The sequence below is a fragment of the Sorex araneus genome, chromosome 7, assembly GCF_027595985.1.
Source record: "Sorex araneus isolate mSorAra2 chromosome 7, mSorAra2.pri, whole genome shotgun sequence".
NCBI classification, from domain to species: domain Eukaryota; kingdom Metazoa; phylum Chordata; class Mammalia; order Eulipotyphla; family Soricidae; genus Sorex; species Sorex araneus.
In genome coordinates, this window is record NC_073308.1 from 26,312,506 (window position 1) to 26,384,594 (window position 72,089).

The window sequence follows — 72,089 nt, forward strand, 5'->3', positions numbered from 1 at the left end:
TTTTGCAGTAGCTCTCTGAACCAAATTTCTTCCTCTACTTTCCTTCCTTCCTTCCTTCCTTCCTTCCTTCCTTCCTTCCTTCCTTCCTTCCTTCCTTCCTTCCTTCCTTCCTTCCTTCCTTCCTTCCCTCCCTCCCTCCTTCCTTCCTTCCTTCCTTCCTTCCTTCCTTCCTTCCTTCCTTCCTTCCTTCCTTCCTTTCTTATTTTCTTCCTTCCTTCCTCCCTCCCTTCCTCCCTGCATCCCTTCCTTCCTTTCTTCCTTCCTTTCTTATTTTCTTCCTTCCTTCCTCCCTCCCTTCCTCCCTGCATCCTTTCCTTCCTTCTATACTTCATTCTCTAATGCTCTGGAAGTATCAGCCAAAGGGTAAAGGTGATAAGGCAATCAAAACCCTCAAACAAGTGATCACAGAGTTCTAAGTCAGAGCTTGGGAAAGAAAGACAGAAAGAGGTCCAGAGGACTGCAGTACATATCTTTAGGCCTCTGCCACCATGCCCATACCACATTCCTGCCAATTGTCTGACTTACAGGCACCGCTCTATGTCAGGATTTCCCAGTTATTCCTGAGAAATAGTGAAGGGTTGCAATATCCTGCTCCTTCTGCCACTAGCCTACAAATATCAAGAGTCCGGTATCATCCAACCCACCACGCCCTTCTAGCTTGGTTTATGAGTTCTCTTTTACTCATCCAACTCTTTGTTAAAGGTGACCAGTGTGGCGCCCTCTTAAGGGACTGTTTGGTTCTCAGTACTGGTATCTGGTGAACACCCCACTGTAGGGAGCTATTTTACAATCCTGGCTATTATCTTCAAGTAAGACAGAGCCTGGCTCTCAAACAGGGGCCTACTTAAAATACCTGTAACAAGGATGCCATTGCTGACCCCACTGACCCTACTGTTCGGCCATTGTTTACACTAGCCGATACCTGTGCCTGACATAATAGATAAACATGTCACAATATGTGATTGACTACTGCTTGTACGGGGTCCGGGCACACATACCATACCACTGCCTCCCAGCAGGCAAGTATAAATGCTGTAGCTGCCAGTGAATAAAGCTCGCTCTCTCCTCTTTCTTGTTGCTTTCTGTCTCTGCGTCTGTTCATTCGGCTGCGTCCCCTGGACAGGACGGGACCCTCACACCCCTCTGCCATAGATCTTTCTCTGTTGATTTCACACCTATGATTCCATTCTGCAGCATAATCACACATTTTGGGGTATACAGATACAGGTGTCTCCTGGGAAAATCAGACTGCCAGTGGATTGAACTTCCTCTGTGATGTGTAGTTAGTAGTTTTCCTGCATTACATTCATGTGTGGAAGTTTGTGCTGGCTACAATTTCACCATTTTGTCAGAATTGGTGAAATTCGTCAAATTTCCATTCCATTAAGCGTTTTCAAGTGTACTTCAGTGATGTAATTATGAAAAGTATGTTCTTAATGTCAGGACCTGAGAGGTAGTACAGTGGTTAGGGGGCTAGCCTTGCATGCAGTCAACCCAGTTTCATGCCCTGACTTCCCATATTGCTTCCTGAGTGCAGAGCCAGGAGTTATCTCAGAGCATCACCAGGTGTGCCCCCCTAAATAAATGATGAAGTGAATATAGTACTAGCTTAATTTTAGAGCTAAAATTATTAAAAAATAAATCTTCCAGGAGAAATACATAGTTATGCTTTCTAATAAAAGCCGCATGCAATCAACATTGTGGTTCGAATGAAAACCATACTTTGTAGTATTTGCGCATAGAGCTATCAGTGATAGCTTGGTCATGAAATTGTAACTGTCTGCAATTCAAGCAGTATTTTTAGGTTATTATAATTCAGTTTTTTCTCTATTTTATATATCATAGAGAATAAAAACTGTCTCACAATTCTATGAATAAATAACTGCTTCACCTTTACAATGTAGCCCTTTAGTTTACATTTTAACGTCAGAAGGCTGTCTTCCATATATGAAAATTAATATTGAACTAAGTGTTTTCATTAGAATAAAATATATGTCATAACCATCTGATTACAAGCAATTTTACATTTATTCATAGATTCAGGAAAATAAATTGGCACGATTTCATTAAAGCATATGATATAAACTTGAACAAATTGTTGATATGTGTATCTGAGATAGTCTGCCTTATTTTTGTCCCTCCATTTGGTGTGTATATATGCAAATATATACACATATATTAAACTTCAAAATGAGGAGTAGTGGGTGCTTTTGCAACATTTGAAAAACAGGTTGAATCGCTCCTACAGAATTTTTCTTCATAATATCATCTGCACTCTTGAGTTAGATTTTTCTGAATCACCTGGGTGTCTCAACTTTCATATTTTGCATGTGAAGGCAGCATTGTCCCTGGTCATCTTGTTCATGCCTGTATATAATTTACACCTTAATGTCTACTACAAGCCATAATAGTGTACCCCTGAAACAGGAGGGGAGAACTTGAGTGCTCCTTGAAAACTTCATACCTCACAATTCAACCAGGTCGTTATTGCCAGCGAATGTTGTTTTGTGTATACGATTAAATCATGTTGAAACACACTCTCCTACTGTTGATCCATTTGAGCTATATTTCCAACACTGCCAAAGTCACCTTAGGGAAAGTGTCTGTGATTTTCGTGGCATGTTACTTTTGATCTTCTTTTCGTGCATTCCCGTCATCTGAAGAGGAACACTCCTGTATTTGCATGTCTCTCTTGGTTTGCCTCTGACCTGTAGTTTCAACTCATCATTCCATTCCCACTGTCTCAGTGTCCCCAGTTGTTCTGGAACCCTCCCTCCCCCACCTCTCCTTTTACTGTGCTGTTTCCTAACAATGTTTTGCTTATATTTCCCTTCCAGGAGGCCCTTCACACCCCCTCCTCTACTGGTGGGCCTGAAGGAGACGGTGTCGAAGAAAGGATGGAAAACAAGGATGAGAGGCAGGAGAGCTGTGGTGAAAAGGAGGCCCTTCACACCCCCTCCTCTACTGGTGGGCCTGAGGAAGATGGTGTCGAAGAAAGGATGGAAAACAAGGATGAGAGGCAGGAGAGCTGTGGTGAAAAGGAGGCCCTTCACACCCCCTCCTCTACTGGTGGGCCTGAGGAAGACGGTGTCGAAGAAAGGATGGAAAACAAGGATGAGACGCAGAAGAACTGTGGTGACAATTCTGGCGATTGTGCAACTGCGTCATTGGATGAAGTAAGAGAGGAAGGAGAAAGGGAAGGAGAGATGGGCTTGAATGAGTGAGCAGGGCGTTTCCACGGGGCGTTTCCACGGGTCGCTTGACAAGCTCGGCTGTGAGGGCGGGATACTCTCGGTAGCTCACCCGGCTCTCCGAGAGGGCTGAAGAATCGAACCCGGGTGGGCAGCGTGCAAGGCAAACGCCTACCTGCTGTGCTATTGTTCCAGCTAAAAATAGTAACAACAAGCTTAAGGACTATAGGCAGTTCATCTTCTTTGAAGGTTGGATAGAACTCACCGTGGACTCATATGGACCAGAACTATTGTGCTTGGGGAGATTCTCAATTGCTGCTTCCATTTTGTTACTTGTGATTAGCCAGTTTAAGCTTTCTACTTCCTTCGGTGTACTACATGATGCTAAGGATCTATCTATTTCTTCCAGGTTCTAGTCTAGCTCAAGAGCACAAAATTGTTCATAGGAACCTTTCATTATATTCTTAATTTTTGAAGGACCCATGGTAATTTCTCTTCTCTCATCTCTGATATGACTTATTAGATGATTTTCTCTTTTTTTCCTTGTGAGTTTACATAAAGGTTTATCAATCTTATTTTCTTCTTTAAAGAAGTAGCTCCAGGATTCATTGATTCTTTGAATTGCTGTCTTGGGTCCTCTATTGTTGGTTAATGCTTTACTTTTTATTATTTTCCAAATTCTGCAACTTTTGAGAATTGTTTTTCCTTCTCCAGGTTTTTGAGATGTGTGTTCATCTTGTTCATGTGGGCTTTTTCTTCTTTCTTCATGTTGTTGGTGATGGCTAGTATTTTGTCTTCAATGTGCGTGTACGTCCTCTGTATGTTGAATTCTGTTGCTGTGACTTGCTATTGTATTTTGAAATTCCTCCAAGTGATTTGCCTGGACTGTTTGATACCCTGGATCAATTCATCTTGAAGTTGGTTGAAGTTTCTTCCAGTGACTGATTTAGTTCCATGGCCATTGTATGGAGAATTGATTTGAGTTTCTCACTGATGATGAATAAGATGCCAACTATCTGAGATCTGATCTAATTTGTTGCTTTTGAACAGGCAGTATTCTTTAAAATCTATTAGTCTAACAAGTCTGCCCCCTTACGATATGACTCAACTAGTCATGTAGTTCAGTCTCAAGTATACCCATTTGTTAAAATAGACATATTGAAGGAACTATAGAAGACCCAAGACACCTTGAAGTGGATGGGGATGACGGGGTGGTGTTGTCACTTCCACGCAGTTTTGGGCTTGCAAGGGATTTGAGAGGGGTCCTCTAGGTCCAGGGAATCCATGAAAAGAGTTGCTGATGGCAGGACAGAAGTCACAGGGCAGAATGCATTGCAGCACTTTTGAAACACCTGAATAATGTAAGAGGCAGCATCAATTTTCTGGGTCCTTGAATGTGTGCCCAGGGTTTGAGAGAGATTTTGGAGGAGCTCTCTTGTTCCAGGGTAACCAGAAATGGGTGACAGACTGAGATATTTAATATGCTTCATGAAAATGGATGAACTAGCTATAATCACAAAACATGTGCTACAAAAAAAGATGTTTTCATTTGGGGCAATGATTTTTACTCCATTTGTTATGTAAATAGAAATTACCTTATCACTGTCAGTGATTAGGAGAAAAAGAATAGCCAGATTAGACGTATTGAATATCATTCTCCCTTTTTAGAATAGCAACAATTTTCTCCAGATAGTATTCTATTTCAAAAGAAGAGCTTTGGAAACAATATGAACACAAATATGCTTAGTAAAGGTTCACTGATAAGTACTTTATTCCAATAAAAAAGTACCATTTTCGACTATTTCACATTTAACATTTAACACCATGAAGGAATAAAGGTTGTTGCAGAAGCAAATAGTCTCATGCTTTTTCAGATAGCTGCATCATTTTTGTCAAAGAATTCTTGCCTTTTCAATAAGACTTCTTTGATATTTCTAAGTTTACACTAACATACTATGTAAGGTTTGGGGCAAGAACATTAGTGATAGAGTCAGAAGGTCTGGGGTGATGCCAGCAGTTTGCTTATGTTTTTAAACTTATCATTCCAGTAATAACAAACTCATTCTGGTGGAGTACTCAGTACCTAGCTAATGCAAGTGGTATGTAATTTACCACTTGATGGTTACCATTCTTGTAACTGATCATAAAACTGTGCTGGAGCGATAATTATCATTTCAAAACAAATTATTATCAGCTGGATATGTTTGTAAAAACAAAAATGGTTATATATCTCTAGGATTTGTTAAATTGGTATTGGTACTTGCCATCTAATAAGGGGTGGTTGAATTTGTGTCTAGGAAGGATGGAGTGATTAGGGAAAGTCTTGAGTACTGAGGAAATACAGGAAGAGAAAGGTCAGGTTACTTATGATTGAGAAGGCCTTTGAAGTGACTACTTATATTCTAAGATGTTTTATATAATATAACATATATGTATATCTTCTGTGAGTAGAAGATTAGATATTAATATAAACATATTTATAAAACCTAAATGATATTTTTATATATATATATAAAATCTATATAAATATAAAACCTCTAGTTTTCAAAAGTAGGAAGAAAACCCTTCCATAACATGAATCTCCTACCTATATACCCTTCTAGTTCTAACCAGCTAGTCTTATCTATGTGCCTAGTTCTTTGGGGGACTTCAAGGTCATGAGACTTAGCAAATTCTTTAGGGAAGAATGGCAAGTGGAATTGAATTTGTTGCCCAAGTAACATTCTATTTGGCAGGAGCATTATGCTTTCTGTATAATGAAATTCATTACCTGAATTCAGTAGTCAGTGAAGGGTAGGTAAGAAGAAAAGAAGATGTATTGGTGATATTTTTGATACTACATGTGTGCATTCATTTATATATTACTAGTACATGATTTAATAATGAAGTATTTTATCAAAAGGATGACATAAATATCCTTCTAAGTATTTATTGAACTAATTCAAGAGATATTGGATACCATTCCAAAGCTACCTGTGTTTCTGAAGGGCACAAAGAAATGTATGATAGATTAGAACATATGAAGAAAGAAGCAAAGATGAAAGTAAGTCACAGTAGAAGTCATGTGTGTTAGTTAATTAATGAATTCATGAGCTCATGAATTCATCCCTCAAACTTCTCCTCAAATTGTGAAAGTCAAGTGGGGGAAGAGAGAAGTTTCTTCTTAACTGAGAGGTTCCTTAAAGTTAATCATGAAGGATCACTGTGAAACAATTCCAAAGCAACGAGAGTATACAATGACATGTTCAGGTGTATGAAAACAAAAAATAACAATTAAAATACACTTTTGCAATTTTGATGCTTTTCATCTGTTCTCGATTTTCTGAAAAATACAGGCTTTCGAGTTCTGACTCTAGGTCTCAGTGTAGATAACATTTTGTGGCCAAAGAGTTAATTTCAGAAGTTGACACTGTGTTTCGTGTGCCGTTCTGTTTATTTCTGCTATTACAAAAAACATTGTTTTATTCTTGCAGATAAAACACTTCATGAAAGAGTCAGAAGATACATGTGTATCTGCATGCTTAACAGCAGAACCTTCCATATATTCAGAAAAATTAAAAGGCTTGCATCAACAGAAAATGCTGACGTTAGAAAACGTTGTCAGAGATGCAGAAGCAGAAGAAGAGAACAAAATGTACTTGGAATACAAAATAAAAGAACTTAATACATCTAAAATCACAGATGAATATACTGAAATATTAACATGCCATGAAGATGCTAGAAAAAGACTACAAGAAATATACATGTCCATTGGCGACTTTTCATTTAAGTTATCCAGGTGAATTTACTGACACTACCTATTGTTTCATTTATTTACATACAGATCACTTCAGACATGTAAGTGATGTATCCTCCCCTTCCCTCAGATGTTATTTTGCTAGACTTCTTGAAGCAGTTCTCCTCCCTATATCTAATCAGACTCCATCTTTACTAACATGAGTTTATTCTTCACCATAGTTTGTACTAGAGAGTTATTTTATTTTTAATACAAATCAGTATGACATAAGGCTCTTAGAACAAAAGAGAAAAGTTTACAAACATTAAAATGGCACAAACTTCTTAGATTTGTGTCTCACATCACTGGCTTAAATCATGTAAAATATGTTCTAATTGATCAGTTTATAAGCATCTTTAAATTTAATTTTTATTTGCTTTAGGCCCATGGAAATTCTAGGGGATACTTAGAAGAGTTAAGAGAGGTTAATAGAGCATCAAAAGTCAAGTGGAAATTATAACTGAATACCTGGCATCTGGAGCTCCAAAAAAATAAAACTTAGCAAGACTAAGAATAAAATGTAGGAGCTGGAGCCGTACACATCGGGTAGGGCATTTGGCTTGAACGCAGCTGACTCAGGTTCCATTCCCACCATTCCATATGGTCCTCCAAACACCTACAAGGTAATTCATCAGTGCATGAGCCAGGAGTAAGCCCAGTACATTACCAGGTTGGTCCAAGAGCAGAAGAGTAAATAAGTTACAAAAAAAAAAAAACCTTATAAAAACAAAAAAACATAATATAAAAACTTTAGGCAATTGATGTAAACTATGAAACCTGAACTCCCCACAGTGACTATCCCAGAAGATTTTGAAAAAAGATCTACAAAGAAACAAACAACTTTACCAAAGAATCACAAGTTTCAAAAGCATTGAAAAATAAACTAGCTATATAAATGAAGCAGGCAATAATAGAAAGCAAATAGAGCTTATTAAATTTAAGTTTGGTTTCATGAGGATAGCTTTACATCAAAGCAAACTAGGGAATATAATTTTGAAAATTGTTAGTAGGTGAATTCACATTTTTAAATATTAGTCTAACTTATCTTCCATCTCTTTATTATTATTATTGTTATTATTATTATTATTATTACTACTATTATTAATTTGCTTACTAGGTCCTTGGAAGACCATGGGAAAAGTCTATCAAATACAGATCATAAGGTAAGTACTGTTGAGTGTGACCCAAAACTAAATGGAGGAGGAGGAAGGATTGCTCAGGAATAATGTTAACTAGGTAAAGAAATATTATGCAGTTTATTTGTTTATTTATTTATTGTTGGTTTAGGGGCCACAACCGGCAGTGCTCAAGCCTTACGCCTGGCGCTGCAGTCAGCGACTACTCCTCCCTTGCTCAGGAACCACATGCAATGCTGTGGCTAGAACCCACAGGCTCTGTGGCAATAACCCTCCTATTGTACCTGAACAATGGGCAAGGTGCTTGTTTCAGAGCCTGGTATACACATACCTGGTATGTACCCACCCTGTCTCATGTCTTTCATTGGTTTTCCTGTTATTACCAGCTTTCCTAATTTTTCCTTCACATTACACATCTCCGTTTAATTCTGATATGTTTTGTTTTATGTATAAGAAGTAATTTTACCATTTTGTTGTTCCTGATTTTGGCATATCAAATAAGCCAAGGGGAGCTTGCCAGGCTCTGCTGTGAGGGCAGGATACTCGAGGTAGCTTGCCGGGTTCTCTGAGAGGGATGTTGAAATCGAACCCGGGTTGGCCACGCGCAAGTGTGTGGAATTTAGAAAGTGAATATGTAATCATAAACTGGTTAAATTGCAGAAATTGTTTTGTATGAAACTTTATAACAAGCTTCTGAATTTTCAGCAATGTTTTATCACAATCCTATTTTTAAAATATGCTTCATATTTTGCTATCTTTCTCTTTCTGATGTTTGGTCAAACCTAGTTCATGCTCAGGGCTCACCCCTGGCTCTATGGATGCTCAGGGATACACAGAGACCTAATGGGGCTTGGGGGACTATATGCAGTGCCTGGGATTGAACCTGAGTCAGATGAGTACAAGGCAAGCGCCCTAGCTGCCCTACTTTTTCTTTGTTCCAAAACTGTGACTTCACTTTGCCATTTGTATCATACATGTTCTATTCTTGTCCTTACAGTGTTCTCCTATGCTGATTTTCTAGTCTCTGAAGTTATGACTTCAGGAAATATTGGCATCTTTTCTTGTGTTTGCTGTATTGCTGTGAACTTCCCTCAAGAGGAATAATATTTGCTTCATTGTGGTTCTAGGGCACAGAGGTTAAACAACACACAACCTGGGTGTTTGGGGTGATGGTGCAGTTCTCAGGCCCCAAATCACAGTAATGCCGAATCCACTGCTGCTCTGGAAAGCCGGGGATCCCCTAGCTCATACAGCATTGGAACCAGGAATGAAACATGGAGTCTCATGCCTGGAAAGCATTTTCTCCAATCTTTGAGCTATATCGCTGACTCGATTGCATTTTGATCCTATCACTATGTCAGATATTTTAGTTAATTTATTTATTTCTGCTAAGGTTCTGTGACTTTTAATGCTGTTTATCATAGTTTATTGCACACAGCACTCAACACATTCACACCAGTTTTCCTCCAATAGTGTCACAAGGCTCTCTGCCATCCACCCCTCACACACCCTAAACACAGTTCTGTGGGTCAGCTCTTCAGGTGTTTTGCCTTTGCCACTTTCTTCTGTCAGCACTATATATTTTTATATCCCTGATGTGTGAGAGAGAATTCTGTATCTGCCCTTTTCTTTCCAAAGTACTTTAGTCAATATTTGGAGAAAATTACATTATCTCATACTTGCTTACTGTCGCACAGAATTCCAGTGTGTAAAGCACTATGCCTCTTTAAGGAAATTTTTTATTGAATCATCATGAGATATTCAGTGACAAAGTTGTTCGTGGTTGAGTTTCAGTCAAAAAATGTTAAAACACCCTTCCCTTCACCAGTGTACTTTTCCTATCACCCGTGTCCCCAGTTTCCCTCCCACATGCCTTCCCTGGTCCACACAGCCTGCCTCTATGTGAACAATTCTCTGTCTGTCTTCCTGTCTGTCTGTCTGTCTGTCTCTCTCTCTTCTTTGTCACTTTCATTTTCTTTTTAGACATTGTGGTTTGTAATATTGTTACTGAGAAGATGTCTCGCATATTATTTTTCCTCCATTCAGCACTCAATTTTTGTCCAGACTAATCATTTCCAACTATCATTGTAATACTGGTAATTCTCTGCCCGAACTGCATCCCCCATCTTACTTTGTGGTAAATTTGCATTATGTATCAGTCCTCCTGGCTTTTATATCTATGTCTGTACGTATTATTCAGAAACTGTGTTATGTATGTTTTTCATGTCCCACAAATAAGTGCTATCATTCTATATTTGTCCTCTCCCTCTCACTGATTTCACTCAGCATGATAATCTACCTGTCCATTCATGTATTAAAAAAATCCTGTAACACCTGCATAGTTGTGTTTTTCCAATGTGTAGATGCACCCTAGTTTCTTAGCCGGTCATCTGCACTCAGAATGTTTCCAGATTTTAGCTATTGTGAATAGTGCTACAATGAACATAGATGTATAGATGACATTTCTGCTGTGTGTATTTGGACCCTAGGTTATATTTTCAGAACTGTTATTGTTGGGTAAGATGGAAGCTCAATTTCTAGTTTTGTGAGGAATGCCTGTAGTGATTCCAAGAAGGCTAGACCAGTTAGAATTCCCAGCAACACTGAATGAGAGTCCATTCTCCTTGCATGGGCGCCAATACTGGTTGTTTTTTTGTTTTTTTTGATGTGTTCCAGTCTCGGTGGTGTGAGATGATATCTCATCGTTTTGATTTGCATCTCCATGGTGGTTAGTGATGTAGAGCATTTTTTCTTATGTCTTTGAGCCTTATCTATTTCTTCTTAGAGTTCCGTTCATTTCTTCTCCCTCTTTTTTGATGGTATTGGATACTTCTTCCTGTAAGGTCCTTCCAGTGTCTAATATATCTTGAATATTAACCCCTTTATCAGATGAGTATTTTGTTAATAATTATTCCATAGTCTGTCTTTTTACCTCATTTACCATTAATTCTGAGGTACAGAAGCTTCTTGCTTTAATGTCCCATTTGTTTATCTTGCTTGCACTTCCTTCGTCAGTGGTGTTTCATATTGGACGATGTCTTTTGTTTCATCATCATGGAGTGTTCTGCCAATCCTTCAGGTACCTTATGGATTCAGATCTGAGATTGAGGTCTTTAATCCATTTTGACCTCACTTTTCTGACTGCTGTTAGGAAAAAGTTTGAATTTGTTTTTTGCATATAGCTGCCCACTTTTCCCTGAACCAGTTGTTGAAGACACTTTCCTTGCTCTACTTCATATATTTCTTTCTTTATCAAAGATTAAATAATCATAGAATTGAGGTTCTGTGCTAGGATACTCAACTCTATTTTGTTACTCTGCTGGTCTGTCATTATTTCAGAACTATGCTTTTTTAATTACCACCATTTTGTCATAAGTTTAATGTTGGGCAGGTCATGCCTTCCGTCTTCTTTAACCCAAGGACTGTTTTAGCTAGTGTTGGCTCCTTTCTAATGGAAAATTTGGTTCTTGTCTCTAGAGGATGGATGTCAGAACCAAACCGTTTTAAGATTTGAATCAGAGCCTTCAAAGTTGCTAAGTACTTACACTGCACTCCACACATTAAAGTACAGTTTGAATGGATGACATCCATGTAAGGACTGATATTTCCTGGGCGAAGGATTACAGAATCTACAGAAATGTTTTAGAGCCTCTAGATCTACCACTCTCTTAAGAAAGTTCTTCAATGATTAAAATCCGGGAATTTGTTTAGTGTCTTGCCTTATTGTGAGGAACTAACTAAGACAAAATATTTGTACCTGAAAATTACAGTATTGGAATCCATCTTTACAATATTTTATTAGAATCTTCTTTTGCCGTTATTATTTGCATAGGATTTCTTATGGCAGGCTTAATGAATTCAGTGCCATCCCTCAAACTTCTCATCAACTTGTGAAAGTCAAGTGGTGGATAAGAGGTACATTAGAGTTATTCATGAAGGATCACTGTGAAACAATCCCAGAACAACAAGAGTATACGATTACACATGATCAGGTGTATGAAAACAAAGAATAACAATTGAAATCCATTTTTTTAACTTTGATAGTTTACATCTGTTCTCGAGTTTCTGAGAAATATAGGCTTTTGTGTTAAGGGACGGGTCTCAGTGTAGAGAACACTTTGTGGCCAAAGGGTTAAATTCAGAAGTTGATACTGGGTTTCGATTGTGCCATTCTGTTTAATTCTACTATTGCAAAAACCATTCTTTTATTCTTGCAGGAGGAAGTCGATCTGAAAGAGTTCGAAGATGTTCCTCTGGATGCATCATTCCAAGAAGATTATTCCGAATTTTTTGAACACCAAAAACAGAGGAATAAGGAGCGCATAAAGATACTAACCACCATTCTAAGCAGGAATGAAAAACTAGAAAATCATAAAATGACATTGGAATGCAAAATAACAGACTGTAATACACTTAAAATCACAGAAGAATATAGTGAGATTTTAAAAGACTTTCAAGAAACTAGAAAAGAACTAAAAGAAATGTACATGTCCATAAGCGAATTTTCGTTCAAGTTATCCAGGTGAATTTTTTGACACTACATATTGTTTCATTTATTTACATACAAATCACTTCAGACATGTAAGTGATGTATCCTCCTCTCCCCTCAGATATTATTTTGCTAGACTTCTTGAAGCAATTCTCCTCCCTATATCTAATCAGACTCCATCTTTACTAATATGAGGTTATTCTTCATCATAGTTTGTACTAGAGAGTTATTTTATTTTTAATGCAAATCAGTATGACGTAATGATGTTAGAACAAAAGAGAAAAGTTTAAAAACTTTAAAATGGCACCAACTTCTTAGATTTTTTTTCCTGTGACATTGTTAAATTTAAAAAATTGTATGTTGATTCAGTTGTTCTTTGATATCAGGTAATGTGGGAACCAATGTGAAAATGCTTCAGCTTAATTTGTATCATCCAGGGAACAGTGATGATAAATATATTTTGCTCTTTTGGTTTTAAGATAAGTCTCACATCACTGGCTTAAATCATGGAAAATATGTTCGAATTGTTCAGGTTATAAGCATTTTAAAATTTATTTTTTATTTGCTTTAGGCCCATGGAAATTCTAGGGATACTTAGAAGAGTTAAGAGAGGTCAATAGAGCATCAAAAGTCAAGTGGAGGGGGCTGGAGCAATAGCACAGAGGGTAGGGCGTTTGCCTTCCACACGGACGAGCCCAGTTCAATTCCCAGCATCCTGTATGTCCCCATGAGCACCACCAGGAGAGATTCCTGAGAGTGGAGCCAGGAACAACCCCTGTGCATCTCCATGTGTGACCTGAACGGCGAAAAAAAAAAAAAAGTCAAGTGGAAATTATAATTGAATACCTGACATCTGGAGCTACAAAAAAATAAAACTTATCACGAAAAAGATTAAAATGTAGGAGCTGTAGCCATAGCACAGCGGGTAGGGCATTTGCCTTGCCCACGCTGACCCGGGTTCGATTCCACCATCCCATATGTTTCCCCAAGCACCACCAGGACTACTTCTTGAGTGCATAAGGTAGTAGTAACTCCTGTGCATTGTCAGGTATGACCCAGTAAGCAGAAAAGTAAATAAAAAACAAAATAGACCTTCTAAAAACAACAAAACATAGTATAAAAACTAAGCAATAGATGAAATTCTGAAACCTGAACTCCCCACAGTGACTATCCCAGAAGATTTTGAAAAAAGATCTACAAAGAAACAAACAACTTTACCAAAGAATCACAAGTTTCAAAAGCATTGAAAAATAAACTAGCTGTGTAAATTAGCCAGGCAATAATAGAAAACAAATTGAGCTTATTAAATTTAAGTTCAGTTTCATGAGGATAGCTTTACATCAAAGCAAACTATGAAATATAATTTTGAAAATTGCTAATAGGTGAATTCACATTTTAAAATATTAGTCTAACTTATCTTCCATCTCTATTATTATTATTATTGTTATTATTATTATTATTACTACTATTATTAATTTGCTTACTAGGTCCTTCGAAGACCATGGGACATATCTATCAAATACAGATCATATGGTAAGTACTGAACACTGTTGAGTGTGACCCAAAACTAAATGGAGGAGGAGGAAGGATTGCTCAGGAATAATGTTAACTAGGTAAAGAAATATTATGCAGTTTATTTGTTTATTTATTTATTGTTGGTTTAGGGGCCACAACCGGCAGTGCTCAAGCCTTACGCCTGGCGCTGCAGTCAGCGACTACTCCTCCCTTGCTCAGGAACCACATGCAATGCTGTGGCTAGAACCCACAGGCTCTGTGGCAATAACCCTCCTATTGTACCTGAACAATGGGCAAGGTGCTTGTTTCAGAGCCTGGTATACACATACCTGGTATGTACCCACCCTGTCTCATGTCTTTCATTGGTTTTCCTGTTATTACCAGCTTTCCTAATTTTTCCTTCACATTACACATCTCCGTTTAATTCTGATATGTTTTGTTTTATGTATAAGAAGTAATTTTACCATTTTGTTGTTCCTGATTTTGGCATATCAAATAAGCCAAGGGGAGCTTGCCAGGCTCTGCTGTGAGGGCAGGATACTCGAGGTAGCTTGCCGGGTTCTCTGAGAGGGATGTTGAAATCGAACCCGGGTTGGCCACGCGCAAGTGTGTGGAATTTAGAAAGTGAATATGTAATCATAAACTGGTTAAATTGCAGAAATTGTTTTGTATGAAACTTTATAACAAGCTTCTGAATTTTCAGCAATGTTTTATCACAATCCTATTTTTAAAATATGCTTCATATTTTGCTATCTTTCTCTTTCTGATGTTTGGTCAAACCTAGTTCATGCTCAGGGCTCACCCCTGGCTCTATGGATGCTCAGGGATACACAGAGACCTAATGGGGCTTGGGGGACTATATGCAGTGCCTGGGATTGAACCTGAGTCAGATGAGTACAAGGCAAGCGCCCTAGCTGCCCTACTTTTTCTTTGTTCCAAAACTGTGACTTCACTTTGCCATTTGTATCATACATGTTCTATTCTTGTCCTTACAGTGTTCTCCTATGCTGATTTTCTAGTCTCTGAAGTTATGACTTCAGGAAATATTGGCATCTTTTCTTGTGTTTGCTGTATTGCTGTGAACTTCCCTCAAGAGGAATAATATTTGCTTCATTGTGGTTCTAGGGCACAGAGGTTAAACAACACACAACCTGGGTGTTTGGGGTGATGGTGCAGTTCTCAGGCCCCAAATCACAGTAATGCCGAATCCACTGCTGCTCTGGAAAGCCGGGGATCCCCTAGCTCATACAGCATTGGAACCAGGAATGAAACATGGAGTCTCATGCCTGAAAAGCATTTTCTCCAATCTTTGAGCTATATCGCTGACTCGATTGCATTTTGATCCTATCACTATGTCAGATATTTTAGTTAATTTATTTATTTCTGTTAAGGTTCTGTGACTTTTAATGCTGTTTATCATAGTTTAATGCATACAACACTCAAGACATTCACATCAGCTTTCCTCCAATACTGTTTATGTATGTTATATATTTCTTCATAGAATTTGTGTTCATTTCTTCTTCGTATTTTTTTGTATTGGATGTTTTCTTGTAAAGTCCTTTTACTGTCTTATATACCTTGGATACTAACCCTATATCAGATGAGTATTGGGTGAATAATTATTCTGTAGGCTCTCTTTTTATCTTGGTCTCCATTTCTTATGAGGAACAGAGGTTTCTTAGTTTAATGTAGTCCCATTTGTTTATCTTGCTTCCACTTCCCTCATCAGTGGTGTTTCCTATTTGAAGATGTCTTTAGTTTCAGCTTCATAGAAGGTTCTGCCTATCCTCCAGGGACCTTATGAATTCAGATGTGAGATTGAGGTCTTTAATCCATTTTGACCTCACTTTTCTGACTGGTGTTAGGAAAAAGTCCGAGTTCGTTTTTTGCATGTAGCTGCCCACTTTTCCCGCAACCACATGTTGAAGTGGCTTCCCTTGCTCTACTTCATATTCTTATTCCTTTATCAAAGATTAAATGATCATAGATTTGAGGTTCTGTGCCAGGATACTCAAATCTATTCCATTACTCTGCAGGTCTGTCATTATTTCAGTACAATGCTTTTTTAATTACCACTACTTTGTCATAAGTTCGATGTTGGGAAGGTCATGCCTTCCATCTTCTTTTTCCCAAGGATTGCTTTAGCTTATGTTGGCTCGTTTCTAATGGAAAATTTGGTTCTTGTCTCTAGAGGATGAATGTCAGAATCAAACTGTTTTCAGATTTGAATCATAGCCTTCAAAGTTGCTGAGTACATGCACTGCACTCCACATATTGAAGTATAGTTTCAATAGATGATATCCGTTGAAGGACTGATATTTCCTGGGCAAAGTATCACAGAATATACAGAAATGTTTTAGAGCCACTACATCTACCACTCCCTTAAGAAAGTTCTTCAATGATTAAAATCTGGAAATTTTTTTAGTGTGTTTCTTTATTGTGAGGACGTAAGACAAAATATTTGTACCTGAATATTACAGCATTGGAATCCATGTTTATAAGACTTCATTAGACTCTTCTTTTGCCGTTTAATGTAATGTTGCAGAGGATTTCTTATGGCAGGCTTAATGAATTCAGTGCCATCCCTCAAACTTCTCATCAACTTGTGAAAGTCAAGTGGGGGAAGTGAGAAATTTCTTCTTAACAGGTTCATTAAAGTTATTCATGAAGGATCACTGTGAAGCAATCCCAGAACATCAAGAGTATACAATAACATCTTCAGGTGTATGAAAACAAAAAATATCAATTGAAAGACATTTTTGCAACTTTGATGGTTTTCATCCGTTCTCGATTTTCTGAGAAATACAGGCTTTCACCTTCGGGGACCCAACGCTTTGAGGTCAAAGGATTAATTTCAGAAGTTGTTACTGAGTTTAGATTTTGCCATTCTGTTCATTTCTGCTACTACAAAATCTATTCTTTTGTTTTTGCAGATACAAATCTTTATGAAAGAGTGGGAAGATGCAAATATCCTCGAACATTTCACAGCAGGAACTTCTTTATATTCTGAGAAGAGGAATGAAATATATCGAAATAGATTATTGGCGCTCAAAAGGGCTATAAGAAAAGCGAAAGACCTAGAAAGGTTTAAAATGAAGTTTGAACGCAAAATACAGAAATACAAAACACGTAATACAAACACAGAAAAATATAGTGAAATATTAAAAAATCATCGAGAAGCCAGAAAAAAACTACAAGCTATGTACCTGTTAATTAGCGAATTTTCATTCAAGTTATACAGGTGAATTGACTGACACTTCATATTGTTTCCTTTATTTACATACAAATCACTTCAGACATGTAAATGATGTATCCTCTTCTTCTCTGAGAATATAATTTGGTAGATTTCTGTAAGAATTCTACTACTTATATCTAATCAGATTCCATATTTACTATCAAGTCTATTCTTTCATCACAGTTTGCACTAGAGAGTTATTTAATATAAATCCATAGGACATAAGACTTTTAGGAAAAAAAGAGAAAATTTTAAAGATTTCAAAATGGCCCCAACTTCTTAGATTTTTTCCCTGTGACACTGTTAAATTTAAAACGTTATATGTTGACTCAGTCGTTCTTTGATTTATCAAGTCATGTGGGAACCAATGTAAAAATGCTACAGCTTAATTTGTATCATCCGGGGAACAGTGATGACAAATATATTTGCTCTTTTGATTTTAAGATACGTCTCACATCACTGGCTTAAATCATGAAAAATATGTTCTAATTGTTTAGGTTATAGGCATTTTTAAATTTATTTTTTATTTGCTTTAGGCCCATGGAAGTTCTAGGGGATACTTAGAAGAGTTAAGAGAGGTTAATAGAGCACCAAAAGTCTAGTGAAATTATAATTGAATACCTGGCATCTGAAATCCAAAAAAAATGAAACTTATCAAGAATAAGAATAAAACGTAGGAGCTGGAGCAATAGTAAAGCGGGTAGGGCGTTTGCCTTGCACGTGGCTGACCCAGGTTCGATTCCACCATCCCATATCGTCCTCCAAACATCTCCAGGAGTAATTCCTGAGGGCATGAGCCAGGATAAAGCCCTGTACAGTAACTGTTGATCCAAGAGCAGAAGAGAAAATAAATTGAAAACAAAATAAACCTTATAAAAAGAACAAAACATAGTATAAAAACTATAGGCAATAGATGAAACTCTGAAACCTGAGCTCCCCACAGTGACTATCCCAGAAGCTTTTGAAAAAAGATCTACAAAGAACAAACACTATTACCCAAGAATTACAAGTTTCAAAAGCATTGAAAAATAAACTATCTATGTAAATCAGCCATGCAATCATAGAAAACAAATTGAGCTTATTAACTTTACATTCGGTTTAATGAGGATAGCTTTATATCAAAGCAAACTATGAAATATAATTTTGAAAACTGTTTTTAGGTGAAGTAACTTCTTAAAATATTAGTCTAACTTATCTTCCATCTCTTTACTGTTATTATTATTATTATTATTATTATTATTATTTTGCTTACTAGGTCCTTTGAAGACCAGCGAAAGAAATGGACAGGTACAGACCTTCTGGTAAGTACTGAACACTGTTGAGTGTGACCCCAAAACTAAATGGAGGAGGAGGAAGGATTGCTCAGGAATAATGTTAACTAGGGAAAGAAATATTATGTAGTTTATTTATTTATTATTGGTTTAGGGGCCACAACTGGCAGTGCTCAAGCCTTATGCCTGGCTCTGCAGTCAGCGATTACTCCTTCCTTGCTCAGGAACCACATGCAAGGCTGTGGCTAGAACTCTCAGGCTCTGTGGCAATAACCCTGCCCCATTATTCCTGAACAATGGGCAGGGTGCTGGATTCAGAGCCTGGTATGCACATACCTGGTATGTACCCACCCTGTCTCATGTCTTTCATTGGTTTTACTGTTATTACCAGCTTTTCTAATTTTTCCCTCACATTACACATCTCCGTTTAATTCTGATATGTTTTGTTTTATGTATAAAACGTAATCTTGGCTGGAGCAATAGCACAGCGGGTAGGGCGTTTGCCTTGCACGCGGCCGACCCCGGTTCTAATCCCAGCATCCCATATGGTCCCCTGAGCACCACCAGGGGTAATTCCTGAGTGAAGAGCCAGGAGTAACCCCTGTGCATCACCGCCGGGTATGACCCAAAAACCAAAAAAAAAAAATAGAAGTAATTTTACCATTTTGTTGTTCCTGATTTTGGCATATCAGATAAGCCAAGGGCAGCTTGCCAGGCTCTGCTGTGAGGGCAGGATACTCGAGGTAGCTTGCCGGGTTCTCTGAGAGGGATGTTGAAATCGAACCCGGGTTGGCCATGTGCAAGTGTATGGAATTTAGAAAGTGAATATGTAACCATACACTGGTTAAAATGCAGAAAGTATTTTGCATGAAACTTTATAACAAGCTTCTGAATTTTTAGCAATGTTTTATCACAATCCTATTTTTAAAATATGCTTAATTTCTTGGTATCTTTCTCTTTCTGATGTTTGGCCAAACCTAGTTCATGCTCAGGACTCACCCCTGGCTCTATGGATGCTCAGGGATACACAGAGACCTAATGGGGGTTGGGAGACTATATGCAGAGCCTGGGATTGAACCTGAGTCAGATGTGTACAAGGCAAGCGCCCTAGCTGCCCTACGTTTTCTTTGGTCCAAAACTGTGACTTCACTTTGCCATTTGTATCTATACTTGTTCTATCCTTGTCCTTATAGTATTCTCATATGCTGATTTTCTAATCTCTGAAGTTATGAGTTCAGAAAATATTGGCGTCTTTTCTTGTGTTTGCTGTATTGCTGTGAACTTCCCTCAAGAGGAATAATATTTGCTTCATTGTGGTTCTAGGGCACAGAGGTTAAACAACACACAACCTGGGTGTTTGGGGTGATGGTGCAGTTCTCAGGCCCCAAATCACAGTAATGCCGAATCCACTGCTGCTCTGGAAAGCCGGGGACCCCCTAGCTCATACAGCATTGGAACCAGGAATGAAACATGGAGTCTCATGCCTGGAAAGCATTTTCTCCAATCTTTGAGCTATATCACTGACTATTCCATTTTGTTCCTATCAGTATCCATGTCAGATTTTTTAGTTAATCCTATGTTTCTGTTAAGGTTCTATGATTTTCAATACTCTTAATCATAGTTTAATGCATACATCCCTCAACACATTCACACCCATTTTCCTCCAATAGTGTCACAAGGCCCTTCCCCATTCACCCCTCACACACCCTAAACAGAGTTCTGTGGGTCAGCTTTTTGGTTTTATTGCCTTTGCCACTCTTTTCTGTCAGCACTATGTATTTTATATCCCTGATGTGAGAGAGAGAATTCTGTATCTACCATTTTCCTTCCAAATGACCTTAGTCCAATTGTTTGGAGAAAATCACATTATCTCATTCTTGTTTGCTACCTCACAGAATTCCAGTGTGTAAAGCACTATACTTCTTTAAAGAAATTTTTTTATTGAATCATGATGAGATTTCCAGTGACAAAGTTGTTCGTGGTTGAGTTTCAGTCAAAAAATGTTAAAACACCCTTCCCTTCACCAGTGCACTTTTCCTATCACCGGTGTCCCCAGTTTCCCTCCCACACGCCTCCCCTGGTCCCCAAGCCTGCCACTATGGGAATACTTCTCTGTCTGTCTGTCTATTTTTATGTCTTTCTCTCTACCTCTCTCTCTCTTTCTTTGTCGCTCTCATTTTCTTCTTAGACACTGGGATTTGTTACATTGTTACTGAAATGGTATCACACATAGTATTTTACCTCCATTCAGCACTCAATTTTTGTCCAGGGTAATCATTTCCAACTATCATTGTAATACTGGTCCGTTCTCTGCCTTAACTGCATCCCCCATCCTACTTTGTGGTAGATTTGCATTATATATCAGTCCTCCTGGCTATTATTTCTATGTCTGTAGGTATTATTCACATACTGTGCTATGTATGTTTTTTATATTCCACAAATAAGTACTATCATTCTATATTTGTCCTCTCCCTCTCACTGATTTCACTCAGCATGATAATCTACCTGTCCATTCATGTATTAAAAAATCCTGTAACACCTGCATAGTTGTGTTTTTCCAATGTGTAGATGCACCCTAGTTTCTTAGCCGGTCATCTGCACTCAGAATGTTTCCAGATTTTAGCTATTGTGAATAGTGCTACAATAAACATAGATGTATAGACTGACATTTCTGCTGTGTGTATTTGGACCCTAAGTTATATTTCCAGAACTGTTATCGTTGGGTAAGATGGAAGCTCAATTCCTAGTTTTGTGAGGAATGCCTGTAGTGATTCCAAGAAGGCTAGACCAGTTAGAATTCCCAGCATCAATGAATGAGAGTCCATTCTCCTTGCATGGGCGCCAATACTGGTTGTTTTTTTGTTTTTTTTGATGTGTTCCAATCTCAGTGGTGTGAGATGATATCTCATCATTTTGATTTGCATCTCCATGGTGGTTAGTGATGTAGAGCATTTTTTCTTATGTCTTTGAGCCTTATCTATTTCTTCTTAGAGTTCCGTTCATTTCTTCTCCCTCTTTTTTGATGGTATTGGATATTTCTTCCTGTAAGGTCTTTCCAGTGTCTTATATATCTTTGATATTAACCCCTTTATCAGATGAGTTTTGGGTAAATAATTATGCCATAGGCTACTCTACTCCGTTGCTCTGCAGGTCTGTCATTATTTCAGTACTATACTGTTTTAATTACCACCACTTTTTCATAAGTTTGATGTTGGGAGGGTCATGCCTTCCATCTTCTTTATCCCAAGGATTGTTTTAGCTAGTGTTGGCTCGTTTCTAATGGAAAATTTGGTTCTTGTCTCTAGAGGATGGATGTCAGAACCAAACCATTTTAAGATTTGAATCATAGCCTTTAAAGTTGCTAAGTACTTACACTGCACTCCACACATTGAAGTACAGTTTGAATGGATGACATCCATGTAAGGACTGACATTTCCTGGGCGAAGTCACAGAATCTACAGAAATGTTTTAGAGCCTCTATATCTACCACTCTCTTAAGAAAGTTATTCAATGATTAAAATCCAGAAATTTGTTTAGTGTCTTGCCTTATTGTGAGGAACTAAGACAGAATATTTGTACCTGAAAATTACAGTATTGGAATCCATGTTTACAAGACTTTATTAGAATCTTCTTTTGCCATTATCATTTGCAAAGGATTTCTTATGGCAGGCTCAATGAATTCAGTGCCGTCCCTGAAACTTCTCATCAACTTGTGAAAGTCAAGTGGGGGAAGAGAGAAGTTTTTTCTTAACTAAGAAGTTCATTAAGTTATTCATGAAGGGTCACTGTGAAGCAATCTCAGAACAACAAGAGTATACAATTATATCTTCAGGTGTATGAAAAGAAAACATAAGAATCAAAAGACATTTTTTCAACTTTGATGGTTTTCATTAGTTCTTGATATTCTGAGAAATACAGGCTTTCGTGTTCGGGGACTATTCTCAGTGTAGATAACACTTTGTGGCCAGAGGGTTAATTTCAGAAGTTGATACTGGGTTTAGATTGTGCCATTCTGTTTAATTCTGCTATTACAAAAACCATTCTTTTATTTTTGCAGCACAATGTGGATATGAATGATTTCATAGATGCCCCTCTGGATGCATCTTTTTTAGAAGAATCTTTCTTATATTTCGAGAGGCATCAGAAAAGGAATCAAAGAAGATTAAAAGTTCTGAGATGTACTCTACGCGCTTGGGAAATGCTAGAAAATCAACAAATGATATTGCAATGCAAAATAGCCAAATATAATACAGATAGGAACACCCAAGAATATACTAAAATATTAAAAGACTATCAGGAAACTAGAAACACACTACACGAAAGCTACTCATTTATTAGCGAATATTCAATCAAGCTCTCAAGGTGAATTTACTGACAGTTTATATTGTTTCATTTATTTACATACAAATCACTTCAAACATGTAAATGATGTATCCTCCTCTTCTCTGAGAATATAATTTGGTAGATTTCTGGAAGCAATTATCCTCCCTCTCTCCAATCAGATTCCATCTTTGCTATCGTGAGTTTTTTCTTTTAACACGGTTTGCATTAAAGAGTTATTTTATTTTTAATACAAATCAGTATGACATAGACCGTTTGGACAAAAGAGAAAAGTTTAAAAATGTCAAAATGGCCCCAACTTCGTAGATTTTTTTCCCTATTACGCTGTTTTATTTAAAAGATTTTATGTTGGCCGCTAGTGGGGGAAGATGGCGGAAGGCGGAGCGGTGGATCTGGACATCCAGCGTTCGGACATCGCGACGCTGCTCAAAATCTCGCTCCGGAAGGGGGACACCTGGTACCTAGTTGATAGTCGCTGGTTCAAACAGTGCAAAAAATATGTTGGCTTTGACAGTTGGGACAAATACCAGATGGGAGATCAAAATGTATATCCTGGACCTATTGATAACTCTGGACTTCTCAAAGATGGTGATGCCCAGTCACTCAAAGAGCATCTTATTGATGAATTGGATTACATATTATTGCCAACGGAGGGCTGGAATAAACTTGTCAGCTGGTACACGTTGATGGAAGGGCAAGAACCAATAGCACGGAAGGTGGTTGAACAGGGTCTGTTTGTAAAGCACTGCAAAGTAGAAGTATATCTCACAGAACTGAAGCTTTGTGAAAATGGCAACATGAATAATGTTGTAACTAGAAGATTTAGCAAAGCTGACACAATAGATACAATTGAAAAGGAAATCAGAAAAATCTTCAATATTCCAGATGAGAAGGAGACAAGATTGTGGAACAAATACATGAGTAATACATTTGAGCCACTGAATAAGCCAGACAGCACTATTCAGGATGCTGGTTTATACCAAGGACAGGTGTTAGTGATAGAACAGAAAAATGAAGATGGAACATGGCCAAGGGGTCCTTCTGCTCCTAAGTCCCCAGGTGCATCCAATTTTTCAACTTTACCAAAGATATCTCCTTCATCTCTATCAAATAATTATAACAACATCAACAACAGAAATGTGAAAAACTCAAATTATTGTCTTCCATCATATACTGCTTATAAGAACTATGATTATTCAGAACCTGGAAGAAATAATGAGCAGCCAGGCCTCTGTGGCCCGAGTAACTTGGGAAACACCTGCTTCATGAACTCAGCTATTCAGTGTTTGAGCAACACACCTCCACTTACTGAATATTTCCTCAATGATAAGTATCAAGAAGAACTGAATTTTGACAATCCCTTAGGAATGAGAGGTGAAATAGCTAAGTCTTATGCTGAATTGATCAAACAAATGTGGTCTGGAAAATTTAGCTACGTCACACCAAGAGCCTTTAAGACACAAGTAGGACGTTTTGCACCGCAGTTCTCTGGATACCAGCAGCAAGACTGTCAAGAATTACTAGCTTTCCTGTTGGATGGTCTACATGAGGATTTGAATAGAATTAGGAAAAAACCATACATACAACTAAAAGACGCCGATGGGAGGCCAGATAAGGTGGTTGCTGAAGAAGCCTGGGAAAATCATTTAAAAAGAAATGATTCTATCATAGTCGACATATTTCATGGCCTTTTCAAGTCAACTTTAGTATGTCCTGAATGTGCAAAGATTTCAGTCACATTTGACCCTTTTTGTTACTTGACACTTCCTTTGCCCATGAAAAAAGAGCATACCTTAGAAGTTTACTTAGTTAGAATGGATCCACTTACCAAACCTATGCAGTACAAAGTGGTTGTCCCCCAAATTGGAAACATACAAGATCTTTGTACGGCACTCTGTACTTTGTCAGGCGTACCTGCAGATAAGATGATAGTCACTGATATATACAATCATAGATTTCACAGAATATTTGCCATGGATGAAAACCTTAGTAGTATTATGGAGCGAGATGATATTTATGTGTTTGAGAATAACATCAATAGGACAGAAGATACAGAGCATGTGATTATTCCTGTTTGCCTAAGAGAAAAATTTAGACATTCAAGTTACACACACCATACTGGTTCCTCACTTTTTGGTCAGCCTTTTCTTATAGCAGTACCACGAAACAATACTGAAGATAAACCCTATAATCTTCTACTTTTGAGAATGTGCCGGTATGTCAAAATATCCACTGAAACTGAAGAAACTGAAGGATCCCTACATTGCTGTAAGGACCAAAATATTAATGGGAACGGCCCCAATGGCATCCATGAAGAAGGCTCCCCAAGTGAAATGGAAACAGATGAGCCAGATGATGAGTCCAGCCAAGATCAAGAACTTCCCTCTGAGAATGAAAACAGTCAGTCTGAAGATTCAGTTGGAGGAGATAATGATTCTGAAAATGGATTATGTACTGAGGAAACTTGCAAAGGTCAACTCACGGGACACACAAAAAGAGATTGTTTACATTCCAGTTCAACAATTTAGGCAATACCGATACCAACTACATCAAAGATGACACCCGGCATATAAGATTTGATGACAGGCAGCTTAGGCTAGATGAAAGATCTTTTCTTGCTTTGGATTGGGATCCTGATTTGAAAAAAAGATACTTTGATGAAAATGCTGCTGAGGACTTTGAGAAACATGAAAGTGTGGAATATAAGCCTCCCAAAAAACCCTTTGTGAAATTGAAAGATTGCATTGAGCTTTTTACAACAAAGGAAAAGCTAGGTGCTGAGGATCCTTGGTATTGTCCAAATCGTAAAGAACATCAACAAGCCACAAAGAAATTAGATTTATGGTCACTGCCTCCAGTACTTGTGGTACATCTCAAACGATTTTCTTACAGTCGATACATGAGAGATAAATTGGATACCTTAGTTGACTTTCCTATAAGTGACTTGGATATGTCAGAATTCCTAATTAATCCAAACGCGGGTCCTTGCCGCTATCATCTGATCACCGTTTCCAACCACTGTGGAGGGATGGGAGGAGGACATTATACTGCTTTTGCAAAAAATAAAGATCATGGGAAATGGTACTACTTTGATGACAGTAGTGTCTCGACAGCATCTGAAGATCAGATTGTGTCCAAAGCTGCGTACGTGCTCTTCTACCAGAGGCAAGACACTTTCAGTGGAACTGGCTTTTTCCCTCTTGACCGAGAAACTAAAGGTGCTTCCGCTGCCACGGGCATCCCGTTAGAAAGTGACGAAGATAGCAATGATAATGACAATGACATAGAAAACGAAAACTGTATGCACACTAACTAACGAGAGTCCCAGAAGCCATAAAGGAGAGACTTTCCTGCTGGTGGTGTCTATGGAGATGATGGAGTCACCCACCACATTAAACACGAGTCTGAGATGGGAAGTTTCAGATAACCGAATGTAAATCCTTTATCAGATTTTAACTTGTGCAGTACTTGAAGTGAAACACAATGAAAACTTTAACAGAAATTGTCTCTTAATACATTTACAGTCTTGTATTTACAAGCTAAATATATATAGGAAATCACAAATAAATCCCTTTTAAGTTTGCTGCTGTTTTGATGAATTATGTTTTCTTTAATTTTTTGGATGTGAGTTAACTGATGACAAATGTTAAATTTGTGGATGTTGGTCATTTATTTTGCTCTAATATACTGCAAGAAAATGATGGCTGAACTTAGTTTTTGGATAATCTAGATCATGTGCATTAGGCTGCTACATATACTATTATGATATTTAGCTGCGGTATCAATGTGGCATAAATACTGCAGTAGTATCCTTGGAAAACCAAATTTTCAAGTCTATCCCTGGCAATCAATGTAGACCTATTTTTAAAAAATGAATCATGTTACATGGAAGTCTTGAAAAAGTTATTTCCTTTCATAGTATTAAAACTAGAATATTATGTTCATCTAACTGCTATTGTAGAAAACAGGTTCTAGATTTCACCCTTCATCTAAAGTCATTTTTGTTATATGTAAGGTTTTTTCTTTTTTGATGTTGATGTTCTTTTTGTTGCATTTAGAATCTGTTCCTCCGCCATTTAAATTTTCTTTTACTTACATTAAAATTCATTTGTTTTAATTTGGTGTTGGTCCAAATTCAAAATTTTTGCTGTCTGTTTTTCTCTACCCCATTTTTTTGTAATTTGGCAACTTCTAACCTATGAATTATTGTAACATAAGGAAAGATTTAATTGTACTCTGTATCAGTAGTAATGATTACATCATGCTTTGAGGTGTTTTTCATATACTGGTCTTTAAATAATTAATGGACAATTGGCTTTAAAGGTAGGTCTGTTAACTCTCTTTGTGTGTTCCTGATGGAATTCACCATAGCCTTACAGCTTTTCTCAGAAGGTGACTTGTTAGAAGAGAAGTGGCATCTGCGTGTTCCAGAATCTGAAGCTGGACAGTATATAAAGCATAAAAACCTGGAATTTGATTTTAGTTCACCACATTCAAGGATTCAGGATGCCAAAAATATGTGTGAACATTTGTAACATTTTTCATTTGCTGCTTTTTTCCCTTTGATCTAGTTAAAAGAATGTATTGTCAATTGGCATACAGTACTGCCTTTAATAGAAAATATAAATACTGGGACACATTTCACATATTGACTACCTGAGAAATTGTTTTGTGTCCCACTGTTATTAAAGCAAAAAGTATAATGTTCTTCACTTGAACTAATCAAATACAATAGATTATAAATTGTGTATTGTAAATAAAAGTTCACTCTGTGAGTGCACATTTTGGTAAATATTTATTTATGTTAGCATTTAAAAGTTTAAAAAATATGCATTTGACCAGGATAAATGAGGTATGTTGATCATGGCTTTGCTTTATACCTTGATATTAAAGCTGGTTTTTCATCCTGGTATTTTAAAAGCTGCTTTGAGTTTTATTTTTTCCTTTCTTTCTTTTCTCTCTCTCTTTTTTTTAAATGTAAACTAACCTCCTGCATGACAGAGGTTAAAATTTTGTCTGCACTTGAGTTCACTTGAGTTTACATTTGAAATGTGCATGTTTATTTATACAGATTTCAATAAAGCTATTCAAGGCCTTAAAAAAAAAAGATTTTATGTTGACTCAGTAGTTCTTTGATATATCAGGCCATGTGGGAGCCAATGTAAAAATGCTACAGCTTCATTTGTATTATTCAGGGAACAGTGATGACAAACATATTTGCTCTTTTGATTTTAAGATACGTCTCATATCACTGGCTTAAGTCATGAAAAATATGTTCTAATTGTTCAGGTTATAAGCATTTTTAAATTTATTTTTTATTTGCTTTAGGCCCATGGAAATTCTAGGGGATACTTAGAAGAGTTCAGAGAGGTTAACAGAGTATCAAAAGTCAAGTGAATACCTAGCATCTGGAGCTCCAAAAAAATAAAACTTATCAAGAATAAGATTAAAATGTAGGAGCTGGAGCCATAGCACAGCGGGCAGGGCATTTGCCTTGCACGCGCCGACCCCGGGTTCCATTCCACCATCCCATATGTTTCCCCAAGCACCACCAGGAGTAATTCTTGAGTGCATAAGGTCATAGTAACTCCTGTGCATTGTCAGGTGTGACCCAGTAAGCAGAAAAGTAAATAAAAACAAAATAAACCTTATAAAAACAACAAAACATAGTATAAAAACTTTAGGCAATAGATGAAAACTCTGAAAGCGGAACTCCCCAGTGTCTATCCCAGAAGATTCTGAAAAAAGATCTACAAAGAAATAAGCAACTTTACCCAAGAACTACAAGTTTCAAAAGCATTGATAAATAAACTATATGTAAATCAGCCATGCAATGATAGAAAACAAATTTAAGCTTATTAAATTTAAGTTTGGTTTCATGAGGATAGCGTTATATCAAAGCAAACTAGAAAATATCATTTTGGAAACTGTTAGTAGGTGAATTAACTTCTTAAAATATTAGTCTAACTTATCTTACATATTATTATTATTATTGTTATTACTATTATTACTATTATTAATGTGCTTACTTGGTCCTTCAAAGACCATGGGAAACATTTGTCAAATACAGATCTTACGGTAAGTACCGAACACTGTTGAGTGTGACCCCAAAACTAAATGGAGGAGGAGGAAGGATTGCTCAGGAATAATGTTAACTAAGTAAAGAAATACTATGTAGTTTATTTATTTATTGTTGGTTTAGGGGCCACAACCGGCAGTGCTCAAACCTTACGCTTGGCTCCGCAGTCAGCGACTACTCCTTCCTTGCTCAGGAACCACATGCAATGCTGTGGCTAGAACCCACAGGCTCTGTGGCAATAACCCTCCTATTGTACCTGAACAATGGGCAAGGTACTTGTTTCAGAGCCTGGTATGCACATACCTGGTATGTACCCACCCTGTCACATGTCTTTCATTGGTTTTACTATTATTACCAGCTTTCCTAATTTTTCCTTTTTATTACACATCTCTGTTTAATTCTGTTCTGTTTTGTTCTATATATCAGAAGTAATTTTACTATGTTGTTCAAATGTTCAATACAAAAACTTTCATATAGTTTTTATAACGTTTCAATTGGACTAAACTGATATAAGATTTCTTACACATTTTTTCACTTCTAACAACTGACCATCTAATATCTTCTAACATATTACTACAAAATAGATTGTAATTATTTTTAATTACAGATTTTTAAATACTTAACTTTTAACTTTTAACCAATGCAATATGTGGCCATGATAGTAAGTTTTTTAAAAGAAGACCTTTTAAAAATGCAAATGAAAAAGAAGTGAACTTTAGGCTCACTACTGCGGCTTAAAAATATTTTCTAATTATTTGAGAAAAGAATTTTGCTTAGATTTCTTCATAACAAAAACATCAAACACCATTCTTCAGAACATACTTAGATGGCCAATATTTTTTTTTGAATAGACCAGACAGTATGGTCATTGGGAAGTTTATATGTTACTTTCTGAAATTAATTAGAATAGAAATTTATTTTGCATGATTATTTGTCTACTGAAGGAATCCTCATTTATGTCTAGTGTACTAGGGTGGCATTTATAGCTCATACTTCACAAGCTTTTCTAGAAGACTTTCTCTTAGTAAAGTCTTGTGAATGGCTTTTTACATAGTTCAACTATAAAATTGTTGGTGAATATATAACTAGAATACAAAGTGAAGACCATTTTTTGATTTGTATGGGTTCATTTAGATATTGAGTTTTGAAATGAGCTGTAAATAATAAATGGTTTATCTTTCCACTAATTTGCTAATACAAAACTACATTCAATATTTGATATTATCCAATTAACAGTATGAAAACATAGGCATCAGGTGTATACAAATTCCAAATAGTTCATTTCTTTCCAAAAGCTTTATTAGCCTCAAAAATACCTATGTATCTTTTTCTGTGTACGTCTACATACTTCCTTCACATATTCCATTCCCATCCAATCCTATACCAGCACACTCAACCTATTTTCAAAACGAAAAGTGGCCTTCATCAGTGTCTCATGCTTCAGATAGAGATACTGGGCCAAAATAACCTTTTCAGTCAGTAGTAATCAGCCAAACAACTATGACTTATATCACTGTCACTTGATAAACATCACCTAAGCATACAGCCATTTACTAGGCCATTGATTGTTTTCCATATGTTTCTCAAGAAATAGTCCCAAAGTACTCCAAATCCATTTCATCCTACCCCTTTTCTCTAGCTTCTAGTCAATCTAACCTACTTAAAATGCCACAGAAAACCTTCTTATCTCTGATTCTTTCCACAAGCTTCTTCCCTCTGTCTGTAGTACTTTCCCAGCCTTTCAGGGGTTACTTTATGTAAGACTTTCACCAAAACAGGAAATACCCCCAACAAAACCTGGGTGTCCCTGCTGTGTGTTGTAGTAGTGCACTCTTTGATCCTTGTTATGGCATTTATGCTTTGTATGAATATGCATTAAAAGAATGATCTCCATAGGGTTTGGAGCAATAGTACAACAGGTGTTTACTATTTGCAGTCTACCATAGTTTGATCCCCAACACCCACTATGGTGTCCCGAGCCACCTAGGTGTGATTGCTGAATGTTGAGCCAGGAGATAGCCATGAGTACTGCCAGGTGTAACCCCCAAACATACAGAAAAACCCTAGATGGTTTTTGATGAGCATGTCATTGTGCAATAGCACATGATTGTTGCAAAACTTTATCAAGAATCAGAAGACGGAATCACTAAAACTTAGCTAGAAGAGTAACAACTCATTGTGAAATAGTGAGCAAATCATTATGAGCAGTGATACTGATTTCTGTATTGCAACCATATACAAATAGCTTTTTTCTCAACAGTGATTTATCTCTCATTTTTATTGGTAATCAATAAGTAGTTTCAATAAATGATGGGTGATGTGATCCTTCTTTTCTTTTCAGCCATGGCTGAAATGGGATATGACTCCTGTAGGTTTCCTATTCGAAAGTTAATCTATGAATCAATTTTATAATCTAGTTTTGAAGACATCACAAGAAAATACAAAGTTTTTGAAGATAAAGCACATAATCAGATAAGCAGAAAAATATGCATTTACCAAGATGTTTCATGAATGTTTGAAATTTGGGTTTTGGCCTATGGACAAAAAATATTTAATAAAGAAAAATATTGCATTATATCTGCCTGAAAAGGTTTATTTTATATTCAAAATCGCCACATTCTAACTATATAAACAGTTGTATGAAAACCAATACTGTTGTGAATGGCTAAAAGGCTCATGAAAAAGTGCTCTTCATCACTAATCACCAGGGAAATGCAGATCAAAACAACCATGAGACACCACCTCACACCACAGAAACTGGCACACATCCAAAAAAACAAAAGCAACTGCTGTTGGGGTGGATGTGGGGAGAAAAGGGCCCTCCTAAACTACTGATAGGAATGGCGACTAGTTCAGCCCTTTTGGAAAACAATGTGGTTGCTTCTCAAAAAATTAGAAATTGAGCTCCCATTTGACCCAGCAATACCACAACTGGGAATATATCCCAGAGAGGCAAAAAAGTATAGTCGAAATGACATCTGTACTTGTATGTTCATCGCAGCACTGTTTACAATAGCCAGAATTTGGAAAAAAAACAGAGTGCCGAGAACAGGTGACTGGTTAAAGAAACTCTGGTACATCTACACAATGGAATACTAAGCAGCTGTCAGAAAAGATGACGTCATGAACTTTGCATAGAAGTGGATCAACATGGAAAGTATCATGCCAAGTGAAATGAGTCTAAGAGAGACAGACATGGAAGTATTACATTCATCTGCGGAATATAAAACAACAGAATGGGAGACTAACACCCAAGAATGATAGAAATAAGTACCATGGCTTGCTCCAATACTTGGAAGCCAGCCTCACATGCTAGGGGAAAAGGCAGCTCAGATAGAGAAGGGAACACCAACTAAAGTGTGGTTGGAGGACCCACTCGGGATGGGAGAGGCATCCTATCTAGATGTCCTCAATATCTCTTGCTTGCAGAACCTCTATGACAAGTGCTTCCAATACTCTATTGAACAGAAGTGGTGAGAGTGAACATCCTTGTCTAGTCCCTGGTCTTAGAGGGTGGACTCTTAGTTTTTCCTTCTTGAGGATAATGCTTGCAGTGGACTTGTGGTAGATGGCTTTGACTATATTGAAGGAAGTTCCTTCAAGCCCATTTTGGTGAGAGTATTTATCATAAACAGGTGCCGGAAAGTACAAATGCTTTCTCTGCCTCTATTGACACTGACCAAGCAAGTGGGAACAGAGATAAACAATGGGATTATTCTAAAACTAAGAAGTTTCTGCACCTCAAAAGAAACAGTGACTAGAATACAAAGACAGTCTACAGAAAGGGAAAGGATATTTACCCAATACCCTTCTGATAAGAGGTTCATATCAGGATATACCAGGCTCTGGTTGAACTCTAGAAGAAGAAAACATCCAATCCCATCAGAAAATGGGGTGATGACATACATGAATAGAAATTGAAAGAAGTATTCCGAATGGCCAAAAAGCACATGAAAAAATGTTCATCAGTAATCATCAGGAAGATGCAGATCAAAACAACAATGAGATACCATCTCACATCACAGAGACTGGCACATATCCAGAAAATCAAAATAACCCGAGTTGGCATGGATGTGGGGAGAAGGAGACTGTCCTTCATTGATAGTGAGAATACTGACCGCCATCCTTTCTGGAAAACACTATGGACATTTCTCAGAAAGCTAGAACTTGAGCTCCCATTTGACCCAGCAATACCTCTTCTAGGAATATATTCCAGAGGTGAAAAAGTACAGTAGAAATGACATCTGCACTTGTATGTTTATGGCAGCACATTTACAATAGGTAGAATCTGGAAACAAAACTCGAGTGCTCGAGAATAGATGGAATAGTGAAGGGACCACTAAGTGAATGATGCTCGGAGGGCTCACTCTGCATGGGAGATGCGTGCTAAAAGTAGACTATAAATCAAACATAATGGCTACTTACTACCTGTATTGCAAACCATAACACCCAGAAGGAGAGAGAGAGTACGAGGGAATGCGTCTGCCACAGAGGCAGAGGTGTGTGGGGGAGTAGCAGGAGGGAAACTGAGAACAGTAGTGGTGGAGAATGAGCACTGGTGGAGGTCTGGGTACTCGATCATTGTATGACTGAAACGTAATCATAAAAGTTGTAAGTCTGTAACTATCTCATGGGGACTCATTAAAAAATATTTTAAAAATTAAAAAAATAAACTAAAACAACTGTTTAGCAAAACTAATATCGCAAAATCCAGAAAAAACCTCTATTTATTACACTTCGGAGACATGCTACCTATAAAGTCTGAAAGACAGACTAACATGGGTGTCTGTAACACTGAAATTATTCACAAAAATATAGACCTGAAATTTTAAGGCAAAATGAGGACTCTTTGGGGGGTAGGGATGTGGTGAGAAAGACTGTTAAAAAATTTTTTTCCCCCACAGAATCAAGTGGAAAAATCCACAAGGTAAAATAGCTGGATGAGTACTGTTTTTCAGTGGTAAGCTTTCTGAAAATTCAATCACTGTCATCCCATTATTCATCGATTTGCTCGACCAGGCACCAGTAAAGTCTCCATTGTGAGATTTGTCGTTTCTGTTTCTGGCATATCGAATATGCCATGAATAGCTTGCCAGGCTCTGCCGTGAGTGTGAGATACTTTCAGTAGCTTGCCGGGTTCTCCGAGAGGGACAGAGGAATTGAACCCGGGATTCCATAGAATTTTGAAATGTTTTCAGAGATGTTCACATATATTTTGGATAAAAATGCAATTTTTAGAGCTAAATGCAAATCTAAATATCACACCTGTGCTTGAGTATTCCACATGTGCCCCCCAAATCCTGTGTCTGACCAGAGCTATCATGTCAGCTGCGACTAAGGCAGACCTGAGCTGGAATTTCTCCCAATCAGCCTGACTCTTCTGGAGAAAACCATGGATAGATAGCCTTTCCATTTGCAATCAAGTTTCTGACTGCCTCTATCTAGATAGTTCAGTAAAAGAATAGAATATTCCCTCCCCCTTCAAAAACAATGAAAACAAATGGTGAAGGAAAAGGAAAAGAAACAAAACAATCTGCTAAATCACCCCAAGTAAATTGATCTTCAGGCTGAAAACTCTTGACTCCTGTTCAGAATAGCAGTTGACAGATATCTGCCCTTTCCAATTAGACCCAGCGTCCACCACACCTGGCCTTTTCTGACATCGAAAGGCCCAGCTTCACAACTCCTGGAGCGAGCAGCATATGCAGCAGCACCGAATCTCTTCCAAATTTCACAGTCCAGACAGCCCAGCAGGAGCAGAGCAAATTGGATGGGAAAGTTGAAGCCTACGAATTAAATAAGTCAAAACATAGAAGGCTCAAAGAGCATCAGTCAGCTCAGAAAATCCCCATACATGACTTTTGTAACACCATTGTGAGTTATTAACAATATCACAAATTATTAATCATATATTTTCTGATATTTCCATTTGCCATGTTGCATGTATCTGCTAAGAGGACAGGATTAGTGGGTGCCTGGGAAACTGGAGGTCTTGCTAGAGGAAAGGTCATACTGGTGGTAGAATTGGTGTTGGAACATTGAATAGCTAAAACAACTGTATTATGAACCACTTTGTAAATACAGTGTTTAAAAGAATAAAACAATCCACGTATTAGTGTGTCTAAGTCATTTGCTGCTTCTGATCTTAAACAAGCATCCTGCCTCCTGTACTATCTCTCTGGCCCTTCCAAAGCCATGAACTTCACCTCTCCTTAGGCATCAGGTGTTCCTCTTCTACAGAGTCTTTATTGTCTTCTCTTTTCTGTGCTTTCTACATAGCACATTATAGTGCTAATCATGGGACATCATGACTAGCTCGTGCAATAAAGTGTTGTCTCCTTGGGAGCAGGGGCATAATCTTGTCGGTACTCACAGGAGTTACAGGTATGTGTCAAATGTCAGAGGAAATAGAATGCAAGGGACAAATGAAGAATGATTTTTCTCATATGTGAAGTGTAGACAAGCATAATAAGTTAATAACAAATAGCCTTTTAAAAGAAATACTTTTAAAAGGCTTTGACCTTGTATTCTCAAAGTGGCAGAGAAAGCAGTAGAGCATTTCTTTAGATACCCTATTGGACATTGTTTTAAACTACATTAAAACATTATATATTTTGGGGGGCCGGAGCGATAGTACAGTGGGTAGGATGTTGGCTTTGCACAGGGCAGCCACCCCGGGTTCGATCCCCGGCATCCCATATGGTCCCCCAAGCACCACCAGGAGTAATTCCTGAGTGCGGAGTCAGAAGTAACCCCTGAGCATCGTTGGGTGTGACCCAAAAAGCAAAAAAAAAAAAAAATTATACATTTTCCTTAGAAATTTTAAAATCTTGTTAGACTTACTTTCAAAGTAAAGACAATATCCAATTAAAACACATCCTCTAATTCTTTTCATGTTGGAGCTTATAGGATGAAGATGGGAGAATCAAAATAAGGAAGAGTCTCATGAGACTGCAGTGGTGTGGTATTGGTACTCAGATGGTGGGTGTGGCACACATAATTTAAAGAAGTATAAAACTATTTCTAAAAACATACAGATTTGTAAGCCAATATTACCTCACTGAAAAAAATTTAAATGTAAGTGAAAAAATTAAATTATTATAGCATTGTAAACCAAATGATTTCAATTTAAAAATAAAATTTAATATTTTTCAAAACTTTATGTTAAACTTCACAAAATGATAAAACAGCTTGATTTCCTATTTGAAAAGGGGCCTTGCCACAAATTGAGGATTATATGATCTCAAATTTCCCATCTGTTTTTAAAGGCTGCGCTCTGCCTGGGAACTGTGCATGTAAAGAATGACTCAGAAGTTTTGGGGTTTTTTTGAATATATCATAAAATGAAGCTATTAATTATACTTCAATGGAATTTTTCTTGTCACAAGTTATGCTTTCAATGGAGACATACGTTTCCTACAACTGACATAGTAAAAAGACTGTTAGGTTTTACTACCAGTTTTTTCCCACTTATGATCAGGATTTATCTCTTTTAAGCACTGTATGAAAGCTTGAATGCAAATTCAGTGACTTTGGCCATACCTACTTTGTTAAAGTCCTAAAAGAGAGTATCACAGCTGTTATTTCATTCATAGTTGAACAGGTGGTAGCTCTGTGTAAACCACTATGAATTGCAAGGCAAAATTTGCAAAGAAGAAGAGCACTTTATCCAATTACTTCCTTGAAAAATGTCTATTGAGAAGACAAAAGAGTCAAGGTACAGGACAAAGCAGCATGCCTTAAGCTTAGATGCCACTCCACATGTTTATTGGTGCACTCAGATCTGGATCTCTTTCAACAGCTGCTCTGCTTTCATACATGCTTCAAGAAGCGTAAACTCATTAGTGATAATGTCCAGAGATGTATTCTTGTACAACCTGAAAGCATATCTAAAATAACCTAAAGGGAGACTTTGGTGTTTGGCAATCCTCCTGATAGAATTATGCTTACAGAAAAAGGGAGTTATTCACAAAGCACTATGGAATAGGCTAAAGATAAGCTGATTTTCAAAGTCACGGGCATTTTTACTTTACATTTTATTGACTGATGGTAAACAGACTCCCCTCCCACCGTTAAAATCATAATACTAGCACCCAATAATTCACCGGCTTCTTTTCCCCACCAATCTGGCTGAACAGGGCATGACTTTCTAATTCTACAGTTGCTGTTCACTGGCTGGGAATACTCTTTACCAGCTCTCTACATAACTGTCTCTTACTCCCCTTTTTAGATTTGTACTCAGACATGAAGTCAAAATGATAATGCAACACTGAGTTTACCTAATCTTCCTGATTTTTCCCCCACAGTACTCACTGCCACCTCAAATATGACTATTCTGTAGACCAGTGTACACAAAGATTTCCTTCACTAGAACACATTCTTTATATCTTAAAAATATTTTATGTTTTCGGTTTTACTATTGGTCCCCATAAAATTAGGAGACAAGACCTTAAATAAATTAAAACAGCTAACTAGGGATTTGCTGATTTAAGTGAATCAATTTCCTTTTCTACCACAAATATAGCTGTAGTATCAGTAAACTAATGCCACATATCATAAATATAAATTATTTTTTTCATATTGTACTGCAGCTCTAACTGGATGAAAAGGAACATATAATTTATTAATTTCTGCTCTCTCTATTACTTTCGGTCAACAAGTCTAAGACCAAAGTTCTCCCTCTCTAGTGAAGGAGGGAGGCAGTTCAGGTTGGCTTCAGATATTCCTATGCTTACACAAATGGGTGAAAGTGAGCCATTTTGTGAAGTTTTTCATTAGAGACAATATATAGATACTTGTTTCAGTATGTGATCAAGTTCGTTCGAACCGAGTTTAACCGGATGGGGGATAACCTCTGATTTCTCTGTAATGATCATTCCTCCTTTGCATTTTCAACATCGTTTTCCTTTGAAGTATAACAGAAAAGTTTTAGGTACTAAATAAAAGTTCTATGCAGAATAAGAATTTCACATTTAAAGTGAATTTAATTCATATAAGCAGAACAAAAACATAAAGAATCTTGGCATTTAACACGAAGCCAAAAGAGCATGCCAGCTTAACTGAACTGCCAAGAATCATCATGGTAAATCTCCCCTTTTGAAATGTGCTTCGCTTTTTCTCATTGTGCAATACTGGATTTTGTTTTTTGGTGGTTTTTTTTTTGGCTTTTTTTGGGGTCACACCTGGCAATGCACAGGGGCCACTCCTGGCTCTGCACTCAGGAATTACCCCTGGCGGTGCTCGGGGGACCATATGGGATGCTGGGAATCGAACCCAGGTCAGCCGCGTGCAAGGCAAAAGCCCTACCCGTTGTGCTATCTCTCCAGCCCCGCAATACTGGATTTTGTAATATTCCTCAGCACAAACTCAAATCTCAAGAGAAAGATCTAGTTTTAGTGAAAATCTTCTACAAGTAACTGCAAATTTTAGAATTCTAAATCATTATCTGTATTCTAATTGTCTTCCTTAACACCCCACAGGAAATGAAGTACAACATGTATTATAACTTCCATGAAGTTCAATGAATTTCACTACCCCAGTGAGAAAGAAAAAAAATACATTTTATACATCCTGAAAAGACTTTCCAGAGACCTTTAACACTTTCTAAAATTGAAAATTATGAAGCATGAGGAAAATCTCTTTTGGCTTAATTTCAATAGTTCTTATACCTTAGTTATTTCAAATCATGAGCCTCGTACACCAGATACTTTAACAATCCTACAATACAAGCATGCTGAAAACACTTGAACTGCCAGTGTTTAAAACATGAAACCTTTTTTGGTTTATTGATGGTTTCTATGCCTCTATTATATGGAAAACAGCCTAAATTCTTTACTAAAGTTGGCTGAGGCTTGTAAGAAAAAGCCTTAGTTCCCTGAACTCTTATTTCACTTAAGTTAAAAAGAATTTCAACTAATAATAACCATTAATGTTTCTCCAATAAGATTTTAGATTGAGAATTTCAATTTCTCTGTAGGCGCCACATTCTGATTATTAATCTTTGTTTAAAACTTTGCCTAACAAGTTCCAAAAACACCTAAACTTTTTAAATTGTTGGATGGTTTAAGGATTTCTACTTCTGATTTTAGCCTGACTCTAACACTTGAGTACTCAACACAGACAGACAGAAAGACAACAAACACCACACATGCATGTGCACAAATATATACCTGATCGATCAATCTGACCCTTCAAGAATGGCAGGGAAAAAACCGAATAGACTGAGAAAGGAAGGGAAGTCCCCAGGGCAAAGTAAACCCCGTCGGCCGATTGGGAACATTGCTCCTCGTTTCCCTGCCTGACATGCCAGTTTCCTGCTTGTTAAAAATGGGTCAAAAAAGCGCTTTTGTTACTATAAAGCCGGCAAAATAAATTATGAGTTATTGTAAACCTAAGGTGGCAAAGTGTTGGCCAATTCTTTTACTTTGACTAAAAGTTCTTAATTACCTTAAATCATAAAATCTTCACACCAGACCTGGACACTAACATTTTCACACTACAAACATACTTTCAGATACATACACACAAGTCATTGGCACTCACGAAAGTTTTAAATAGCAGCATAAGAAAACACCCAAACTAATTGTATCTCTGCCCTGTTTTTTACAAAAGCTCTTGTTTTAAACTAGGCCGGTTAAAAACTAGGAGTTCGGCTAACTTCTGCCAGGCCACGATGTCCTACCAAACAGTGCCCCGTTCCTGGAGTGTCCTGGGAGCAGTGGGGACGTCTCCCACACTCCCCGACCAGCTACCCTCCAGCGGGCCGTGTATTTTGCATTCACTCTCACCATCCACTCAGGGAACAAAGGGTCAGGCTCACTCTGAGGAGCCTCTTCCGACTTGGTGTCGGAATGGAAAGAAATCAGGGCCACGGTGATTACACCGTAGGCGTCCAATTCCTCTGCGGGGATCAAGTCCCCTTTCTGATGGGCATGAGACATTTCTTTTCCTCCTCTTTTCCACAGTTCTAAATACTTATGTACCCTCTCAAGGAGGCATCACACTACTTGCTCCTTCAAAGGCAGAGCAGCTGCTTTTGTCAGAGTTCAAAATATCAAATTAAACCTCCCTCTGTGACAAAACAGAACTGCCCCTTGCCCATCACCCCTTTTCTCCAATCTCCGAGAGGCTATGCAATCTCGGTGCAACGTGATCCCTCTCGGTTTCTCCCGTACTGGTCCTTTACCTTCAGGCCCCACACTTGGGCGCCAGATGTTGCATGAACGTTCGTGCAGTCAGAGGCGCTGAGATAAGGAACTCAGAAGAAATATGTTTCATGGAGGACCAGGCTCGCTCTGGCTCTTGGCAAAGGCAGAGGGCCTCATGGATCTCCTCTTATTGATCATGGCACTTCCAAAGGGCACAATGCATTGATGTCACCAAAGGCACCAAAAGATGTTACAGGAAGAACATTGAGGCAACATTGTTCTCTTGTATCTGCAGGCCAGTAATCTAGGCCTCCAGAAAGAAGATACAAAACCAGAACTGAAACCTTCCTTGGGCTGAAAGCACTTGGATTTACATCCCAAAGACCAGGCTGGGATGCATGGAAATCTACATGTCAATTACAGACTAGGCAGCACCTGAAATCTACATCCCAAAGACTAGACTGGGCCAGAGCCTGGAATTTACAATGTCCAAAGTCAGGCCTGGCTAGCACCTAAGATCTGCATGTCAAAGACCAGCCAGGCTTCTGTGAGAAAAGGAAAACTGCCTCTGAAATTATTTTCTGAAGGCAGCTGAAAAGGGGAAAATATTCCTGTCTGCAGTACAGTGTCCCCAACATCATCCTGTTTGCGTAGGGCCCAGGTCTCTGAGGCATATGTTAGTGCAGGAAGAATGGTGGAGTCGAAAAGATGTGCCCGGAGCCAGAGGTTCTTCGTCCTCTTAACCACTTCTTCGATGCTCCTGAAGGCTGCTCTCTTCCTCCTGCGCAGTTGTGGCTCCAAGTCATTCCTCATGTTGAGTTCTTGACCCAGGTACACAGGGCTGTTGCATTCGGAGATGTTCGTTCTGTTCAGAGCAAATGGAACGTCAGGAACTAGTTTGTTTTTTCAGGGGCATCGTTTTGCTGAGATTCAGCTACATTCCTACCTTTCCAAACTCGAGGTCGAAGTTGGCAAGCATTTGTGCTGCTTGGCTAATGTTTGGCGTTATGAGAACAATGTCATCAGCAAAGCGGAGGTGATCTTGTTGCCGACCATCTATCTTCACTCCCATTCCTTTCCATTCCAGTTGTCACAAGATGTTCTCAAGGGTGACACTGAAGAGTTTTGGTGAAATGGTATCATCCAGCCGAACCCCTCTCTGTAGGCCAATGATCACTTCCTTGTAGAATGGTGAGATGCTGATGGTGAATTCTTAATACAGCTCACAGAGGATCTTGATGTACTAAATTTGAACACCCTGTTTGGCCAGGGCTTCGATGACCACTCCAGTCTCAACAGAATCAAAGGCCTTCTTTAAATCAATGAATGTTAGACTAGAGCAGCATCTTGAACTCTCATGAAACTTCAATGAGTTTGGTCACCGTGTGGATATGGTTGATCCTGCTGAATCCTTTTCAAGACCCAGTTTGTTCGCATGGTTGTCCTTCATCTAGTGTTCTGCCTATTCTATTCAGGATGATTCGAGTGAACGACTTGTAGACAATGGATTTCAGGCAGATCAGGCAATAGTTGCCGATGTCATGGATGTCTCCCTTCTTGTACAACAGAATGGTCCTGCTGGTATTCCATTGGGATGAAACCTTGCATTCCGACAGGTAGCTTGTGAGGAACCGAGAGTGTATTGATGAGTACTGGCGGCAGACTCTTCAGGTGTTCGGGTCTGACCTTGTCTGGACCAGGTGCTATATGCATCTTTATCGACGAAATGACCTTCTGGATTTCAGAAGGGAGAATGCTGGGAATGACATATCCATCCTGCGGAATTTGGTATGTGGGCAGGTGGACGTGGCTGTCGAAGAGATCGGAGCAGAAGTCATGAATAATCCTCTCCATTGCCCTTCTGGAAGATGTGATAAATCCATCAGGACGTTGGAGGGCAGTCATCTTTGTCTTGTAGTTGGCGAAGGACAGGCGAGTGTTGTGAATACTTTTTCCGGCTTCTGCCACATTGGCCAACACTGCTGCTCTTCTCTCTTTGAGGTCTTCCTTTATCGCTTCTCTGCACAGCTTTGTGAGCTCAAGCGTTAGCTTGTGGTTGCCTAAGGCTCATGCCAAACCATGTTGGCAAATGACCTCGAGAGTTTCTGAAGACAGGCACCTGTTTCTGGCTTTCCTACTCTTGGCATTTTTCACGTAATCATTGACATGCTGAACCAGTCGATCATATTCCTCGTCCCTGTTGTTAACAATGGCATCTTTCCACGTTGCCACAATAGTGCCAAAGAACTCCCAGTTGGTGGTCCTTCTGGGAGTTCTCTTCTTAAACTTAAACTTTGCAGTCCTTTCTCCCCACTCTGTGAAGTAAAATTTTGCATTAATAAGACAGTGGTCTGATCCCGTTTGGAATTGTAGGGCCACAGCGACATCGGTCAGGCAAAACCTTCCATGGATTATGATGTGGTCAATTTCATTATGGAACTGTCCAAGGGGAGCCTCCCATATCAAACATTTATATTCGGCCTTCTGGAACTGTGAGTTACCATGGATGGTCCTGGTCGATATGACGAACTCAGATAGTCTCTCACCCTGTTCGTTCTATTCTAGGCCATGGGACCCAATGTGGAGTTCTTCGGGTGACCTCAGTCCTATCTTGGCATTAAAATCACCAACAATGATCTTGTATAAGGTGTGGCCTTCTTTATCGAACTTCTCCAGCTCCATGTAGAACTTCACAATTTCTTCTCCATCGTACTTGGACGTTGGTGCATAGACAACAAAGACAGAAACTGCCGTCAGTTAGCCACATCTATTCAAGTGTAATAGCCCGATTTGGGTTGTTAGGCATTTGAATGAATCAGTGCTCATGGCCCAGTTCCTGTTGACAAGGACACCGACGCCATCGATGCCTCTGTTGTTGCATGTTCCGAGGAACAGTTCTTCTCCAGTGTTGAAAATGGCATGATGTGATTGATGCCTTCTCATTTCGGTCAGGCCAATGATATTGTACTTGATCTTCTTCGCCTGCACCATCAAGTCCTCGAGGGATGCTTCTGATGCCACTGTACGTGCGTTGAAAGTACAGACTGTCATTTTAGTCTTTCTTCGTTTTGGCAGTCTAGTTCGATCCTGAGAATTTGTCAGCCTCTCCTTGCTCATCCTGCTCTCTCGGTGTCAGGCAAAGAGCATCCAACATATACAAGAGTCTTTTTCTTATCTAAAAATAATTCTTTGAGAAAAATCTCAGACCAATTTTCTCTCTCTCCTTGTTTTTGGAACAACACTAGTAGTTTCGGGTTTTTGGTGGTACTCAGGGCTTATTTCTGGCTCTGCATTCAGAGATCACTCTTAGTAGGCTGAGGGGCTATGGGGTGCCAGGGATGGAACGCCATTCAGCCACTGCAAAATAAATGCCCTACCCTCAGTACTACTTCTCCAGCCCCTCTAATCAGTTGTCTCCTATTCCCGGGATAAAAATCTCTCTTTAGCTATTTTTTAAATTCTAGATCCAAAAAGCATGTATACTTTCCCCCCTATTCAATCAAGCATTTCTCATCTACACAGACTCATTCAAAGACAGTTATTTATGTTCAGAAATCTTATAACTTAATACTTTTGTATCATTACTCAAGTATAAATTTTGCTATAAGTACAGCTATTAAGCAAATTTTCTTTTAAATATCCCCAGTATAACTATGACTTTCGGCGATTTCTAAACCCATGTTCTTAAATAATAGGATCATTACTGTTCTGCTTACTTGAACAAAAAAATAATAGCACCATAGCACTGTTATCCTGTTGTTCATCAATTTGCTCGAGCGCGCAATGGGTAATGTCTCCATTGTGAAATTTCTTGTTACTGGTTTGGCAGATTGAATATGCCACGGGGACCTTTCCAGTCTCCACCATGCAGGTGAGATACTCTCAGTAGCTTGCCGGGCTCTCCGAGAGAGATAGAGGAATCGAACCCAGGTCAGCTGCATGCAAGGCAAACTACCCACTGTGCTATCGCTCCAGTCATTAAACAATAATATATCACTTATTTCCATTCCTGTGGCATTTCCTTTACTCTTTTTGTCTACACCTGTGCAAATGTATTGAAATATATCATTTCCACTTCCCTTAATAAGCTTTTGTTTACCTGCTTCGTGGTAGCACTGTAGCACTGTCATCCCATTGTTCATCGATTTGCTTGAGCAGGCTCCAGTAACATTTCCATTTGTCCCTATCACATGCTAGGATAGGCCAACTGCGTCTGCTCCCTCCAGGAACACGAAGTGAGACCCGTTATTGTTAATCGATATGCCACAGGTAGCTTGCCAGGTTCTGCCTTATGGGCGTTATAACCTCAGTAACTTGCTGGGCTCTCTGAGATGGGGCAAAGGCTTCTGAGAGCGGCCTCCAATTGCCTTACAGGTGTTTCTAGTCTACCGAATGTAAGCTTTTGGTTGACTGGCATGTTCTAATGATCTGCACGCTGACAAACATGCACCTGCCTATGTTTCTGGGCCGCACCTGGGACATCTACGGCCTCAGATTGATCTCCTTGAGGTTGACGGAGTGCACCCAGAGGTTGGTGAGCAGCTGGCAGCACAGGAGCCCATCGCAGAGGGTCTGTGCCAGGTAGAACACCCACACTGAGTCCCAGGCCACCCGTTGGTTGACAGGCAGCACCTTGCAGTGGATAAGCCATTGCGTGCACTACCACCACGGCTCCATGCCCGACAGTGCTGTCACTTGGCCCTGCTGGGGCAGGTGGCAATGCTTCGGCCAACTCAAACTGCCCCCTCCCTCCTCTGAGGGGCCCCGGTGAAGACAACCTGGTGTGGGAGCAAGAGATTCTGCCTATATAGCTGTAAGAAAGGACAAAGCCTTGTGATTTGTCATGAAATGGATGAAATTAGAGGACATTATGCTGAGTCAAGTAGTTAGAAGGAAATGGATACACAGAGAATGATCTCTCGCATATGTGTGATTTAAAGATATATAGTAAGGGATCAACAATATTAAAAGGCAACCGAATTTTTTTATATTCCTGTGATTTTTAATCATAATTGCAATATTAAAAAATTCACACAGTACTACATCTTCTGCCAGTACCAAATTTACAGACAGGAAAGGACAGGCTCAAACCTAGGTTCAGTGTAACAGCATTCTAAAGATTAGTCACAGTGGGGCTGGAGTGATAGCACAGCAGGTAGGGTGTTTCCCTTGCATGCGGCCAACCCAGGTTCAAATCCCAGCATCCTATATGGTAACCTGAGCACCGCCAGGAGTAATTTCTAAGTGCAGAGCCAGGAGTAACCCCTGTGCATTGCCTGTGTGATCCAAAAAAAAAAAAAAGGCAACCAAATTAGACAGTTGGTCCTCAGAAGAGTTTGCGGAGAGGAGGTGTTGAATAGTGGGAGATTTAGGGGCCCTTGATAGAGAAAAGTGGGTGTTATGTTGATGAGTCTGGTGTTGTAATAATATATGTAGGAAATTCTTATTAATATCATTATAAATAACAGAAAATCAAAAAGATTAAAAGATTTAAGTTAAAAAATTTGGAGGTTGAAGAGATAGTCATGCATGTAGGGCACTTGCCTTGCACAAAACCAAATGAAATTTGATCCTGGCAATACATATGATCCCTCAAGCCCTGCCAGGAGTGATCCTAAGTACAGGAGTGTAAGCCCTGAGCCAAGAAAAAAAAATTAATAGAAATAAAATTTCATATATATACATATTAAGGATCTGAATAATAAGGCGATAGTCTAAATTCATAAGAACAATTAACTGTCACTGTCACTGTCATCCCATTGCTCATCAATTTGCTCGAGTGGGAACCAGTAACGTCTCCATTGTGAGACTTGTTACTGTTTTTGGCATATGTAAATATACAAAGCAGAGACACAAAAGGAACAAAAATGCTTTTGTTTGCATTAAGATCAAGAATTCAGTTTATGAGTCAATCAAACATGGTTATGAAAAGTTATTACCAGTTAAATCAATAAAATATTTAAAACTAGTGAAGTCATATGTCCTGTTTTTTATTTTGCTCATTGTATATTGAGCTATATACAATGTGATGAGATTTGTGCTGGAACACTGTATATCTAAAACTCAATGAGTAAAGCCCATGTAAATCATAATATAAAAATCAATAAAAAGAAATTACTGAGTAAAATAAAAAACAGAGACATTCTGACACATTTTTGAAGCTTTGTCACAGTTGGTCTATGATCTGTTTTATTAACTAACGAAATCCTTAAGAAACCTAATATATTCCTCTAACTTCTGCAATTTTCTAGTGTGAATATGGTTATAGTATCAAATCAGAAAAACAAAAATTCTAATCTTCCTTGTATCTGACTTTCAACTTTTTGAAAATCTATTCAGGTAAAAGACTGTGTTATTTTTCTGTGCATGATGACCTTAGACTATTCAGGTTTTACTTTTCTCATTAGGGTTGAAAAATGGTTCGTTAGAGACCATCTGACTTGATGAAAAGCAAGCTCCCTGAGGACAAGGTTTTTATCATAAAGGTTGTATTTTATTCTCAGCAACAGTCACAAAGTTGAGATCACTCAGGTATTGTCACATAAAGTAAATTAATTAAGAATTAGAAACTGCTGATACAACTTTAGGAACCTCTCTACTTGATTTCGTTGTCGTTGTTGTTTATTTGGAGGCCACATCTGGCAGCACTCAGAGCTTAGTCCTGGATCTTGGCTCTGGGATTACTCCAGGTGCAGCTCGGGATATCATAATGGGTGCTGAAAATGGAATCTGGGTCTGCCATGTTCAAGAAAAGAGCCCTTCCCACTGTATTAGCACGTTGGCCTCTTCTACATGAACCCTGTCGATGTCACTGTTATCCCATTGTTCATCGATTTGCTCAAGCAGGCACCAGTAATGTCTCCATTGTGAGACTTGTTGTTACTGTTTTTGGCATATCAAGTATGGCACGGGTAACTTGCCAGTCTCTGCCGTGAGGGCAGGATGCTCTTAGTAGCTTGCCAGCCTCTCCGAGAGGTACTACGTATGTATCTGTTACTGTATTTTGGATATTTGGATATGAATATGCCACGGGAGCTTGCCAAGCTCTCTCAAGTGGGCAATAGACTCTCGGTAGCTTGTCAGGTTCTTTAAGAGGGAGAACTAGGCGATTAGACGCATTGCAGCTGCGTGCTTCCGGGAGCTTGGTTGTATAGTCTCTGGATGTTGACCATCCATATTTTAAAATATAGAATAATTATCAGCCTTTCTTGTTATATCAGTTATTTATTTATTTGCAATATCCAGTAGAAGAGGCTAGAGCAATAGCACAGCAGGTAGGGTGTTTGCCTTGCACACGGCAGACCCGGGTTTGATTCGTCCTTTCCTCTTGGAGAGCCTGGCAAGCTACCAAGAGTATCCTGCCCGCATGGCAGAGCCTGGCAAGTTATCTGTGGCGTATTCGATATGCCAAAAACGGTAACAATAGGTCTCATTCCCCTGACCTTGTAAGAGGCTTCAATCATTGGGGAAGAAGAGTAAGGAGAGGCTGCTAAAATCTCAGGGCTGAGGCTGCCCGCTCGAGTGAATCAACGAACAACGGGGATGAGAGTGATACAGTGATCAGACAGTTAAGAATACAAATAGAAATAGTAGAAATTGGACTACCTTTTTAAAAAAAAAACTTCATCCTGGAAAAGCAGAATAGATATGGACATAATCACAAATAACTTTAGTAAAATTTGGTGATTGATGCTGCTTTTCACCTTTTCGATTTACAATCTGTAAATTCTGGTAGTCTTTCAACTTCATTTGTCTCTAATGTTACATAAGCATACTAATGTACTACAAGGTGGGTTTTTGTTTTTTGTTTTTTGTTTTGTAAATAAAAGAACATGTGAAAGTTTGTAGAAACAGCCTCTGGCACGCAAAATATAATCAATTAATAATAGTTTTTTTTCTGTATGCACAAGATGTTATGGGATCACGGAAGACATGACCAATCTTATTTGAGAGAAAAGACAGGAAACACAGGGAAATGAGGAAAATGATTTTTAGAGAAAATTCTACCCTGCGTTTAGTCAGAGGGTACTAGTGAGAAGTAATGAGTTAAAGAATGGAGGTAAGAGGAGATTTTAGAGCAAAGAAACCAAGACAAACAAGGATGTGGAATTGTTATATCTGCAGGAAAACAACAACCAAAACCAGGAAAAGTGGATGATTTGAAAGTTTAACAAGGCCTAGATTGTGGAATGTGCTTATTTTATACATTGGGTTTAAAATTATTCCTCTGTTTGGAATGCAGTTGTGAGGGTAGGGGTCATAAATTTGTTTTAGGCAGCAAGTCACATTTCCTACACATTGTTTTTGAAGCTGTTACACCAAGTATTTATGGGTGTAAGATTGGTGAAGTACAGTTAAGAGGTTAAATGTGCAAAGATATAATAGTCTAGGAAAAAATGGTGATGGTATTTACATCTGAAGACAATAGGAAAGGAGAAGAAAGGCCTACAGAAGAAGTATTTAGGAGATTAAATTCATAATAATGTGACCATGTAATGAGAGAGTCCTGAAAAATCTACATAAGTTATTCAGGGCAGATGCTAATATCATGGACAAAAGGAGAGGTAGCAAGATAGCATAATAAGGGAGGTAACAAGTCTTGATTTAGAATATGTATCCTAATTGCTATTTTTCAACTATGTGCTTCAATTTTGAATTATTACTTTTAGGTTTAGATTTTTAACAATAATAATAATGAAAAACTGCTTGTGAAATTTCTTTAAAACTGTTCTTAATTCATCCATTATACTATAGATTACTAAGCTGGTATTGAAGTCACAGTCACAAAAAGTTATTTGACACTGGAGTCAATTTAGGTTTTTTATTAAGGATCTGCTAATAATAATTGACTAACTACTCTTTCAAAAAATTGGTGATCTCTTTGAGCCGTAATTATAAAATGTGAATATAATGGCCAGTTTGGTTATTTTAAGTGTTAGGTTAAACAGAAAATAGCATTCACTATGAAATGTATTCTCTAAAATTGTTTGTTATATTAACATTAGCAACATCATTACCTTTTTTCAGAAATTTGGGTTTCAATGGAGAAGGAATTAGAAGTTGGTTGATGATAATAAGAATGAAATAAGAGGACTATTAAAGTCACTTTCATGTGCCTAATGTCTGAAATACAGAAAGAACTCAAACCTTCTATGAAAAATGTACACCCGGGGTCAGAGTTAGTACAGCAGGTAGTGCACTTGTCTTGCATGCGGCTGACCTAGGTTCAATGCCCAGAAATCCCTGATTCTCCCAGCCTACAAGGAGTGACCTTTGAGTGCATAGCCAGGAGTAAACCCTGCATACCACCAGGTGTAATCCAAAAACAAGCCCCTCAATAGTACATTCAAGTATGCTAAGGAACATAACTATCCTTCATCTGAATGCTAAACCATCAGTGATAATACATGTATATTGTGTATGTTTATAGAAATGACACCAATGTTGCATGAACGTTCGTTCAGTTAGAGGCACTGAGACAAGGAAAGCGAAAGAAATTTATGTCATGGAGAGTTCAGGTTCTCTCAGACCTGTGACCAAGGTAGAGAGCCCCCAAATCTCCTTTTATTGACCATGGTACCTCTAAAGGTTGCAATACAGTGATGTCATCAAAAGAAGCTACAGAAGGAACACGAGGCAGCAAAACACGCATTGTTTCCCAAGCATCTGCAGGCCAGTAATTTTGGCCTCTGCAAAGAAGATACAGAACCAAAACGAAACCTTTCTTGGGCTACAAGTACTTGGGTTTACATCCCAAAGACAAGGCTGGGCCTGCACTTGAAATCTATATCCCAAAGACATCTGTGCAAGCATTTGAAATTTGCATCCCCCAAACAGTGCCAGGCCAAGTCCTTTCAAAATCTTTTGCACCAAACTGAACGTGGCAAGTTTGCTATTGAATTGATGAAGCATTTTGCACAGAGAACTGGACATTGTGTTCCTCAGGACCAACTCCGGTCCTGTCTAAAAATTGTCTACAAATTTCATCCTTGGTTTCCAGATAAGGGTACTTTGGAGCCTAAGGTTTGGGAAAAGATTAAGGAGAATGTCTTCAAGAAATTGAAAGAAGGGGCTAGAATCCCCAAACAATTCTGGGTAACTTGGGAAATTGTTAACTCCATTCTCAAGGCTATGGAAGGTACCTCCGAGGAGGAGGTTGTTAGGTATACTATGGGAGGCTTTCTCCAGAATTAAACAGAGAGGATCTTCAATTTGAGGATGAAATGAAAAAAGTTCCTACTACTGAAAGAGCCATACTCTCGGCTCCTCCCATACCCAAATCTAGAAAGAACCCCTATGCTCATTGCTTGGCTACTCCCGTACCCAAGCCCCCAAAGCAGCTCAAGGCGTTTCCAGTGGAAATACGTTCTCAGAGCAAAAATCTCTCTGCCACTGATGAATTAACATTCCTTACTAATGTTCCCTACTGATGGGGGCAGAAATCTCTTGCCCCCATGCCTGGCTGTCTTCCCTGGGGCCCTTCAGAGGGGGTGGGCTTCAGTTTCCCTCCCCGTTCCCAGCAGAGCTCCCGCGGCCAAAGACCTCTGGAGCCTAGCCACAGCCATGTTCAAGACCCCTCTCCACATGTTCCAACAAGCCTCACGCATAAAGGTACCAGCAGAGGAACCCAGGTGTGTGGGATCCAGGGCTGAGACCTCCAAGCCTGCTTGGATCGGGACTGGGTCTCTTCCACCCAGATTCCCCATTTTCCAGTAGCTAGACAGTCATACCAAAGAGACTGCCCCCGGCACCGTGTAATCCCACCAACTTCCAACATCCAGAGACTATAAAACCAAGCTCCTGGAAGCTTTTAGCCTAGTTCTCCCTCTAAAAGAACCTGGCAAGCTACTGAGAGTTTCCTGCCCACATGGGAGAGCCTCGCAAACTCCCCTGGCATATTCATATGCCCAAACCAGAAACAATGCTGGGTCTCATTCCCCTGACCCTGAAAGAGCCTCCAATGTGGCACCATTGGAAAAGACGAGTAAAGAGAGGCTTCTAAAATCTCAGGGCTAGGATGAATGGAGACCTTACTGAGACTGCTTGAGAAAACAAACAAAAGGGGACAGAAGGTTAGAGAGATAGCTCAATTGGATGGAGCACTGGTATTGGGTGAAAAACTCCAGATTCAGTCTCTGGCACATATGCTCCAGAGCACTACTAAGAGAATCCGCCTGCCACCCCCCAAACCCAAATATTCTTAAAGAAGGGAAGGGAAGTACAATTTCAAGTATACTAATGAAGCACACACACCAAAACAGCATTCCTTATGTACGTGAGGGAATGAGACTAGAAAATGAAAACACAAGGAGAAATACGAAAAGGAAATGAAGGGGCTAGAGCGATAGTACAGCAGGTAGGGTGTTTGTCTTGCATGCAGCCGGCGTGGGTTCGGTTTCCAGCATCCAATAGGGTCCCCTGAGCACCCCCATGAGAAATTCCTGAGCACAGAGCCAGGAGTAACTTCTGAGCATTGCTGGTTGTGACCCCAAAACAAGCAAACAAACAAACAAATAACGAAACAAAGAGTTCACTTTGCACAAATGACATCAAAGTGTCATCAATTGAGGAATATAAGTAAATATACTTTTGTTTACCTGAAGATCAGGGACAGGCTGCCAATAATACCTAAAACTACAGAAAATATGAGGTATCTGAAGAATGACTGAAGTGTTAGGCCAAAGTGAAGGCTAGAGATAGCAACACGGAAAGAACAAAATAACAAAGTACTAAAACATGAATATATAGCATGGAAAAGTGGGTAGGGCACTAGCTCTGCAAATGGCTGACCCAGGTTTGACCCCCAGCAGGTCCCCAGAGCACTGCCAGTAGTAATTTCTGAATACAGAGCCAAGAAGCAACCCCTGAGAATCGCTGGGTATAACTGAAAACCAAATAAACTGAAAGAAATATTAATATGTAGTTTAATGCATATTGCATTCATATAAAGGCAGTGTATGAATATGTATAAATCACCTAATGCATATTAATGATCTAATAAACCCATTGATTTTAATATGCATTTAAATAATTTAATGTACATTTAAATCAAAGTACGATTTACTTATTTTTAAATGAATATTAATATAACACGAATAATGCCCTTATGAATATTTATATAATATCACTATATTAAAATATCGATATATTCTATATGTCTCACACGTTACACCTCACCGATCATTTTTTAATTTTTAATTTATGTAGCATGATTTACAAAGTTGTCAAAAACAGAACTTCAAGTAAACAACGTTCTAATTCTAATCCCCCTCTGCTGTCATATTCTTCCACCAATGTCCCCAGGATTTCTCTGCTCCCTGCAGTCTGCCAGTTTAACAGGCATGTTTTTTAAATTGAATTACTATAGTTTGGGTCCCATGCTTATAGTTATGTTGACTTTAGTCGTTTAGATGTACAGATACCACAATTCTATACCACCAGCATGTCCACAGCCCCTGATTCTTGTCTCTTTGTTGCCTCCATACTGCCTCTTATTACTTTCCCCCTCCATTTCTCTACGTCCCGTATCTTCTACCTAGGGCCAAGGATCAGGGCAATAGTTTTAAATAGTTTGTTCTCTTACCTGTGCAAAATAGTTGAGAATAGTCACAGTACAGACAGGGAGAAATTTAGTATTTCAGTGTTGGGATGATCTCAGAGTGGAGTAATGAAAACAGAAAATAGAGGACATATTCAAGAGATATTAAGAATAGAGAACTTTGGGGTCAGTATGTGTCTTGTAGGGTAAAGTAGCTGCCTCGTGTGTGTGAAGCCTTGGTTTGATCTCCTGCATCCCATGCCATCAATGCCCCCAGCACTGTGGGACACTGGCAGTGCAAGGCCAGAGTATCTTAAGCCCACCAAAATAAAATAAGTAAAAGGTTTCGTAGAAAAAAAACCAGAAAGGTTATTGTACTTGCATAATCAACTGAGGTTCCTTAGGAAAAAAATCCAAACTAACAGCTGCTGCTGTTATGCTGTTATGAAGTCATGAACTTTGCATATAAGTGGATCAACGTGGAAAGTATCATGCTAAGTGAAATGAGCCAGAAAGAGAGAGACAGACATAGAAAGATGGCACTCATCTGTGGAATATAAAATAACAGAGTAGGAGACTAATACCCATGAATAGTAGAAATAAGTAACAGGAGTTTGGCTCCATGGCTTGGAAGCTGGCCTCACATGCAGGGTGAAAAGGCAGCTCAAATAGAGAAGGGAACACCAAGTAAAATGTGGTTGGAGACCACTCGAGGGAAGGGAGATGCGTGCTGAAAGTGGCCTAGAGACTGAACACAATGGCCACTCAAATCCCCTATTGCAAATCACAACACCCAGTTGGAGAGAGAGAAATAAAGGGAATACCCTGCCACAGAGGCAGGGTGGGCTGGAGGGGAGATGGGGCTGGGGGGTGGGAAGGATACTGGGTTTATCGGTGGTGGAGAATGGGCACTGGTGGAGGGATGTGTTTGCAAACATTGTATGAGGGAAACAGAAGCACAAAAATGTATAAATCTGTAACTGTACCTACCCTCACGGTGATTCACTAATTAAAAAATAAATAAATTTAAAAAATAATAAAATAAAAATCATGATGTATATAATAATAATGAAGAGAGTTCCTTATAAAACTTTCTACGGAATATTAAATGCATTCATTTGGAATCCTGAAATAATTCTATTCTAGTCTCTTAATGGGTTTAAACAGTCAGCCCTTGTTTAAGGCCAATAAAACCTGTTTAAAATAAAAAATAGGAATTCTCGAAAACTTTCATTCTTCTAGTTGCTAAGAAAGTTATAGTGCCAATGCCAAATTCTAAATAGAATATAATAGACACAAAAATTATTTAAGTAAGTATATATAATGGTGGTGAAAGTTAAAAAGGTATTAAAAAACACTATTGTAAATAGTGTTGAAATAAGAGAATCATTACTACGTTTATTGGACAATTTGAGAGGGACAGGCACTATACATGAATAGGAGGTTTGCACTATAGATAATGAATCCAAATGATTTGCTCATTGCATATTTTCACCCATCCTAAAAAAAGACTTCTGATGTTCTAAATCTTTGTTTCACAGACTACACAGTAAAACTGGTCTTTTCATATATTTTTCATCAAGAAGATCAACCAGAGGCCAGGGATATGGCTCAAGTCATAGATCACGTTCCTTCCTTGATTGTTCAAGGTCCTGGGTATAATCCTGAATATCCCCCTGGCCCCTCAAGCAATGCCAGGTGAGGCCCTGTTGGCCCAGAGCACTAAGAGAAACTCCTGGAAGGACTGTTCTCTGCCTCCAGTATATATATACCATCTGACACATGTAAGGTTCTAACCACATAAGATTACTGCAGCCCAATTAGTCCAATTCTCCTTTCAGCATCAAGTAACTATTGATCTAAAGGATCATAATATATATATATTTATATTTTATGTCTTATATAAAGACATTTCCCGTATAAATTTTTTCTTAAATTCCAGTAGTAAAGAAATCTCTAAATATATGGATTATTAGGAGAAGGTTAACTCCTAGAATTATCACTTCTATAGATGCTAAGGTTTGGGGAAAAAATGAGAAATTATCTTCTCAGAAAAATTACACTCATTTTTGCAATCTGAAAAGTCAGAGTATGAAGAAAAAACAATTTCTCCCAGTTTTACAAGAAATCTGTAAAGAGGGACACTAAAAGAGGGAAGCATATTGAAAGACTTCTCAATCTACACTATCATCATAGTACGACTACCGACATATTGATATATGTTTTTCTTTCCCTCTCAGTGTATGTAAATCAGCAATTTAAATAACAGAGTAACTTCACATAGTGCTCCATATACATCATTATATATGTTGTAAGTAAATCAAAAAAGAAACTGGAACCAGTCCAAAAGATATTAAGAGCTGGGTTCAAAAATTAAGAACCAGCAAACATGGAAGGACTACTGAGAACTCAAATAATGTCTCCAATGTTGTCTTCTTCCAGAGCCCCACACGAGAAGATAGCTTGTAAAATGAACCATCATGCCTCAAAGGACCAGCCTACAGAACATTTATTGATCACCACAGGGACCCACTAGTCTACCTCCTGCTCCTTCTAAAACTATTTTCACACCAGAGAGATAGTACAGCAGGTAAGGAGCTTGACTTGCATGTGGCTGAATTTGATTTGATTTCTGCCACCACATATGGTCCCCTCAGCAGAGAGTAAGCACTGAGTACCTCAAGGTATGTCCCGAAGACCAAAAAAGAAGCATAAAATATAAAATCTCTTCTTTCGCAGTGCTGAGGGAGGTAACAGTACACCCTAAAACTATAACTGGTATACTCAACAAATAATGCTGGATGACTAGGGAGAAAGAACACTGGACTGGAGATAATAGAGGCATGTGTGTATGGGGTGGGGACGGAGGATCATGGGCACTTTATTTGCAGGGGTGTGAAGTAACTTTATATATCCATAACACAAACTTGAATGGTATTGTAACCCTATTGCCCAAATTATAATAATATACAGAGTAAAAAATTAAAACAGACTTCCTTTTGTGCTTTTTTCCATATTAAAACTGAGTTGTGTCCGTCCACACAGGAAAGATGATTCTCCAGGACATGCATCCAACAGACTCTAAACTGCCAGCTTATATTTTGTTTATTTGTTTCCTTGCTTGCCTTTGTTTTGTGGCCACACCTGCCAGATCTCAGGACTTACTCCTGAGGACTCGGGGGACTATCTGTGATACAGTGGATTCAACCTGGGTCAGCCATTTGCAAGGTAAGTTTCCTACCCACAGTATTATCTCTCCAGCCCCCAGACAGCTGATTTCTAATAAAGTTTTTTCTCAACCAGTTATCTTGTCTCTCAATGGATGGCCTTTCCAGCAGCCACAAAAACAGTCCGTCAAGATTACAAACACTTCTATGCTCAGGGATCACTCCTGGAGAACTGAGAGGATATCTTTGCACTTACATTTTCTCCCTATATTTGGAAGGCAATAAAAAGCAAATAATATCTGTTACTTCCAACAGAGTTAACAAGCCTCATTCTATGATCTTATGGTTTAAAAAGAAATGATTATGTAATCTTATAGGGAGATTGTAATGTAATAGAGAAAATGATCACCTGCATCAAAGGCAGCCAACCAGCAAAGACATGCAAAATAAAGGCCAAAACCAATTTCTCTAAGGACAATGCTAGAGAGCCCTAGCCCTCTGGTAATTTCCAAGGCACCCATAAAATAATAGAGAATGATAAAGAACTGAATGTGATGCCAGAAGACAATAAAATAGATGACAGCTGAGAAACAGAGGTGTGTCCATTTGGACTCTCTTACACCAGGAGTGAAATTTCCATGAAAGTTGCCTAAGGAAAATCTGCTTCACTCTCTTCAGCAATCAGCCTTCTTCTTCTTTTTCTTTTTTGCTGTTTTGTGTCACACCTGGCGATGCACAGGGGTTACTCCTGGCTCTGCACTCAGGGATTACTCCTGGCAGTGTTCAGGGGACCATATGGGATACTGGGAATCGAACCCAGGTTGGCTGCATGCAAGGAAAACGCCCTACCCGCGCTGCTATTTACTCCAGCCCCCAATCAGCCTTCTTCTAGTCCAAAGAGAGTCAGGTGTTCAACAAGGAATAAAACTTACCTTATTAAAAACAGAAACTAGAACAATCTGTACATTAAGTCATCACATGCTGTAATATTTTAACAAGTGTTTTTTCTGTACACATTGAACATGCAAAATGAGTACTAAGCAAGGACTTCCAAACATAAGTCAGTAAAGCCAGCTTCTGTTTCTGGCTTTTCCTCTAAAGAAATCATAATGTGACCTTGGGAAAGTTATTTCAGCTCAGATCAAACTCAATTACCTGACCACAGTTGCAAGGTTTGTTTAAATTCACTTTGCCTTTTCTGAGTGTGTGAGACACATATGTGGAAGTTGCTATACAAACTCCTACTAGACACCGAAAACCTATAGCCAACCACCCAATACCATCAAATAGAAAAGGTTAGTGTCCATATTAAAATACTAACAGCAATTTTATTCTGTGTAGCCATAAACTTGGCCAATTTTTTATTACTCTGTTGGAAAGAGCAATAAAACCCAGGTAGTTCCTGAGTGTGATTCCTTTACATTTGAAATTTTAAAAACATTAAACAAATGAAAATGAAATGCAAGTTCCAAGAACACACTTCTTTTTCTGAAGGAAATAAAACTTAGGCCTCATTAGGGTCCTATAATCATTAGCACTTCCCACAACACCACCATCCCAGGCCCCACCAAACAGATGGCACTGCGTTCTTGATGATTGTAGAGGCAAGGTAAAGGCTCCTTCTTAGTCCAGGTTTTTGTCTTTCCTTCATCTGTCACAGTGTTGGGGGCAATGTGGCCACCTGATATCATATAAGCATGTGTGGCTTATTATATATGTATTTTGCATACATATCTGTACATGTATACATATATTTCTTAAATGCATTTCAAAGTTTAATGCATGTAGGAAAAGCAACCACTAATATGAAATAAATGTTGTCTAAATAATTTTTAGAAAAAGAATATTACAGAGAAAATATGTGATTTTCTTTTACCAACATTAAATTCACAAAAATTAACTCAAAAGCTCTCTAATCTTCTTTCAAAAATTGTCTTTGGGGAGTCCTCTAAACACTGAGGGCTTCAGTTTTGTTTTATGCTTTTTTGGTAATTTATCTAATGAGTAAAAAATCTATATAGCTTTTTAACTAATACAATAATTAAAAAGAGGAATAAGAGAAAAACAAGAAAGCATGTTAAATGAACAGAAGAGGCTACTTTTGATTATTAGAATCAACAACTGTAAAAGATACAGCTCATAGATGAAAATGAAAATGTAGTTTAAAAATAACCATCAAAACACAACAAATAGCACGTAGCCAACTAAGAAAGTCATGCTCATCGAGAAGTGTATCAAGTAATTTGTATAGATGACCTATTTATTAAATTAACAGAAGAGTAAACGTTTTCCATTCCATTCGAAAGTTTTCATTAGTCAAATACTTATCACAGGGACTGGGGCTCTAGTACACCTGGCAGGAGTTCCGCATTGCATGCAGCTAACCTGGTTCCATCTGGTTCTACCTGAGCCCCAACAGCAATGATTCCTGAGTGCAGAGCCAGGAATTCCTGAGCGTTGCCAAGTGTGACCCAAAAAGCCGGCTGCTGCTGGGGTACCGAGGGCTCCGCAGCCCGCATCTCCCGCAGGTCCGAGAGCGCCGGCAGCGCCTGGTCCGTGTCGGGGCTTCCCCGCGCTTGCGAGTCAAGGCGCTCGGCCCTCGCAGGAGTCCACCCAGGCCCAGGAAAGCTCCGGGCTGTGGAGAGACGAGCTCGGGAGGCGCTGACGGCTCCTCGGAGCCCAGGAGCTGCTGCTGCGGCAATCGGATCTCCTGCTGGGTATCTGGAAGCAGATCCTCTTGCTCCGCAGCTGAGTGAAAGCTCTAGATGTCCGTGTCCGATCCCGAACTGGTCCTCGGTCCGTCCTGCGCCCCTACGGCAGTTTCCAAACTCTCAGCCACCGCCGGGACTCCCGACCCCTGCACCGGCCAGTCCAGGGCCACCTGGACGAGTGACCTCAAAGGACCACACTCGACACCCGACAGTCCTGTGTCGTCGGCCGAGAGGCTGAGATCCGGTGTTCTGGGGACCACGGAGTGGGCGCTGTCCAGCTCCCCGGTCTGTAGGGCCCGGGAGTCCAGCACATCTTCCCGGGAGCCGCCGGAGCCTTTCCCCTTGGGCAGATTGTTCCTGATCCGTGGGTTGGAAACACCGAAGCTCTCCAGTCTGACTTACTCCTCTTCTTGCCCTGCTCCCGGCCGCAGCCCCCACCCCCTCGCTGTGCCTGCCCAGCGCCTCTTTGCGGGTTCCGCATCTCTGGGAACGGGGAACATCCCGCCAGCGCGCTCAGAGCCGCACCTCCGTGTGCGGAATCGCCTGCGCCCCGTTTCAGTCCGCCCTCCTGGTTCCCCGCGTCGCAGTCCCGCTGCTGCGCTGCCGCGTCTGGCATCAGGCCACGCTGGCCCTCCGCTGCCCTCTGCCCGGCCTGAGGAAAGCTCCCGGCTAGTCCGGCGGCCCGGCGAGCTGCAGGCAGGAGACGGCGCCGGGCTGGCCTTGCTCACACCTGCCGCCGCTTTCCAGAACGCGCTGCAACTCCCGCGGCGGCTGCGGCTGCGGCCCGGGCCTGACTGGGCGCGCTCACGCTCAGTGCGGCGCGCGGCTCCTGCCAATGACTGCGCAGGACGCCTCGGTGACCTGGCTCGCTGCCGGCCACCATCGCCCCAGCTCAGCTCTTTGCTGAAACCCTCTCCCCTATTTCAAGGGCTGCGATCCTCACAGTGCCCAGGGAATGCATCCGGGCCCAGTTGAAGAGCTTGTCACAGGAAAGATGCACACCAAATTTGAAAACCCCAGGTTCTGCACGCAGACAAAACTTGGTTTGAAGAGAGGCAAACTCCAGTGTAAGGACATGATAATGTCTAAGTAGTATAGTATCCGTGCTTCTATCCTATAACCTGCCTGCGGAAACATGGCTCTTCTAACCGGAAAAAAAAGTAAATTGATTATTTTTTTCTTTAGTGATTGATCACTTGAACTGCTGACCATATGGTTTAAGAAAGCTTTTATGTTTCATGCAAAGCTTGCATCTCCATGAGAGAACATCTACTGTCACTTCAAAGTCCATTTATTAAGTTGTTAGACATAATAGTGAAATGAAGGATATGAGAAACTACTGAGATTAGAATTTATTTACTTGCTAATTTAAAAAGGGTTTTGTGTTTACCATAGAAATCAATTTTTGTATTCAAAAAGGGTGCATGTACTATAACTCCCAAGAGGGACAACTCATTAATATTAAACATACCCCATTGTTGCCTATGAAAAGAAAAAAGACAATAAGGCAACACCCTTGCAACAAATACATGAAATTAGAAGTGCTATAAACTACTCTCCCAAGCAAACTCTTCAAAGCAAACTTTCATTTTTGCCTAACTACAAGAGCTTGCAACTTTGCTGTCCAGGAGCTCTTAACATTCTGGCATCAATTTCAAATATGGATCGATTGGTTCCAGTCGGCACCAGTAACATCTCCATTGTGAGACCTGTTGTTACTGTTTTTGGAATTTAAAATATATTCCTCATTTTAAACCTTGTCACTATTTTAAATATTTTTTTGTATCTAGAGAATCTCCAGGAATAACTGGAAACAAGTATTAATAATATTTTGATCAGAATTTCATTTTTTGATACTTTGAAAATACAGAATAGCTGTCCAACATATTAGTACTTTTGAAACCTAAAGAAGGAAGTCTTACATTTTATATGACACAATTGAAATTCAGCAAACCAAGGTTCTTTGTCATACCATGAACCAACATTTGAAGCCTCTCACCTCAATCATTCTTTGTTTTTTTTTTTAATGGAAGTTTGCTGTGAAAGCATTACATAGCAACAAATACTTAAGTATTTACAAATTATGTTCTTAAAAATTGATAACTTGAGTTGACCAGTTGTCCTTAGATGGTCCTTTTGAATTCATGGTCTGGAAAAAAATAACTTTGCCAGGAGAATATCCCAGTCTCTGAGCCATTCCTGAGCCTTTGAAAAGCCTTGGTTTCTCCCATTATTCAAGTCAGTTCTGTTCTAAAAAAAATCTGTGCTGTTTCCCAGCACTATTTACCAGAGGTTAGTAGGATTTTCTGCTTCGTTTCATCTTCTGAGAGACTATAATTCTTAATTTTTGCTTTCTATAAAAGGGCATCTTGGTTCTAATCTATTTGTTTCCTTCTTGTTTTATTCTTTGATATTTGGATCAAGTTCCACAAGGAAGAGGTAGACAAGGACAGAATTTTTAAAAAGGAAGGAGAAAAACTGCTGTTTGGTTTTTGTTTTGTTGGGTTCCCCCTGCCACCTCTCTTCCCCACCTCACCCCCCCCATTCCCCATATACACACATTATTTGAATGAGAATCAATAGATGGTAGCTGGTCTTTTTTAACAAAGCTCAAATAACAAAGGGTAAAGGTTGACACATAATAAAGACCATTTGAAATTCACAGTGTGGGTATAAAATGTAGATAATTGTCAACCCAATTTAGCTTTTGAAATTGCACCAGGCTGAAAGAATTGCTCAAGGTCATCTAATAGTACTAGAACTTACTAATTTAGATCTCAAATTCTTTATGAGGGCCAGAGAAATAGTATAGCAGGTTAGACATTCATTTGTCTTTCACTGAGCCAATCCGGTTTTGAAACCCATCACCAAATATGGTTCCCTGAGCCCCTCCAGGAAGAGCCAGGAGAAAGCCCTGAGCATAGCCAGGTGTGGTACCAAAACAAACAAAAACAACAAGGCTACACTTTTTGCTCTTTATGGAACTAGTCTCAGTTCCAAAACCTGAAAGCAAGCTGCAATAGTTTGCCAAAGCACACCTTGTAATGTGCCGTGTAACCAAAAGTACCTAGGAGTTGAGCCAAGCTCAAGTCAAGTTCAACTCCATTTGCTCAAGAAAGAAAATTGTATCTATAACTGCAAAAACACATTTAACCAATAATTTTAGTTTCAATATGCTTAGCCACAAACTAGGAGCCAGGATACAGAAGAGAAATGGCAGGTTGTGGCCAGGCTCTATATACAAGCGTTTCTTCTAATTCAACTGTTAGTAAAAGGCTTTAGTTTATTACATTTTAAAACGTAACAAAAATCTATATGGATAAAAATTCAAATGCAGAACTATTTTCCATATGTGGAATTAATTGCAGATTTTTTTCAATAATATAAGATAAAATAAGTAGGAAAACATTATGTACTCAGCTCATGATTTGCTTATGTAGGCATAGTTGTTACTGATCTCTACAACTTAATCTAGAGTCAGGATGTCAACCCTGAGTACTACCTGCTGTGTCCTCTAAAAGCAATCACTTGTATCCCTTGTCATATGGATCATCTTCGATTTGAATGAGAGAGCGCCAGTAATGTCTCCATTTGTCTCTGTCACGTGCTACTGTACTCCAATGGTGTCTACTCACTCCAGGAACATGAAGAGCCTCAAACAGTTGGTTCAGGGCTTTGAGGAAGAAGTCTGACCATCTCGTAGGTAGGCAGTTTTTTGGCATCCCTTGCAATCCAGTCGGGAACAGCTCTAGTCCAGAGTTCATCTCTAAATCGCACTACGTGTCAGGCCCATCTGATTTTCTACACCTTGGCAAACGAGACAGTATCTCCTATTCTTTTTTTTTTTTTTTTTTTGCTTTTTGGGTCACATCCGGCGATGCACCGGGGTCACTCCTGGCTCTGCACTTAGGAATTATCCCTGGAAGTGCTCAGGGGATCATATGGGATGCTGGGAATCGAACCCGGGTCAGTCACATGCAAGGCAAATGCCCTACCCGCTGTGCTATCACTCCAGCCCCCCCAGTGTCTCCTATTCTTGATCCTCAATGGAGGTCAGAACTCCAGATTCCTTCCCTCACTTGAGCGAAACGTGATACTCCAAGCATAGCTCTTTCCATTCCTCTTTGGCATACCCAAATAGCGTACTTGACCTATTTTCATAGGGCCCAGGTCTCTGAGGCACATGTTAGTGCAGGAAGAATGATCAAGTTGAAAACAGTGCCAGGAGCTGGAGGTTCTTCGTCCTCTTAACAAGTTCTTCAATGCTCTTGAAGACATTCCAAGCTGCTCTCTTCCTCCTGCGCACTTCTGTTGCCAAGTCTTTCTTTATGTTGATTTCTCAACCCAGGTACGCATAGCTGCTGCATTCAGAGAGCAAATGGAACATCAGAGACTAGTTCAGTTTTCATGAACATTGTCTTGGTGAGATGCAGCTGCAGTCCAACCTCTCCACACTCGAGGTGGATGTCAGTCAGCATTTGTGCCACTTGGCTGATGTTTGGTGTCATCGGAACAATGACATACATCAACGAAGCAGAGGTGGTGTAGTTGCTGACCATCTAATTTCACTCCCATTCCTTCCCATTCCAGTCATCGCATAATGTTCTCGAGGATGACACTGAAGAGTTTCGGTGAAATGGTATCACCCTGCCGAAACCCTCTCTTTGCGCTAATGATCACGTCCTTGTAGAATGGTAAGATCCTGGTGGTGAATCTGTAATACAGCTCCGGGAGAACTTGATGTACTGAGTTTGAACACCCTGTTTGGCTAAGGCTTTGATGACTGCTTCAAGCTCAACAGAATCGAAGGCCTTCTATAAATAAACGAATGTCAGACAGAGCGGCAACTTGAACTTTTGCAAAACTTCAATGAGTTTGGTCACTGTGTGGATATGGTCGACTGTGTTGAATCCTTTTCAGAACCTGGCTTGCTCACATGGTTGTCCTTCATCCAGTGTTCTGCTTATTCACAATGTCTCAAGTGAACAACTTGTAGACGACGGGCAACAGGCAGACTGGGCGATAGTTGCCCATGTCCTGGATGTCTCTCTTCTTGTACAACAGAATGGTCCGCTGTTTTTCCATTGGCACTGAACCTTGCATACAGGCAGGTAGCATGTGAAGAGCTGAGCCAGTGTTTTGAAGAGTATTGGTGGTAGATTCTTCAGGTGTTTGAGTCTGACCTTGTCTGGACCGGGTGCTGTATGCATCTTTACCAATGAAATGGCATGTCAGATTTCAGAAGGGAGGACATTGGGAACGACATATCCATCTTGCAGAATTTGATTTCTGGGCAGGTGGATGTGGCTGTCGAAGAGATCTGAGTAGAAGTCATGAATAATCCTGTCCATTGCCCTTCTGTTAGATGTGATAGATCCATCAGTACGCCAGAAGGCAGTCATCTTGGACTTGTAGTTGGTGAAGGACAGACCAGCATTGCGAACACCTTTCCCAGCTTCTGCCTCATCAGCAAACATTGCTGCTCTTCTCTCTTTGAGGTCTTTTTTATTGCTTCTCTGCATAGCTTTGTGAGCTCGAACATTAGCTTGTGATTGCTGAGCTCGAGAGTTTGGAAGACAGGCATCTGTTTGTGGCTTTCCCACTCTTAGCGTTCCTCATGTAGCCATGGAAGTGCTGAACTAGTTGATTGTATTCCTCATCGATGTCATCAATGACGGCATCTTCCCAATAATGTTGCCCCAATAGTGCCAAAGAACTCCCAGTTGGTGGTCATTCTGGGAGTTCTCTTCTTAAACTTAAACTTTGCATTCCTTTCTCCCCACTCTGTGAAGTAGAATTTTGCACGAAGGAGATGGTGGTCCAATCCCATTTAGAATTTGCAGTAAGTAAATTTAATGATTTATTTTCCTCACTGTCAGTTTATAGCTCTAGGTATTTTAAGAAGTGACATTGGTCTGTCCTTTCTCCCTCTGCAGGGAGTTTAGGTTTATTGAGTAACTCCCACCACAGTGCTTCTCAGGCACACCAAATTCCATCAGGCACTTCCAATACTCTGTCTTTATGTTTAACCACACCTTTGTGCTCTTCTTCCCCTGTTTCTTAATCACGTATATCTCCAAATCAGACACTGTAACTTTTTTGTTGTTTGTTTGTTTCTTATGCTTTTTTTAAAAAAATTTATTTATTTTTAATTAGAGAATCACCGTGAGGGTACAGTTACAGATTTATACACTTTTGTGCTTATACTTCCCTCATACAAAGTTTGGGAACCCATCCCTTCACCAGTGCCCATTCTCCACCACCCGTAAACCCAGTGTCCCTCCTACCCTCCCCAATCCCATCTCCCCCCAACCCCACCCTGCCACTGTGGCAGGGCATTCCCTTCTGTTTTCTCTCTCTAATTAGCTGTTGTGGTTTGCAATAAAGGTGTTGAGTGGCCGCTGTGCTCAGTCTCTAGCCCTCATTCAGCCCGCAACTCCCTTCCCCCACATGGCCTTCGACTACAATGTAGTTGGTGATCGCTTCTCTGAGTTGACCTTTCCCCGGAACGTGAGGCCAGCCTCGAAGCCATGGAGTCAACCTCCTGGTACTTATTTCTACAGTTCTTGGGTGTTAGTCTCCCACTCTGTTATTCTATATACCATAGATGAGTGCAATCTTTCTATGTCTGTCTCTCTCTTTCTGACTCATTTCACTCAGCATGAAACTTTTCATGCCCATCCACTTGACTACAAAATTCTTGACCTCCTTTTTTCTAACAGCTGCATAGTATTCCATTGTATAGATGTACCAAAGTTTCCTCAACCAGTCATCCGTTCTGGGGCATTCGGGTTTTTTCCAGATTCTGGCTATTGTAAACAGTGCTGCAATGAACATACATGTGCAGATGTTGTTTCCATTGTACTTTTTCAGACACTGTAACTTTTAAAGTCAAAGTCTTCTAAGGACTCTGGATTCTGTATATGTAAGTGATATATTGATTTTCATTTTCCTATATGTCCTTTGAATAATTTATTTTAGAGCAGTGGCCCTTTTGTATAGCCACAGGAAGACAGTTGATGCAATGCTTAGCTAACATGAAGGTTAATTGACTCTGAATAATATTTACTCCTGGGCATCCTACATAATTATTTGACTTAAGCCTCAGTTCCTGTTAGTTCCTAACTCTCCAAAAGGGGAATCCGAGTGAGGAATTTGGATTCACCCAGGGCAAGTGGTTAGCTACCCTGGCATCAGAAAGGATGAGCTAAGCACCATAAAAATATAATAAGTTAAAAGCACAGTCATGGAACAAACTGTCATGACGCAAAAAGAAGTAACTGAATAAGGACCCTGCTGAGGTTAGGAAAGGCTAACCTGGCCTTCCAACTGTATTCTGGGTTATAAAGCAAGTTATCTCGTGGAAAAACCACCCTTTAACCTTACTACAGCTCTTACTGTATTTGTACAAAATGACGAGAAATATTTTTAAGAAGTAAATTTAAAATGATTGTTTAAATGGATACTGGCTAAGAAAACAAGAATGAAATATACCCTTTGATCTCCTAGCAGGAATCTAGAGTGATGGGCACTTTTATATGAGATTTTATCCTAGAGTATCTCCTAGAAGAACTTCCCTGGAAGGAAGGGCTTTACATCTATTCATTGTTATATGATAATGTTCCACCCAGCCTATGTGTAAATGCTACACTCAATCCTTCATGACTTCTCTCTAACTAAAGCTATGAGCCTTGAATAAAGAGCCACTGAGTGACACCAGCCCGGTGGCCTCTGTTACTTCATTCCTCTATCTCAAGCAGCTGGTAGGGACAGTGATTTGACCCTGAATGCACTAAGGGAACCCTCAGGTCCTTGAGGGCAGGTCAGTGACTGCCCACCCCAGTACACTGACAACTCACTGCAAATGGAACATAAGATTCCCCATTGCATATGAAGGCACAGTTTCTTTCAGTACTTGCAACAACAGTTTTTGGATTTGCAGTTGACAAACAATAGAATAAATTAGAACATTTGCTTTGCTCTTATGTCAAATGGAATCTCCTTTAAAGCTAAGGAGTTTGGCATTTAGGCTTGATATATTTTTTAAAAGTGGCTCTGTCTGGGGATATGGTGCTGCCAGCAGGTCAACCTGTACCTGAGGGATGAGCGCACCAGCAGCCTGATGGTGCCTTCAGGCTTGTTTGATACCCCCAAATTGCCACTGTGCCTTTGGCTGGATCCAACAACTTGGGAACAAGTTTATCAAGAAATTAAAAGGCCGAAAGTTAGGTATGTGGGAGCCATGCCCACAAACAAACTCCAGCTCAGCTATACAAGCTCATTTATTGGCCTTATTTCAGAGACCCATAAAGAAGTTTCAAAGGAGATCAAAATTTGTAGTTAATCTGTTCCACATGGCTGAAAAGGCTGGGGTAAGTAGAATGGGGGGCAGGTTGGCCAGGGGCCTGCCCAAGCAGAGTCCCTGGCAGCTGCTTGCTTCCACAATCCAAAATCACCACCATATCCCCAGCCTGAGTCCACTGCCTCAGGACAAACCTCACTGAGATATAATCTGCTGAAAATTGGGGTATGCAGGTCTTGTGACTGAAATCTTCAGCCTTTCTTGGGGTTGGGCTGGGCTACCTCCCCTCACCTTCCTGTATTTCCCAAAGCTTCGGCAGTCACATCCACACTCCAAAGCAGCCACTCAACTGAAAAACTACTCCAGCTTTACTGTCCAGATAAAAATACCAAATGCCCAAACAAACACCAGGACCACTTAGCACCTGTATTGCAAATCATAATGCACAAAAGGTAAAGGAGAGAGAGAGCAAAAAGGAAAGTGCCTTCCATAGAGGGAGGCTGGGGGTGGGTGGGTGGAGTTTGGGAGATGGTGGTAAGGAGACAGGGAATATTGGTGGTGGGTAATGTATACTGGCAGAGGAATGGGTGCTGGATCATTGTATGGCTGAAACCCAATTATGAACAGCTTTGCAATGGTCTAGCTCATGGATATTCAATTTTAAAATATTTTTTTTAAAAAGTAACGTGGAGTTCATGCCCAATTCAGTAAGCTTAATCAATGGCTGAATAAATAGCAGTACTTCTACATTTGAAAAAGTGGCTCTGTCTAACATAGAGAAATTCTGAATACTTGTCTGGGAACTAGCTATTGAAAGTCACAAGTGTCTCAATACATAACATATCTGTTCAATGGCAAGAAGTGATTAAAGGTATTCAAAAGACAAAGCAAATAAGAAAATTTAAATTGAAGAACCCAATAGTTGGGATTAGAGCAAGACTCTCTAATAAATATGGACCAATACCTATAGAGGTGATTCAAAATTTTCTAGTAATCACATTACAAAGGTCAAAAGAAATAGATGAAATTAATTTAAATAACATTGAATCTGAAATTTATTTAATAACATTGAATCCAAAATGTCAAAAATCTTCAAATAAAATAAATAAAAATTAGCAAGGAAGGCTATTAAAGATAATTTAACATTATCTTTAATTTAATTAAAGATATTTAATTATTAAATTAAAGATAATTCAGCTAGTCTTGCGCTTGCTGACCTGAGTTCAATTCCATCACATTTTAAAGGTCCAGTTGAGAGTCAATGAGAGGAGAGGAGATGAATAGAATTCAGGGAAAGAGTTTATTAAGAGCTCGGAGGTGAGGATTTTAGGTCTTTGTGTCACCCATATCACCCTTACTGAGATGTGTATTTTTAGACTTTCATATCTAATGCCACTGGGATGTGTACTGGGGCTTCTTTTCTCTTGACAAGACTTTGTTCTCTGGAGCATGTTATTCTCCACCCCCACCCAACGCCCCGCCTCTCCCCCTCTCCACCCCCCACTTCCTCAAAATTTCCAAATAAAATCTGTTATACTTCACTGCTGGTCTCTTCCCAAAATTCTTTTCTGTGGGGGAAGAAAAAAACCTCAAAGGCCTGGTAAGTTTCAGTTCTGACCTCTTTCCTGCAAGGAGCAAAGCTCACAGCAGACTCTATCTAGATTAGTTCTAGATTATGTCTAACTTATCTCTAATTAGTCTTCGATTTCTCCCAGCCATTCCCAGGGTGGCAGAGATGGATAGAGAGAAAACAACAGATTCCCTTCTGGAGGCTGCTGCCTCTCTCCTCCCTCTTCACATAAATCACAAGGGGGGTCCAGCAGCAACATAAGAAAGGATAAACAAAGGAAGGTGATAGAAGGAACCAAAAATGCAGAGGAGGGAGGATAAGGAAGGAGGGATTTGGAAGCAGCATTCCTGATGTCCTTGAAACAAGCAGGTCTAGAACCTGGCATCCACGGTGCAGCTTGAAAACTGGAAAATGGGAGAGTAGTTCACAACTTCTATTCCCACAGGGTGATAAACACAGTCAGTCATCCAGGAAGACAAGCCAAAGTTGAGGACAAAAGAAGGGCAAAGGAGAGTCCCTCTCTCGTGTAGTAAAGTCAGAACTGCATTTTAGGGGAAGGGTTGAAACTGATATTCCATTTTAAGTACTGGTAGGCTTTAGCACAAACAACCCCCTTCGGTTTTGTCATTTATGCAGTGTTCCCAATATGTTAGCGTCCAGGAGCCAGAAGAATTTGGCTGGTGGAGCAGCCTGACAGTTCAACTACTACTTCACTTGGTAGTGCTGGGAACCACCAGAACAGTGCTGGGGAGGGGAAGGGGGAGGTGGTGGCAAATTTAACTCAGTATTTTGTGCATGGACACTGGTATTTTAAACTATCCTGCCCCTTAAAAAACACTCACAATTTGTAAAGGTTGTCACAAGAGTCGTGGGGCAAAATGATTGCTATGTTCTGGGAATTAATTTAGTAGATTCTAACACAGTACTTCAAATACGTCCTCCCTCACACGATAGGAAGCTGGAGAAGAAAACTCATTTGTTTTGTTTGCTTTTTTGTTTTTGAGCCCCACCTGGCAGTGATCAGGACTTACTCCTGGCTCTGTACTCAGCAATCACTCCTGGGATCATATAGGGAAAGCATGTGGGGTGCAGAGGATTGAACCCAGGTCAGCCATGTGCAAAGCAAATACCGCTCCAGGCCCCTAGAAGAAAAACTGATTTGGATGCCTGTTGACTCTTGCCTATGATACTTGATTCAAGATTGCTTTAGTACTTTAGTGCTCTAGTATCCTAGAGGCTTCCTGGCTCAGGAGCATTTTCTAGGCATTTCTTTCTTAGCCCTTGAAAGGCCTCAGGGAATGTGTTTCAGGCAGATTCAGATACAAGAGTGAAAAATCACACCAAAAGTAGCACAGCAGTGTGAGCAATTGAATGGCTTTGTAATGACAGCTAAGAAACTGTATGTAATAAGTATTATGGAATTGTAATGGGAATGAAGAAACCTTATGGAACAGGGACTAAGAAACTGTAGTGAGAGCTCAGAAAATGAAACTGACCCCCAATGTTTACAAGAGAAGGGAGGGAAGTTTTCCCTTTCTATGATCCCAATCAACAGGGTTAAGGGCCCACCAGATTTGCAGGAATGCACAGAAGGCAGCACAGGAAGGCTCTGGGCAGGATATACTGACTTGGCCTGTTTTCCTTTTGGGCACATAAAAGCCATACCAAGTGCTTAGATGTGTTGATTGTCTTTCTTTTGCTTATACCCTCTGTATCACTGCTTCACTGATAAGGATGTATGTGTATTGCAATCCACTAATAGAGAACAAAAGACCCTCTCAGCAATCAGGGCTCCAAGTCTCTTTCACTTTGACTTGGAATCCTCAGCGCTGAGATTCTAATAAACTCACTATCCTTTCCCGACCTGTCTCAGAACTACAGTTATGTTAATAATGGGAAACATTCCCCCACACCCCCTTTTTTTAACTTTCCAGAGTTTTTTAATGTGAGGAGCCTTATGTCTATGGAGATAATAATTTTAGTCTCAGGTGATGATTTAGGAAGAGCTTTCAATTGGATTCACCATCAACGGAAGTCAGCTGTCTGGAGAACAATTCAACCTCAGAGTACCCAGCTACCAGTTGCTCTACAAAGTGTGTCAACTCCCACATAGTGGGAATTCCATTCAATATTTTTAAAAATTGAAAAAAAGGGGGGGTTGGAAAGCACTGTTTGAAGTACTTTGTTTTACTACTGATGTTGTTTTGTTTTTAACTTCTAATTATTTTAATTGTAATTCTTTTCAGTTTTGTCAAGATACAATTGACATACACCCCCATATAAGTTTTAGGTATGCAGCATAATATGTTGACATATGTGTATATTGAGAAATGAAGACCAAAACTTTAGTTAGTATCCATCATCTCCTATGGAAATTAACTCTTTCTTTATTGTAGTCAGGAAATACAGGAGTCCTGGCTTGTATGTTGGGAAAAATCGTCTGAAGCCCAAAATAACCTAAAGGCTCTCACACACACACAGACACACACATACGCATGCACACACACACACACACACACACACACACACAGACACACACAGAGTCCTCTGGAAAACCATTAAGATGCAGAATTCTGAGGAGCAAGAGTCTTCCTGTACAGAGAGCTGTCTGGATCCCCCGTGAGAAAGAGGCTCAACTGCTGCTGAGAAGCCTATATAATGAGGACCATCAACTGCTTCAGGTTCTCATCATGGCAATCAATCTACCAAAGGAACTTAAGGACTGGGTGGGGCCGTGCAGTTTGGGAGATCCATATATAAAGTAAATATACAAGACAAAGGTGCATGTGTGTGCTACCCCACCTCTCCTCTTAAGATATGGACTTTCAGGCACTGAAGCATTAGGGCAATGGGTAGGGTAGATGTCATGCACATAGCCCACCTGGGTTGGAGACCTTTGGCATACTATATGATTCTCAGAGCACCAGCGGGAGTGATTCCTGAGGGCTGAGCCAAGAGTCACCCAAGAGCACACCGCTGGGTGTGTCCCCACCCGACCCCCAAAATACGTACTTTCATATTTTAAACTTTATTTCTTAAGAATGAGAAAATGATCTACACATCCCTGCTTGGGATATGCACTGACTCTCCCCATTCTGGAAAACCCTGTGTTCTCTCTCTTGAACATGTGTATCCACTTGTATTTCCTTCCCTTGATTTCTCCAATTAACTTGTTTTCCTTCACTATTCATCTCCTGAAAGTCTTTTCTGTGAGGGAAGAGACAAACCTGAGAAGCCTGGGTAAGGCTTAGGACTGACTTTTCCTTCTCACAAAGAGCAATTCTTCACTCCAAGCTGAGTTCACGGTTCTGGAGAAATCAGGCAGCAGGAATCATCTCCCATTTGGTGTAGAGCAAATGGACTTCAGGCACAGGTTTATAGGGCTGATAAAACATGACAGTCTGTTCAATGCAGGGTTTTATTAAGACTTTCATCAGTCCAAGATTTTCCCAGGTCCTTCCCTGGGGTGACTGAGGTGGTAGGAAGGGAAGCAGTAGGATTTCTTCACAAGGCTGCTACCATTTTCTTCCCCATTTCACATAAGCTACCGAGGGAGCCCTACTTCTCTGGTGAGGGTTGAGCCTACCACCAGAATATATAGTATACTACTGATATGCTTCAT

General features: G+C 39.5%; 1 pseudogene; it reads left to right on the forward strand.

Annotated features, from left to right (window-relative positions):
- The first annotated feature begins 22,955 nt into the window (after positions 1 to 22,955).
- Positions 22,956 to 29,168, forward strand: LOC129406511 (ubiquitin carboxyl-terminal hydrolase 15-like; annotated as a pseudogene).
- Positions 29,169 to 72,089: the final 42,921 nt, after the last annotated feature.